Source organism: Aquarana catesbeiana, linkage group LG03, assembly GCF_042186555.1.
Source record: "Aquarana catesbeiana isolate 2022-GZ linkage group LG03, ASM4218655v1, whole genome shotgun sequence".
NCBI classification, from domain to species: Eukaryota; Metazoa; Chordata; class Amphibia; order Anura; family Ranidae; genus Aquarana; species Aquarana catesbeiana.
In genome coordinates, this window is record NC_133326.1 from 609,786,832 (window position 1) to 609,858,920 (window position 72,089).

Sequence of the window (72,089 nt, forward strand, 5' to 3'; positions counted from 1 at the left end):
CTTACCAAATTTAAAGACCTCTTATTCTTTGGCAGTCAGATGCCACCATATGGCGCTCATGTGTGATGACATGAGATTGAGTGCCCCGCCCTATGTGTTTCATTAGAGTGAGCAGTATATAGCTTCAGTCACCTCAAGAATAGGAAAATATGTTGATTTCTTCTGCAGCCACTTGTGGAAATACTCCCTTCCCGTTTGAGAGATATGCAGGTTATTAATGTTTTTAGGGGTTATTCTATGAGGATAACCTTTTATTAGTCACGGCTGATGTTTCTTCTTTATATTCAATTATTATTCCCCATTAGCAGTGAAGCTATAAGACATTTTCTTTAACAACATGGTTCCTTCCCTGACAGACAGAAAGCTTTCATTCTAGAGCTTCTTGAATTTGCAATGAAGCATAACTACTTTTGGCACAATGGGAAATTCTTCTTATAAAGACCTGGGGTGGGAAACTGCCCCCTTTGTTTCTAAGCATGCTGGTTGTGATTTGTGACTTATTACATATTCCACACGGAACATAGTTTATTGCAGTGCCCTTGTGGGCTACAGTGAAACCTTGAAACCAGGATTGGTGAACATATTACCAATATATGTAAAGGTATCAAAGGGTATAGCTTATCTAAGCATTTTGCCTCAGTGCAGTCCAGCAGGCTCAGGATTATAGGTATAGATACATTTTCCTCTCACTGGGGAGGGAGTAACTGTAGGAGAGAAATATCAAAGATGGAGACCATATGGATCTATAACATAAAGATATATAGGCCATTTGGTTTAAATATTTAGTGGGATACAAACTGCTTTATCAGCAACAGCTAATGGTTTCTCTGTAAAGCAGGAATTTTAACCCCCTCTATTTGCTGTTACTATTTTAATTTGTATCATTTTTATTTACATAATATTTTGAATATTTTCCATATTTATCTTTTCACACATTTTTTCACACATATATTTTATCAGATAGTAAGTGATAATGTGTAATGGGTTAATTTTGGAAATTTATATTATCAGATTCTACATGGTTAGTAGATGCCATTATACCAATAAACATATAACTAAAATAATACACATGAAAACAATTTAAAATAAACTGAAATTCATCAATGCACAGATGTCTAATAAAAGAGGACTTATAGGTTAAAAGAACTATTAAAGAACAACTATGTCATAAATGGTACAACAAAACCCTAATATAACAATCATCAATTAAAAAATTGCAAATATTGCATTTCTAAAATTGAAAAATATATACAGTATATATTATATAATATAATACTTATTTAAAATTTTACACTGATATAATAGTAATAATGCTGCTATACCAAAAAATGCATATGAAGGCAATGCCAAAGACATGCCCATAGAAACTATACATGGACCATGCTACAAACTCAGGGAGAAGAAACCTGCTACCATTTTTGTGGACCCTCAATGGAAAAATATATGGACATGTATGTGAGCACTGTAGTGACCAGCAGATAAGTACAACCAAGTCTTGGAGAGGCGAATGTCTACCCATGCAGGAAAACTAATTGCTGGATTAGAAGAATTACTGGCCAGCAGTATCTGCATGAGCAATCAAGATAAGAAGCCAGTCACGTTTGAGACCCAAATTTAAACAGAAAAGGGGAGGAGATTCCAAAGCTGGAAGGTGTAATGACCTGAGGGTTGGGGAGCAATTAAACAGATGATGTGTATAGCTGAATGTAGTTAGGAAGTGTATAGAGAGATATTGCAAATGTGCAGCACAAAACCAGATGAGGTCACAAACAGATGAGGTCACAAACAGATAGATAATTCAAAAATGCTTCAGAATGTGTGATTGCAGAATGTGTAAAAGTGACTGTGATAGTGTGATCTGTATATACACTGATGGGAAGAGGAAAAAAGAAAAGAATTCCTAAATGTGAAATGGTGACTGGCTTCTTATCTTGATTGTTTATGCAGATACTGCTGGCCAGTAATTCTACTGCTCTTGTCTGGCACCTTCAATATTCCTGGCTGGCTTCCTTTTGCCCCCACACAGAAGCAAATGGTGTTACCACACAACTGCTCTGTACAACCAAAAAGTGAATAGAGCGGCTCTACTTGCTGACCAGGGAAGACCATTGTTGACCAGTGGTGGCCTGTCCATAGGGGGTGCACGGGTGCCCCCCCCCCAAGCTAGTCCCCCCCAAAAAATGTCCTTTAACCACTTAAGGACTGGAAGAATTTACCCCCTTAATGATCAGGCTATTTTTTGCAATACGGCACTGCCTCGCTTTAACTGACTATTGCGCGGTAGTGAAATGCTGTACCCAGAATTTACGTCCTTTTTATCCCACAAATAGAGGTTTCTTTTGGTGGTATTTGATCACCTCTGCGTTTTTTATTTTTTTGTGCTTTAAACAAAAAAGAGCGTCAATTTTAAAAAACATTTTTTTTTTAACTTTTTGCTATAATACATATCCAAAAAATAAAAAAACTAATTTATTTATCAGTTTAGGCCGATATATATACTTTTACATATTTTTGGTAAAAAAAAATCGGCGTATATTGATTGGTTATCACGTCTACAAACTATGGAATAGATTTAGGGACTTTTTATAATAGTTTTTCTTGGTAACGGCGGCAATCTGCGATTTTTACCGGGACTGCGACATTGCAGCAGACAAATCTGACCCCAAATGACACTTTTTGGGGACCAGTGACATTATTACAATGATCAGTGCTATAAAAATGCACTGATCAATGTAAAAATGACACTGGCAGGGAAGGGGTTAACACTAGCGGGCAATCAAGGGGTTAACTGTGTTCCCGTGGTGTGTTCTAACTGTAGGGGGATGGGCTGCCTGGGACAGGAGAGATCACTGTTCCCGATCACGGGGAACAGTAGATCTCTGTCATGTCATCTGTCAAAATGGGGATCTGCCTTGTTTACAAAGGCTGATCCCCTTTCTGCCTCTGTACTAGGCGATCGCGGGTCACCAGCGGACGTAGAGTCCGCCTGACCATGCTCCTGCAGTGTGCAGCGGGTATGAGAGAGTGCCACAGGGGGGCACGCACCCACAACTGCGCCTGCGCGAGCTGCCATACAAGGTACGGCGATTCGCACAGGAGACCCAATACTTTAAGTGCACTGTGTACGAACATCGGACACAGCTGTCTATAGGCAGCGTGACGTCTATGCACTCATATGATTGCAGTTGAGATGCTTCATTTGCCTGGTTTACTGAGTCCTTGTGCGCCTGAACACTCCCACTGTAAGATCATTCTCCTTTTTGTGGGGTTCATGATTGGCACCGCCGTAGGACATGGGCGGTGTTTTCCTCGTAGCCGTGGCGTCACTTCCGGTTTCTGTGCCAGTGGGAAACCGAAAGTGACGCACTGAGCGCACAGCCCGTGCGGCGCCTTATCTCGGCCAGATTGGTAGGTTCAGACTGTCTGAAATACATTGTGATAGCAGCACGTTGTGTTCATCAGACACTTTATTGATCTGTATGTTGCTGCAGCTGTCTTGTGCAGGTCCTGGGAAAATCCACCGCAGATTTCACAGAAGCCACTGCATGTCTCCAACCTCTGTGGTAACGTTTAGCTGTTGTAGTTCGTTACTCTGGTGTTGTATAATATAAGCATCCATCAGCCCTGTAGCATCACAATATGCTGTTCCTGGGATTCTTTCATCTTACTACAGTACAGGTGGAAGGTACATATGGTCCACTGCCCTGCGGATGAATGCATAATTGTATAACGATAGGAAGTACTTACTGGTTTAGCTTCAAGTACAGGAAAAGCTCTTTCCTTGTGGCGCAAAGAAATGCGCCCAAACTCTCCCAATGTAAAATGATTCTCCTTGTTGTGGGATTTGTGATTGGCACCACAGTAATAAATGGGCGGTGCTGTATGCGGAGCCCTGGCGTCACCTCCGGTTTCTGTGCCAGTGGGAAACCAAAAGTGACGCCGCGGATCCGTGAATGGAATGCATGGCCCGACAGGCGCCTTCTCTCTGAATCTCGGTGGGATTGGTAGGCTGGGATCTGTAATGCTGAGCTATATACCATGATCTGTAATGCTGAGCTATATACCCTGATCTGTAATGATGAGCTATATACCCTGATCTGTAATGCTGAGCTATATACCCTGATCTGTGAGGCTGAGCTATATACCCTGATCTGTGAGGCTGAGCTATATACCCCGATCTGTAATGCTGAGCTATATACCCTGATCTGTAATGCTAAGTTATATACCTTTATCTGTGAGGCTGAGCTATATACCCTGATCTGTGAGGCTGAGCCATATACCCTGATCTGTGACGCTGAGCCGTTTACTCTGTCCTGTGATGCTGGGGCTGTATACTCCTGTCCTGTGATTCTGGTGCTGTATACTCTGTCCTGTGATGCTGAGCTGTATATTCCAGACACTATGGGTGGAAGCAAGTGGAATACAGGGGACGGAGTGGGTGGATTCTATAAGGAGTGGGGCTTATGAGAAGTGGGAGTGGTTAAAAAGTAAGGGCGGGGTTTGGCGCCCCCATCCTAAAACATCACCAGCCACCACTGTTGTTGACCTGAGGTTCTGTAATTCTTGGTTCATGCATTATATGAATTGTCTATTTTCAGAGAGTCATATGTTTCTGGTAAGCCTTCTAGTGTGGGTGGAACATAGTGGTGGAGGTCCATTGGGAGTGGAATTTAAATTCATTTTTGGACTATTTTTTTTAATTTCAAGGAATTTTTACTTTGCGTTTACATGTGGTTGTTTATGATACACGATTTATGTTTGCACCAAATATGTATTTGCATATTTAATTATACGTGTATATCAGTGATAATAAGCGCACTGTTTTAGAAAATTTTAATCAGATCATTTAGATCACGTGTCAAACTAAAGCCCACGGGCTGAATCCAGACAGGATTTTATGTGGCCCTCGCACCCACGCCTTTTGTTTAGCTGGAACATGGTGGAACGGAGTTCTGCCACCTCCGGCTCTCGCTGTCTACTCCCAGCTCTGCTCACCACTGTCATTTGTAAACTCTGCACTCACGGTTAGTGCATTTTGGCCACAGCCACTGTTCGCTGTGGTTTGGCAGGGAGGGGGTGCATTTGAGTCCCTGCACCTATTCTCTGAGAAAAAAAGCCTTGGAAAAGTTTATATAGTCTTACAGATACAACCAGTCCTTTGAAAGCAACCACAATACTGATGCAACCAGCAATAAAATTGGGTTTGACACCCTTGATTTAGATAATTTTATCAGGTGTATGTATTGCATAAAACTTGCTTTCTGCATTGAATATTTCTTTATACTTTAGCTTTCCTCATCAGGTTATGACTAACACAATCCAAAACATACTTGTAGGACCCCTTTTGGTGCCCATGTTGGGTTAGGGGTGCATTCTAGTTTTCTCATTCTAGGGGTCTGAATAGGACTAGCTATACACAATGGAGACACGTTGTAATGAACTAATGCCAACTATGCTTAACTGAACAGTTTATGACCATATTTAATTGGACTGTTATGATGCAGAAGTAGAAACAAGTTCGAGCAGTGGAGCATCTTGCTATTCCTGTGGTGTGAATGTTGGCCTAGACTTGAAGAACAAGACGTTTGTGTAGAGACTAGCTCAGTCAGGCAACTCATGGTGGTTGGGTAAAGGTAAGTTGGTCCGCCCTACTGTGGTGACAGGTCACTTTGTGAACCATATACTGGGAAACCAATGTCCCCTGAATATTTGGGCCTGATAGGTGGTGCGGCCTCCAACAAACCCAATCTTGAATTATAGGACTGGGGCCCCCAACAATTCATTTGTGAATTAATTATGCTAGTAATTTGACAAAGGCCTTCTGGCTGTGCAGTAAGAGCCAGAGCTCAGGAAAAAGGTTCCAATCCCAATGGCTGCAATAAATCACCCTTGGCCCCTGGCACAGGAACTGGCTTATCAATCACCATTAGGGGGCACCACATACTGATGGCTTAAGTAACTTTCTATTTCACTAGTCTAGCGAGTGTTTCTTTGATGTAAAAGAACTGTCAATGACAGATGAATGAAGTCTGTCATTGCTAATCTCTCCTCTCCATATTTTCATCCTAAAAATGCCTATTGCTTGGAGGGTGTTCTAATCCATTGGCTTAAACACGTTAAATCATTGGTCTGAAACAAGTATTTAGATTAGGAATTCTATCTTTTCTTTGACTTTCTTGATCTGTAATGTAGTTTTTTTTTTTGGGTCAGCAACTAAAAAATTGAAAGCAGTAGACTAGCATAACAGCCAAGCAACTAACATTTTCAGAAAAATCCAGTAATGGTAGTGTACATACTTCTTGTTCATACATCACGGGACACAGAGACTTGATAATTACTTAGTGGGTTAGATAGTCACCATCAGGTGACTGGACACTGTCAAGCCTAATTACAAGGCGAGTTCCTCCCCTATACAAACCCCTCCCATATGGAGAGTACCTCAGTTTTTTCGCCAGTGTCTAAGGTGGTCACGCTAGAAGATGTGTTAAGAAGAAAGCTCTGCTTGATGGTCTCTGTGGGGGCCTAGGAGCTATACAACCGGATCCATACCTCGGGTCAATATATACGCCTAACATGGATGGTACCTAGGCCTCGTGCGTGAAGAAACAAGGTTTTGCCTGTAATGTGTCTTTGAGGACTGGGCTCTGGGATCCAGTGCTTTGGTGCACAAATTAAAGTTGCGTGAAAAGTTTTTCTGGAAGAGTCTTCTACAGGTCCAGGGAAAAGGATCCTGTGAGTAGGAACCCAGAACCCTGAAGGTTGGCACAACGCTACCCGCTGTGATGGGTGAGATTATATCTGTCTGTTATTAGCAGTCCTGCGGCGGGGATAAGGAAAGTGAAGACAATCCTAAAGTATACACATTATGGATTATCTTCTTTTTGAGTAGTTGCATGTCTTACCTGGTTTCCGCCACTAGAGGGAGTAAGAATATACCTGGTGTATACTTACATGCCATCCAGGATACACAATCAGTGAAGCTGGTCTGAGAAGCCGTTCCCCTCCTCCGCTGCAGGCTCTGCCACATAATATAGAAGGGGGGATCCCACACTGTCCAGGGGCCCGCGCAGTTCTCAGGAAATCCCCTTTCTCCCCCCTCAACCCCGGCCGCCGCCATGTCAGGGGGCGCGCTTTTATGGTAATGTTTGGCGGAGAAGGAGGGGGGGGGTTGTTGCTGCGCCGTGCGTGTGCGGCATTCACAGCGTACCAGTGCGCAGGCGCAAAGCGGCTATGTTTAAAGCCCAGTACGCCAGAGCTCCTGTAAGCAGTGGGACACAGAGCTGTGGGCAGTAAGCATCTCAGTGGATTCTGGTCTAGGCATACCTAAGACATCTACTCGGCATCAGGTTGTGCAGACTGAGCTAATGTTTATATTGTAAGACCAGGGCACAGCAGTGATTGCATTTGTACTAGTACCTCTGCTTTGCAGCTTAGGACTATGTCTCCTCGTAAGAGGGGAGTTATGTTACAGTTACAGTCCCTGTATATGTCACTGAAGACAATATGAAGGCTGCATTGGATGGTTTGGAGGGAAGGATTACTACTTTTGTCACAGCTTCCTTAAAGAATTGCAGAAAGAGGGGTAGATCCCCTCCCTCTGCTTTAGGTTCCCTATCCGATGAGCATTCTGATGGTGAAATATCCCTATCTGGGGAAGGGGGTTCGTGAGCAGTCGGATGATTCAGGGGAAGAGGAGAAGCTCTCTTCTGCCTCCCAGGCCCTCAAAGTACAGGTGCAATACTTTACTGAGTTGGTGCGTACCACATATAGATTGCCCTCCCTGGGATCACGGAAATCCCCACAGGCTGCATATACCTTCCCAATTCATCCCTTAATGGAGAAGTTGTTGTATGATGACTGGGGTCACCCAGATAAACTATTTTCTCCTCCTAAGAGGTTTTCTATGCTTTATCCAGTGGAGGAAAAATTCACCAAGAAATGGGAAGTGCCAGCAATAGATGCGGCTATTTCTTGTTTGAATAAAAGCCTGACCTGTCCTGTGGACAATGCTCAGGGGTTCAAGGATCCAACTGATAAGAAGCTGGAAACTTTATTTAAAGCCTCCTTTTCTATGGCTGGCGCTGTGGTCCAGCCTGCGGTTGCAGCAGTCGACATGTCCAAGTTCCTCAAGGAACAAATGAAGCAGGTACTTAACCTCCTCCCCACTGAGGAGAGTGAGGTTTATGAAGACGTTCCTAAGCCCTTATGTTTTGCGATTGATGCCATTATGGATTCGGTTCAGCAAGCATCCCGCCTTTCCCTCCTGCTTGTACACATGCGTAGGGCCCTTTGGCTTAAGTATTGGGCAGCTGAAGCTTCACGCAAAAAATATCTGACTGCATTCCCCTTTAATGGGGAACACCTGTTTGGGGATGACCTGGACAAATACATCCAGAAGATTACCAGTCAAAAGAAAGAGTAAACGTCCGACATTTAGACATTCTCTGTCCCCAGCCCCTGGAGCCTCGTCCTCCAGGCAGTGGCGACGGCCTCCCCAATCCAATACTAGGGGAAAGGTCCAAAGCCAAGCCCAAGGGTAAAAGAAGTCTTGGGGTTCAAGATCTGTTAAGCAGAATCCCAAAACCTACCTATGAAGGGGCACCCCCGCTCGGCCGAGTGGGAGGAAGGCTGCTGCAGTTTGCAGGCGCCTGGGGGGAAGAGATTCAGGACAGATGGGTAACCTCCACTGTTTCTCTGGGCTACAAGCTGGAGTTCCGGGAGTTCCCGCCTTCTCATTTCCTAAGGTCAAGAGTCTCCAAGGATCCAGAAAAAAGAAGACCCTTGTTTCTGGCCTTAGAACGTCTTCTATCCCAAGGGGTGATTATAGAGGTGACCCCAGAGGAGCAAGGCTCAGGGTTCTACTCAAACCTCTTTACGGTTTCAAAACCAAACGGGGATGTCAGACCTATTCTAGATTTAAAAGACCTGAATCAGTTTTTAGACATTCGTTCTTTCCGCATGGAATCTATCCGCTCGGTAGTTTCCACCCTTCAGGGGGGAGAATTCTTGGCATCAATAGACATCAAAGATGCATATTTACATGTGCCAATATTTTCCGCCCACCAAAGATTCCTGAAGTTTCCGGTGGATCAGCGCCACTTCCAATTTGTGGCCCTACCTTTCGGTCTTGCTACAGCACCTCGAGTGTTCACAAATATTCTAGCCCCGCCTTTGGCAAAACTAAGGGCTCGGGGCATAACAGTGACAGCTTATCTTGATGATTTGCTTCTTGTAGAACAGTCCGTAGCACGCTTAGACCACAGTGTGCTCAGCACAGTAGAGTACTTACAGTACCTAGGCTGGATCCTCAATCTAGAAAAATCTTCCTTAAAGCCCCTAAAAAGGCTGGAGTATCTGGGCATGGTCATAGACACAGTCCAAAGCAGAGTATTTTTACCCGGGTCAAAGGCCAAATCCATAAAAGATTTGGTCCAGGTAGTCATGGCAAGGAATAATCCCTCCATTCGGCTATGTATGAGACTATTAGGGAAGATGGTAGCCTCTTTCGAGGCTGTCCCTTGCGCTCAGTTTCACTCAAGGCCTTTGCAGAGTAGCATCCTCTCTGCCTGGAATAAAAAGGGTACAGGCCTTGGTTCTTCCAATGTGCCTGTCTCCTTGGGTACGCCAGAGCCTCAATTGGTGGCTGCTGACCAAGAATCTGCTAAAAGGAAAATCTTTTGTTCCAGTTACTTGGAAAGTGGTTAACCACAGATGCCAGCCTAATAGGCTGGGGAGCGGTTCTGGAAGAAGCTTCCACCCAAGGAAGATGGTCCAGAGCCGAAAGGTTCTAGCCCATCAACATTCTGGAGATTGGAGCAATTCAACTAGCCCTCAAGGTCTGGACTTGCAGGTTACAGGGTTACCCTGTCTGGATACAGTCCGACAATGCTACAGCTATGGCATACGTCAATCACCAAGGGGGCACCAAGAGTCCGGATGCCCCAAAAGAGGTGAACCACATTTTTTCATGGGCAGAGAGACATGTTCCTTGCCTGTCTGTGGTCTTCATCCCAGGGGTAGAAAATTGGCAGGCGGATTTCCTAAGTCGCCAGCAGCTGTGCCCAGGAGAATGGTGTCTACACCCCAACATATTTCAGGCCATCCAGAGGGTGGCATCCTAGAAAGTATGCCATTAGCAGAATTCTTGCCTTGCTCCAATTAGGCGTAGAAATTAAGCTGGCTTTGAGTACTATCAAGGGCTTGTCAGTATTCTTTCAAAGACCACTTGCCTCTCATTCCCTCGTATGGGCCTTTGTTCAGGGAGCACTACACTTGAATCAGCCGGTTAAGCCTCCTGTGTGCCCATGGGATCTGAATTTGGTTTTGTCTGTTTTACAGGAACAACCTTTTGAACCATTGCACCAAGCTTCTTTAAATCGTTTACAAAGATGTTTGTGTTTTTGGTAGCCATATCCTCGGCTAGAAGGGTATCAGAATAAGCAGCTCTTTCTTGTAAAGAGCCATATTTGATTATTCACAAAGACAGGGTGGTGTTGCGCCCTCATCCGAATTTTTTGCCTAAAGTGGTTTCAGGATTCCATCTGAATCAAGGTGTGTTCCTACCGTCCTTTTTTCCAGATCCGCAGTCCGCAGAAGAAGAGTTGTTACACTCTTTGGATGTTGTGAGAGCAGTCAGTACCTATCTGCAGGCAACCGCTCAGATACGAAAGACTGATTGTCTCTTTATTCTGCCAGAGGGCCCCAAAAAGGACCAGGCAGCATCGAAATCCACTATTTCCAGTTGGATTTGACAGGTTATTGTTCAGGCTTATGGTGTAAAGAAGAAAGTTCCTCCTTTTCAGGTTAAAGCGCACTCTACTAGAGCAGTTAGTGCTTCATGGGCAGTGCATCACTAGGCCTCCATGGCTCAGATCTGCAAGGTTGCAACTTGGTCTTCAGTCCATACATTCACTAGATTCTATCAGGTGGATATAAGAGGGCATGAGGATGCCGCCTTCGGGCGCAATGTGCTGCAGGCAGCAGTATAGTTCCTCTAGTCCGTTGTCGGTCTATGTTGTTTTCTGATCTGTGTCTCCCTCCCCTCAATTTGGGCATTGCTACAGGTCATCCCACTAAGTAATTATCAAGTCTCTGTGTCCTGTGATGTATGAACAAGAAAATAGGATTTTTAAATACAGCTTACCTGTAAAATCCTTTTCTTGGGAATACATCACGGGACACAGAGCTCCCACCCCTCTTAGGGATTATACGTTGGGACACTTATTGCTTTGCTACAAAACTGAGGTACTCTACATATGGGAGGGGTTATATAGGGGAGGAACTTGCCTTGTAATTAGGCTTGCCAGTGTCCAATCACCTGATGGTGACTATTCAACCCACTAAGTAATTATCAAGTCTCTGTGTCCCGTGATGTATTCCCAAGAAAAGGATTTTACAGGTAAGCTGTATTTAAAAATCCTATTTTTTTCATGATAGGTATATTTTAAGTAAGCATGTAGGTTGCTCCACTAAAACAGGAAGCAAAGCAATGAAATGTATAATGCACTACTAGCCAGTAACAAGCAAATCTGGGAATCCAGTAAGAAAGTGTATGACTCAACCACCGAAACCATTATAACAGACAACCAGCATTGTGCCTCCTGAGCCGTGACACGGCACAACTGCCGGGAAGTTTTATAAAGCATGCATATTAACAATGATGAATGAGGAGAAACCACAAATGGGCTGTAATTACATAAACACCTGACACTCTTCTGCTGTGTGACATTGCTAAGAACACCATCACTATTCACTGCTACATGACATAATTAATAAAATATTGTTTTTAAGTTGTGCTAAGCGCTACCCGCTGTGTGATGTCATCTATTGTGTAGATGAGAGTCTATCGTAGCTAATATTGGTCATACTTGTATTATACAGAAAAGAAGGGCAGTGTGTACTAAGAGACGTGGGTGCTGGAACAAAAGAATTTGGTGCAATAATGTTAAAACCAATGTTTATATTTTTTTATAATCTCTAAAGTGATTAAAGCAGAGTTCCACCCAAAAGTGGAACTTCCGCTTTAAGCACTCCTTGCCCCTGACATGCCACATATGACATGTAATTTTTTTTTTTGGGGTGGGGGGGTGGTGAGTACCTAGTTTTGAGTGGGACTTCCTGTCCCACTTCCTCCTTCCTGCTCTTGGCCTCCTAGACGACTCCTCCTCTCCCCCTACGCGGCCCCTCCCTCTCTGCAATCTTCTGGGACACGTCACAGGTCCCAGAAGATTGCCTGGCCACTAGCAGAATGATTCGCACATGCGCAGTGCACGCCTAGCCATGAAGCCAAAAGCTGTAACAGCTGGGTGCCCGCAGTTGCTATGATGGCGCCGACGGAGAGGAGGGGGAGAGGAGCGAGGCTCTGGGCAGCCACATCGCTGGACCGTGGGACAGGTGAGTGTCTGTTTATTAAAAGTCAGCAGCTACACATTTTGTAGTTGCTGACTTTTAGTAAACTAAAAAACTTGTGGAACTCCGCTTTGGGTTAATTATTTTTTTAAATAATAAACATGTCACGCTTACCTGCTCTGTGCAAAGGCTTTGCACAGTGTAGCCCCAATCCTCCTCTTTTGGGGTCCCCTGCCGGCGCTCATGGCTCCCCCTCTTTTCTGTATGCCACCATGAGAAGCCACTTTCTATGGTGGCAGAGCCGCACAATGTGTGTCCATTGACACAAACAGTGCAGTTCGGCCCCGCCCCCACTTCCTCGCCACAGGATTTGATTGACAGCAGCAGGAGCCAATGGCTCCTACTGCTCTCAGGCACAGTGCTGGATTGAATTGGGGGGGGGTTGACAATAGAATGTTTTTTACCTTAATGCAGAGAAAGGTAAAAAAAAACTTCAGCCTATACAACCACTTTAATGAGATATTGGCACCATTATTAGTGTGATAGTAAAAACTTCCATGTGATAATGATCAGATTAAACTTTAGGGATGGGTTCAAGTTAATTGTTGAGTGGAGCACTGCTTATGTTGCATCTCTAGCGCGCAGTCCGGATCTCTAGTGCGCAGTCCGGATCTCTAGCATTCTGCCATTTTTATAAAGTCTAGCTGCAGCACACTAATACAGTAATTAAAAAAGGACCACAATTGTTACTGTTTATGCTGACTGAATTAGGGCTTGTTCACACATGCGTTGGGGGGGGTTAATCTGTGTGTTTACAGCCCCCAACTGCTACCCCTTTTTTTGTAGAGGCAGCGGTCTGTGGTGTATCCATGCTGCAAATGTGGCAGAAATTATACCCCCTATTGCTTTCGGCGGGCACTGCCATCTGCCATTCACAATTCATTAAAATGAATGGGGCCGCTCTGCAAGTGTGTGCAATGCATACGATGTGGGGTGCAAGGGGTTAAAGCAGACAGTGAGGGGGTAATACAGCGTCTTCTCACTGCCTGTCCAATGCTGTCTAAAGAGTGATCCGAACCTGGATGCTCTTCAAGGAACAAAGCACATGTGAACGAGCCCTACAGTAATAAAAGAAGTAACTTCAACTGAGCATAAACCTTTAAATATACTTAATCCCCTAATCCTTACCCTCAATCTAAGAATAACCCTAAACCTAATCCTTAAAATGTATCCAAACTCAGTCCTTTTTCACTTTTTTCCTTTTAGTTGTCAGTTTAGTTGATAATGATGCAAATAACACACTTCCTGTTCCTTTGTGGCTATACTCATGTCTCCACTTTATCTATGGAGGCAGTCACGTCATTATCACTCAGGCTGAATTGCTATACATGTCTGTCTTTATTCATCTCCTTTACATTATCTGTATTAATGATATTGTGATTTACAAAAAAAGGAACATTGCTTTGCTGTCATTGCTTGGTTGGCATTTGTGCAGTGTTTTTTAGGTGCACTGCGTTTTAGGTGCGGTGCCTGAATAATGCATAATGTGTGTTTTCATGAAACTCATTAAAGATTTTTTTCGTGCAATGCACCTATGGCACACCTAAAATGCACAAATATGAACAAGGCAGAAGTGAAAATGCATTTCTGTCAGGATCAACACATATTTTCTGTACTTCGGAAATTGTTCTTCCTCTGGAAAAACAAACACACAATGCAGTCACTACATCTATTTATTAGAGAGGATTCTTACATGTCAAAGGAGTGCTATAGGAAGATAAAAATTCCAATAAAATTAATCGATAATTAATTTGTTCGTTGTGATTCAAAACACTGGAAAATCCAATTGGGTGGGTGGGAAAATGTGTGATGTTCTTCTTTGCCCATAATGCAGAGATCGGTAGATAAAATCCAACATGTCCCATTACTGCCACATAGTTACCATGACATGCTAATAGTGGATTCGCGTGTCATGAGTTCATCATGCAACCATCTGACTGTTCGTTGGCAATGTTAACATTTTCCTCTGTACATCATTGAATCATTTTTCAATTTGTCCCATGTCCTGCAAGCCCCTTGAAATATTCCACGAGGCAGCCTCAATTTTTCTGTGATTGTTGTCACCCAAGTAGTGTATGGCCATCCTTGTGCTTCATACTCACCAGATGTTTCTCTGCCATACACTCTCGTTTCCACTTATGTTTCATTGCAAAAGGCTTCAGTGTGTAAAGAGGTGTTTACAGAATGTTCCCTGGGATAAATGTTTTTTTTTTATATAGGTCTTATTCTTCTGAGTTTGGGTACCTGGTCTACATGTCTGTGCAGAAACTGTGTATTCTAATGTGAATTCATTAAAAACTGTTATTGTGGTTTTCCTACTAGGCTGGTAAATCCTGAGAGGGAAGGGTAGTACTCAGGAGAGTACTGTCCCCTGCAGGTCGAAACATATAAAAAGGGAGTAATCAGGCTCTGGGTGGTGTTTCTGTTAAGGATATAGCTGCCACGCTGCTACTTTACTGCACCTTGTGGGAGCCCAGTCGGGGTTCCAAGGGATATGGACTTATGCTGCTAAAATATGGATTTATGCTACCAAAGTATAGACTCTTGTCTTCCTAAAGGACTCTAAAGGACTTTCACATCTAATTTAAAGCGGAGTTCAACCCAAAAATGGAACTGACATGCCAAATTTTTCATGTCTTTTTCTTGGGGGGGGGGGGCCCTCTTTTTAGAGGGGTCCAGCTCCCACTTCCTCCCACAGCACCGCAGCGCCGTAAGGAAGATCACCTCTCGCCCCTCCCTCTCGGCACGTCACAGGTCCCATATGATTGCCCGGCCAGTCACAGCGGCTCGCGCATGCGCAGTGCGTGCCCGGCTGTGAAGCCACAGCCAGGCGCCCACAGTGACAATGCTGATGCCGCAGAGAGGAGGGGGAGACGAGTGGGCTTCGTTCCCCCGCATCACTGGACCCTGAGACAGGTAAGTGTCCGATTATTAAAAGTCTGCAGCTGCAGTATTTGTAGCTGCTGACTTTTATTTATTTTTTTTAATTGGAACTTCGCTTTAAGGTATGACATCATGAGGCAATATTGAGCACCAGGAGCACAACAGAGGGCACTTTAGAGAACTTGTACAGGAGGATATGTGGAAGACAACTTGTTGAATTGTTCATCTGTATCACATAACTACTTTAGTAAAGAACTTTGTTAAGTCAATCTGCCTGGTCTGAAGTCACAAAAGGGATGCATGCATGCTCTAAAGAACAGGGTGCATAAGAGAAGTTAGAAGATACAGTACTAAAGTCAAACAAGCAGAGAAGTTAAAGGAGGCTGTATTACCTCTGCTGATGACTACCGTACTTGTGTTGTGTGCTTAAGCAGTCAACCAGTCAGGAAGCAGGTGATATGGCACTGGTGACGGAAACTCTGGTAGTGAAGGGGTTTGATGAATGGCCCCTACTCTAGCAACTGGTTCCCCACATACTGGGACTGACCTTGCGGTATGGGGTACCTTGGGACTCAGCCTGGAAGCCAGGAGTGTTGAAATAAAGCCTTGGGAGGAGAACAAGCATGGGTTTATGGAGAAGTGAGCTTCCTGTATCACATAGCAACATGCCGATCAATGTCACTGGGAGTCAGGTGATGGGACTACTGAGTTGGTAGAGTCTGGTACAAGCTCCAGAGAGGGTCACTTTAAAGCTGAACTCTAGGCAGATAAAAAAGAGACACAAATGCAGCTCTATAATCATTAAGACATCATTAAATGTATTTTTTAAATGCATGCAATGTAAATTCCTGAATGTGACCTGATATTAGCCTCTGGCAGTTTTTGTTTGGCAGGCTGAAGCAGGAGAGGAAGAAACAGTACACAGAGACATTGGGATTAATTTACTAAAGGCAAATAGGTAGTGCACTTTTGCAAGTGCAGTTGCTCCTGAGCTTAGTAAATTAGGTAAAGCTTCACTTTACAAAAAACACCCATTCACACACAAGGCAAAAAAACAGCATTTTTACTTAAACGTGATTGGATGATGGAAGTCAGCAGAGCTTTCCCTCAGTCTATTTGCGTTTAGTAAATCAACCCCAAACAGCTCATGCACTGATGTACTGACAAGAAGCATGCTGATAGGTGGAAAAAGCAGAGTGAAACAGAGAAATTAGCTCATCACTGTGCTGCTTCACGGTATACTGCCATGTAACAGGCTCAGGATGGGCCCATGTTAACTTGGGCTCAGAAAAAGTGGGTAAATGGTGCTGGTCAGAACCATTACTCTAAGTAGAAAAGTGAGGACATCTAGAGCTGGTAATCTCTGGATTGATGTTAAAGTGTTAAACGCACAACAGTAAAATCAGTATGTATTTGCAGTAAAGCATGCTTGTTATGCTCACTATAGAACCTAAGAGGTTAATCCTCTGCACTGTGTAAAAAGGCTGTTTGATCCTATATTGCCTGATCCTTCCCTACTTTTACTGTGCCCAATCCATCTGCTGATAGTATAGGCCCTTCCCTTGGAGGAACTCTGCACATGCTCAGCTTGGTATGTATTGCTAGAGAGTTGTTTTTTTTTTTTTGGGGGGGGGGGGGGTACATGTGATCAGCATAGGGCCAGTCAGCACTGTCCAGACAGAGGGCCGGGGTCATGCATTAACTCATAAGGTCATGCATGAAAACTCCTCCTACAAGCTTTAACCAGTGCTTGGCCAGACACTGACAGATGTCACAAGATTGCTATATACTGCTGTTGAGAGAAGGTATTTAGCAGTTTATATTTACTAAAATAATTGTATTTGCATGTTCTGTGTACTGTGGGAGACTAGAGATAGTGAATGAAGGGTCCTGGGTTTAGTAACGTTTTAACCACTTCCGGACTGGCTCATGCCAATATACGTTGGCACTTTGAAGAAGGATATCTTTGTTATGGCAGCAGCTAGCTGCCATATCCCCAGTATCCTCTTCTTCCTACCATTGCAGGGCGGAAGCGGCGTCAAAACGTCACTTCCGCCCATAGCTCTGAAAGCAACATTTTTTTAATGACATTTAATTATTATTTTTTTATTGCATTTTTGTGTAAATATGAGATCTGAGGTCTTTTTGACCCTAGATCTCATATTTAAGAGGTCCTGTCCTGCTTTTTTTCTATTACAAAAGATGTTTACATTCCTTATAATAGGAATAAAAGTGACACAATTTTTTTTATTTTTTAAAGAACACCATAAAAATAAAAAGGTAAAATAAAAAAAAAAACAAACATTTTTTTAAACGCAGAAGCAAGCGCATACGTGAGCGGCGTCCACACATGAAAACGGTCTTCAAACCACACATGTGAGGTATCGCCGCGATCAGTAGAGCAAGAGCAATAATTCTAGCCCTAGATATCCCCTGTAACTCAAAACATGCAAAGTGTAGAATTTTTTTTAAACGTTGCCTATGGAGATTTTTAAGGGTAAAAGTTTGTCACCATTCCACGAGTGGGCGCAATTTTGAAGTGTGACATGTTGGGTATCAATTTACTCGGCGTAACATTATCTTTCACAATATAAAAAAAAAAAAATTGGGCTAACTTTACTTTTGTCTTCTTTTTTAATTCGAAAAGGTGTATTATTTGCAAAAAAAGGTGCGCTTGTAAGACTGCTACGCAAATACGGTGTGACAGAAAGTATTGCAATGACCGTCATTTTATTCTCTAGGGTATTAGAAAAACAAAATGTATAATGTTTGGTGGTTCTAAGTAATTTTCTAGCAAAAAAAATGTTTTTAACTTGTTAAAAACAAATTTCAGAAAGAGGCTCTTAAGGACCTTAAGTGGTTAAATATTGTTACCAAAACTGGTTTTGTCATTTTATTTTTTAATGGGCTTTTAATTTGTATTGTGTTGTTTTTGGCTGGAGTTCTGCTTTAAGTGACAACCTGAATGTAATGCAGGCACCTTTCAATTATTATCTTCCAGAGCAGTTGTTTGTGGCTAACTGATTTAATTTCAACACTTACTTAGTGAGGGTTAAGTATACTGCCTAATGTACAAATAGTCAAGGAGATAAGATGTACAGATCTGTATATGAAAATGCAATCATCAAAATACACGACACTGTTTAATTAGGAAACATATTTTAAAAAATACTATGAATTTGACTGAGTAAATAAAGAAAAACAGCAATAATATGCAGCCATAGAGCAGAGGTGAGCTTATAGCAGAATTATAGTCAAAACTTTTTTTTTCTCATTTTGAATAGAGTAAGGGAGGGTTATAACCCCTGTCAATTTTTTTCGCCATCTGTGTCCAATTGCTGAGATTTTCTTTCACTTCCTGCCCAACAGCCGATCAGGAAGTGAGAGGAGATCCCTGCAAATTAAAGTAATTCCATGGAACTAATGTCCCAATTGGAAGATTTCCCCTCTATTACTTTTCTGGGGACAACCCAAATTTGGGGATTTTCTTTACTTTCACTTGATAAGGGTGAACAGGAAAAGCAGAGAGGGTGAATCTCCCTAATGGGGGCACAGACAGCAATAAACATTGACAAGTGTTTTAATTCCTCTCCTCTCTATCAAAAAAAGAGAAAGTTTTGCTTTCAAATATACTTTAAAAATGATGCAATACTTCCACCTAGTGGTCATTATTTGCATAACAGCTTGGTTGGGGCTGATACATCTTTGTTGATTGGCATGTAAAACTGTGAAGATAGACATATCAGAGTTCCCACTGTTGATTTGTATTTTTAATATAAAGGCTTTGGGGGTCTCACTGTCTACTGAATCACTAACCCAAAACAAGTATGCAGCTAGTCTGAAAAATCTTAACTCCTGTCCTTAAAGTTTGTTACAGGTCACTGACTCTCTTAGTTGTGAATCCAGGCCGCCCAAATTGATGGCCTCAGGTTCAGAGCCAGCAGGGGCCCGTCCATAAAGGGCACAGCGGCATCACCCCCCTAATCTCTATGCGCCCGGCACCTAATCTCCATGCAAAGTTCTACAGGGGTTTTTTTTTTGTGATGCACATGATTAGAGCAGGTGGCTTCAAAAAGGGTGGGCTAGGGGAGAAGAGCACTGCGAACTCAGCCCACCCACTTCTGACATTTGCGAATCATCATTCTCTATTGTCTTCCTGCTTCTCCTCCCGGACAATCAGAACAGGAAGCGGGTCCTGAAACCGGATTGGCCGGGAAGAGAAGCTGGGGAAGCTGCCTGGGACCTGGATGGGGTAAGTGCGGGGCTGGGGGGCTTGCGGGCAGGGCTGGTGAGGGGGCATGTTGGGCTGGTGAGCGGGGTTGTGAGCGGGGGCCGTTTGCCACCTCCCACAAAAAATGGAGCACCAGCGCGCCACTGCTCAGAGCCTGAACAGCAACTATGGCTCTCCTATTTCTATTATCACAACTCAACTTTAAAATGATAGCTGATGAAGCATGCATTGCTTGTACAGCCAGCCTGCAAATAATTCCATAAATAGCTATACTACTTCAAGACACAATGCTGGTGGGGAAAGCCTTGTTGCTTATCTTGAAAATCATACAGCACAGCAATTTCACATAGAGGCCAATGATGTCCCCTCCCTGTACTACCTACACACCAGCAAACCTAAACCATCCCATCACTCTGCAATCACTTGAACATATAAAAAATATTAGCTGCACTCCAAACTTAGCTCCTCTTGTTGCATTTATTGATTGTTTACAAAGTGACTTCTTACAAAATGTTCCCACTCGAAAACCCTACTTCACGCATTTCACCACTCCTGGCCTGTATACAAGGATAGGGGAAGTCAAGGATGGAAGGAGGGAGAGAAATTCCCCTATCCTTGTGAGCAAGCCTGAAGTGATGAAACATGTCAGGGAAGGTTGTGTTTTGGGGTGGAGACATGTTGTATGTGGCCACTTTGCAGACAATCAATAAATACAGCAAGAAGAGCCAGGTTTGCAGTGCGGCTGATATTTTTTTATATCTTTTGATGAAGACTGGAGATATAGTAGCGAGCACCCGGATTATCCATGTATGATAAGAGCAGCGAGTCTTGAGCAGAGTTAGGCTCTCCGTTCTGTTCCGGATCGCGGGCGGAATCGCCATGACTCTGCCCGCGATTCCCAAATTGCCGCAAAACGCAGGACACGCTTGCAATCCCGATTAGGGTACCATTGAAAGTAATGGGATTGCAAGTGCGTCTCACATTTTGCAGAGATTCGGGAATCACAGTGATTCTGCCCGTAATCCGGAACGCCTAGGTGTGAATGGAGCCTTACGGATTTGGGGATGTTTCTGCAAATACCCGACCATGCCCAGCACATTTCTGAATGGTTGGGGTCTACCCCTGTACTTCTCTATGAGCCCTTTTTTTACAACTATTATTCTTTTATATTGGCTTTCGACATTTGCAAATGCAGCAATTTAGAAATTTCATGAAAGATTTAGCACTGGGAAACACTTTTTGAAGTTTTTTATAGTTTTTATAGTTACATTTCTTATAGTTTTGGTCTGAACTATATATATCAGACCAAAATGAGGGACAAATGAGAAGGAAAGAGGGACGGATGGACTTTGTTCCAAATCAGGGTCAGTCCCTCAAAATCAAGGACAGTTGAGAGCTATGTATTTGTATAATACAAGTGTTATGTCGCGTACACACGAGCGGACTTTTCGACCAGATTGGTCCGACGGACTTCTGACGGACTTTCCTAACAAACGGACTTGCCTACACATGATCACACCAAAGTCCGACTGATTCGAACGTGATGACGTACACCGGACTAAAATAAGGAAGTTGATAGCCAGTAGCCAATAACTGCCCTAGCATCGATTTTAGTCCTTCGGACTAGCATACAGACAAGCGGATTTTTCGACCGGACTCGAGTCCATCGGAAAGATTTGAAACATGTTTTACTTCTAGGTCCGTCGGAATTTTTGCAGAAACAAAAGTCAGCTGGAGCCCACACACGATCGAATTGTGCGACGGAGTCCAGTCCACCGGACCAAGTCTGCCGGAAAGTCCACTCGTGTGTACGCGGCATTAGAAACCCCATGATTGTTTCCCTGGAAGTCTGTCTCATAGACAATTACCTGAAAGTATTAATACAGATCACATTGAAAACAAGTTTTTTTTAATTTACCTGGCTCCCTCTAGTGGTGAACATTCATAGTGATCAAGTCTTTCCATTGCAGATCAGCTGAAAATGTTACATGCTTGGCTGTTATGCGGTTTCTCTGCCTTCCACACTTTCAGAGCTTCTTACCTGGAAAAATTATGCAGATTTGCCATGTACAGTACTTGCTCAATGGCTGCATCTTCAAAAAGTGATGACAATAAAGATAGAGTAACTGGCATGTGGAGAAATAAAGGTACAAGAACTAATGCGCAAAACCACAACCTCATATGTAAAAAAACAACCTAAGTACTAAAATACGGTACCAGATAAAAAAGCTGCCAACATAAATGGGTGCACTCAACACCCCAGTGCGTAAATAATAAAATAGGATAATATGTGGCGCTATTCTACCCTCCTGTACCACACTGCAGAGAGCAAATACACTACTGTTGTATCAATCAGTATGTCTATAGTCCTTCTACTACAGATAGCAGGTGTGTGGCAATACACCTTCCAACCATTCAAAAAGGGATCTGGAAAAATCTCCAGTTTCTATCTGAATGATAGTAACAAATACTTCCCTAATAATAAATACACTGTGTAATAATCTTAAATGAGTCTTACGTACCAAATATATAAATAAAGTGGCTATGTGCACAATGTAATCCCTGATGCAAAAACCAAATCAAATAAATGACATATGTATCAAAAAATAAATAAAATAAAAAGTGCCATCAATAAGTGGCTGCAAATACAGCCCAAACTGCTTACTAAAGTGCAAGAATACTATATATGTGTACAAAATATTCAGATACTCCGTGTTATATCATAAGAAAAGTGAACTCATCTCCTCAAAATATAGCAATTAAAATAACCCAAATGTGCAAAAGAATGTCATAAGTAGTAAAATGGCAACTCAAGATGCGGAAAAACTTCCCACAGCAACACATAAATAATTTTAAGCAAAAAGTGACATAAGTGCAACAATGTTGTAATAATTATAATAATATAGTCCAAAAAGTGACAATAGTGCAATATAGTCCACACCGATGCTATTGTCATGCAAAGCGTGTCTTCTGGTGTTCACACAAAAAAGTCTATATAAGAAGTGCAGATAGCAGTGACTTGTGTTGTTCTTCTAATTTACTTCTGGTGCACACACCAATTGTTCCCCCCAGCCTCTCACCTCCAGTAGCGGCCCCCAAGTGGGCCGAGTAAGGCAGATGGATAATGCTAAGGTAGAGGGGTTTCCTGCAGCAATACACCTTTCCTGAGGGATGCCCGTGGATCTGGCTCTCCGTCTCACCACTCGCCTCTCACAGCAGTCCCACAGCAGTAGTTAAAAAGAAAGGAAAAGCTCCCATAGTGTAGTAGTTAAAATTCCAATTTATTGAAGCAAACGTAGTAACTTACAATGAAGTAAAAAACGAGCAGTAAAAACAGTGTTACGGCCTCCGGGTTCGGCCGTCCCTGGGAAGCATCGGCACCTGGCTCCTCCTACCCTGACGCGTTGCGTCACACCACGTGACTTTCTCAAAGGGATGAGGAGTCCGGTGCCTGCTAGCCAGTTAAAATAGACGCCGCTGTCATGGCAACGGCATACACAGACATTCAGAACGATTCTCCGTACATATTAGATGCACTTGGTGGAAGGTATAGGCGATTCATTAGTACAAGTTTCTTATTACATGATCGGTAATCCTTATTTCCTCTCCATAAGCAAAACTAAACAAAGGAACAAAATAAATAACTAAGAATAAATAATCTAATGTCCCATTGACATCTGTGTTTCCCGCAGCTAATACACCACCTGCGCCATTTTAGCCACCACCAGATGGCGCAGGTGGTGTATTAGCTGCGGGAAACACAGATGTCAATGGGACATTAGATTATTTATTCTTAGTTATTTATTTTGTTAAGGAGGAGCAAGGTGCCGATGCTTCCCGGGGACGGCCGAACCCGGAAGCCATAACACTGTTTTTACTGCTCGTTTTTTACTTCATTGTAAGTTACTACGTTTGCTTCAATAAATTGGAATTTTAACTACTACACTATGGGAGCTTTTCCTTTCTTTTTAACTACTGCTGTGGGACTGCTGTGAGAGGCGAGTGGTGAGACGGAGAGCCAGATCCACGGGCATCCCTCAGGAAAGGTATATTGCTGCAGGAAACCCCTCTACCTTAGCATTATCCATGTGGAGAAAGCTGTGAAAAGTGGGTGTAGAATGTGTAGACAGGGAGAGAGGAGACTGCAGTGACCCTTTCATTGTACTGTCATATGAGACATTAAGTAAATACCAACATAAGTGAATGGGTAAACATTGTCCAATTTTTATTCAAACAGTGCCTACAATTTATGTGAAAAAAATATATTTTAATCACTCAGCAAAAATGTCACTATAGGTGACATTGTAATGTAGAAAAAGTCCACTGTTGGAAACAGAAACTGGTATTGCCCCTTTTGGAGAAATTACTTTTTTGTGTAACTGGCCAGTCTTTAATATCGCCTGAAATTTTTTGACCAGCTTTCATGTAAAATTTATTCAGATGAGAGATGGTTGTGCTCTTCCTTGAATAAACTGCCCTTTCAATGCCTAGAAAATGTCTGTGGGAATCAAATCAAGGGTTTGACTAGTGTAGTCCATAACCCTCTTTCTTCTTTTGAGCCATGCCTTGGTGGATTTGCTAGTGTACTTTGGATCTTCATCATCTTGAAAGACCTATTTCTGGTTCAGCCTCTACTTTTGGACAGATGGACTCACGTTCTCATCATGCACACTTTGATTTGATGCAGAAAGAGTCAGCCTGCTGCCTATGCTCTGAATTAGCAAAGCAACCCCAAACTCTATCTTTGATTGATCAGTCTTCAGCACATTGTTCCAGAAGGCCTGACGTTTGACCAACAGTCCCGATTTTCCTGGGACAATCGCGAAAATTGTATCCTCATACCGATTTGAGCGTGTCCCGATCAAAATCCCGTCTTTTGCTTTTGTCCCGGGAATCGGGACTGTTTTTGGCACCGGCCGCCGCTTCTGGCTATGAAAACATGGCCGCTGCCACTCCTTCCGGCTAGCTGGTCTCTTTCCCCGTGTGTTCAGTGGAGAGGGGAGGGGCCTCAGATCCATGCAGCCAATCAGTTCTCTCTTCAGTGTACAAGTAGATAATTCGCCTGTACACTGAAGCCGGTTAGCTGGCTGCACGGAATCGGAGGCCCCTCCCCTCTCCACTGAACACACAGAAAAGAGACCTGCCAAGCTCGGCCTCCACAACGATGAGCGGGTCTTCTTATAGGTGACAGAGATCAAATCATGCAGGAGGGGCTAGGGCACCTGTGATGTAAGGAGGGACTGGAGCACCTGGAGGGACTGGAGCACTTGTGATGTAAGGAGGGACTGGAGCACCTGTGATGTAAGGAGGGACTGGAGCACCTGTGATGTAAGGATGGACTGAGGGCACCTGTGATTTAAGGAGGCACTGGGGCTCCTGTGATGTAAGGAGGGACTGATGGGGGCACCTGTGATGTAGGGAGGGACTGGTGGGGGCACCTGTGATGTACGGAGGGACTGGTGGGGGCACCTGTGATGTAAGGAGGATCTACTGGGGGCACCTGTGATGTAAGGAGGGACTGCTGGGGGCACCTGTGATGTAAGGAGGATCTACTGGGGGCACATGTGATGCAAGGAGGGACTGCTTGGGGCACCTGTGATGTAAGGAAGGACTTCTGGAGGCACCTGTGATGTAAGGAAGGACTGCTGGAGGCACCTGTGATGTAAGGAAGGACTGCTGGAGGCACCTGTGATGTAAGGAAGGACTGCTGGGGACACCTGTGATGTAAGGAGGGACTGCTGGGGGCAAATGGGATGTAAGGAGGGATTGCTGGGGACACTTGTGATGTAAGGAAGGACTGCTGGGGACACCTGTGATGTAAGGAGGATCTACTGGGGGCTCCTGTGATGTTAGGAAGGACTGCTGGGGGCACCTGTGATGTAAGGAGGGACTGCTGGGGGCACCTGCGATGTAAGGAGGGCCTGCTGGGGGGCACCTGTGATGTAAGGAGGGCCTGCTGGGGGGCACCTGTGATGTAAGGAGGTACTGCTGGGGGCACCTGTGATGTAAGGAGGATCTACTGGGGACACCTGTGATGTAAGGAAGGACTGCTGGGGGCACCTGTGATGTAAGATGGGACTGCTGGGGGCACCTGTGATGTAAGGAGGGACTGCTGGGGGCACCTGTGATGTAAGGAGGATCTACTGCGGACACCTGTGATGTAAGGAGGGACTGGTGGGGCACCTGTGGTGTAAGGAGGGACTGCTGGGGGCACCTGTGATGTAAGGAGGATCTACTGCGGACACCTGTGATGTAAGGAAGGACTGCTGGGGGCACCTGTGATGTAAGGAGGGACTGATGGGGGCACCTGTGATGTAGGGAGGGACTGGTGGGGGCACCTGTGATGTAAGGAGGGACTGCTGGGGGCACCTGTGATGTAAGGAGGATCTACTGGGGGCACCTGTGATGTAAGGAGGGACTGCTGGGGGCACCTGTGATGTAAAGAGGATCTACTGGGGGCACATGTGATGCAAGGAGGGACTGCTGGTAGCACCTGTGATGTAAGGAAGGACTTCTGGGGGCACCTGTGATGTAAGGAAGGACTGCTGGAGGCACCTGTGATGTAAGGAAGGACTGCTGGAGGCACCTGTGATGTAAGGAAGGACTGCTGGGGACACCTGTGATGTAAGGAGGGACTGCTGGGGGCAAATGGGATGTAAGGAGGGATTGCTGGGGACACTTGTGATGTAAGGAAGGACTGCTGGGGACACCTGTGATGTAAGGAGGATCTACTGGGGGCTCCTGTGATGTAAGGAAGGACTGCTGGGGGCACCTGTGATGTAAGGAGGGACTGCTGGGGGCACCTGTGATGTAAGGAGGGCCTGCTGGGGGGCACCTGTGATGTAAGGAGGGCCTGCTGGGGGGCACCTGTGATGTAAGGAGGTACTGCTGGGGGCACCTGTGATGTAAGGAGGATCTACTGGGGACACCTGTGATGTAAGGAAGGACTGCTGGGGGTACCTGTGATGTAAGGAAGGACTGCTGGGGGCACCTGTGATGTAAGGAAGGACTGCTGGGGGCACCTGTGATGTAAGGTGGGACTGCTGGGGGCACCTGTGATGTAAGGAGGGACTGCTGGGGGCACCTGTGATGTAAGGAGGATCTACTGCGGACACCTGTGATGTAAGGAGGGACTGGTGGGGCACCTGTGATGTAAGGAGGGACTGCTGGGGGCACCTGTGATGTAAGGAGGATCTACTGCGGACACCTGTGATGTAAGGAAGGACTGCTGGGAGCACCTGTGATGCAAGGAGGGACTGCTGGGAGCACCTGTGATGTAAGGAGGGACTGGGGCTTCTGTGATGTAAGGAAGGACTGCTGGGGGCACCTGTGATGTAAGGATGGATTGCTGGGGGCACTTGTGATGTAAGGATGGACAGCTGGGGGCACCTGTGATGTAAGAAAGGACTGGTGGGAACACCTGTGATGTAAGAAAGGACCGGTGGGGGCACCTGTGATGTAAGGAATGACTGCTGGGGGCACCTGTGATTTAAGGATGGACTTCTGGGGGCACCTGTGATGTAAGGATGGACTACTGGGGGCACCTGTGATGTAAGGAAGGACTGCTGGGGGCACTTGTGATGTAAGGAAGGACTGCTGGGGGCACTTGTGATGTAAGAAAGGACTGCTGGGGGCACCTGTGATGTAAGGAAGGACTACTGGGGGCACCTGTGATGTAAGGAGGGACTGCTGGGGCACCTGTGATGTAAAGAGGATCTACTGGGGGCACCTGTGATGTAAGGAAGGACTGGTGGGGGCACCTGTGATGTAAGGAAGGACTGGTGGGGGCACCTGTGATGTAAGGAGGGACTGGTGGGGGCACCTGTGATGTAAGGAGGGACTCTGCTGGGGGCACTTGTGATGTAAGGAGGGACTCTGCTGGGGGCACCTGTGATGTAAGGAGGGACACTGCTGGGGGCACCTGATGTAAGGACAGACTCTGTTCGGGGCACTTGATGTAAGGACGGACTCTGCTGGGGGCACCTGATGTAAGGACGGACTCTGCTGGGGGCACCTGATGCAAGGACGGACTTTGCTGGGGGCACCTGATGGCATCTGGTGGCAGGCGACGTGGCAGGTGACACGGTCAGGGATCCCACTGATTCTGGATTATGGTGAGTTGAATGGTGCTGGGATGATTGAAGCGCTAACACCAGGTGTTTGGAGTATCTTTATCTGCTGATTTGTTAAACTCTGGAATACACATTTCTATTGTGGTGTAGGATCTGGGCTTGCTGTCCCTCCATCCCTCTTTCCTTCCTTCTCTCTCCTTCCCTCCTTCTTTCCTTCTTTATCTCTCCATCTCTCATTCATCTCAGATTCTAACCACACCCCCATTTGAACCACGCCCATATACGCCATGCCCATATATGCACGCCCATTAACGCGTAAACTACGGCCACTTTTCGGTGCACTTTTCTTTTCTGCGATGTCACACCTACAAACGCATGCCCCGCCCCCTAATTATAATAAGACCCCGCCTACAGCCAAAAAAGTGTCCCTATAATTTTTTTTACAGTGTTGGCAACTATGCAATGGCAAACGTGTATGAATGTTCTTTTTGAAGTAGTAAGCAGAAAGCAAAAGCTTTTTCTGAACACACCATTTATACAGGTTGAATTGGTGCAATCTCTTTCCTATTACAGCTGTTGCAACAGTTACCTGAACCACCCACAGTGAAATTTTGGGGTTCTTTCTTTGAGACTTCTTTTAGCATCAAACAGTTAGCTTCTGGACAAATTAGCATTCATTTCAAATCTATGCAATTTGTAGATTTTTTTCTCTGCAGTAGAATGATTGATTTCAAATAATTTGGCAACCTTTTTAACTCCCTTGCCAGACTCATAGGCATCCACAACATGCTTTCTAAGGGCATTAGAGAACATTGGTATGATGACACTACCCATGTCAATACACCAGACCCTATATATCTGAGGTTCAAATAAGACATGTTTTACCTACATACTCTTTAAGGAGGTTCTAATCATTGGCACGTGTAGTAATACCCCCAAAGGGGCCACAGGTAACAACTGTTTTTTCCCTAAAAGTACAGAGGCTGACAAACCCTTCAAACACCAGTCCATTCACACCAGCTCCAATAATACAACATAGGTGTTGTCTTGCTAAGATTTATTGCTGGTAAAAAAAATTACTAGGAAAGTGAGGCCCGGAACGAAAGGACTGCAAGGAGGGATAGTGTAGGGCCGGGCATGACAGTGTGTCTAAGGGAGACACATATGGGGTTAATGTGGAAAGGAGTAATGGGAGTGGCAAGAAAGGGGAAGGTAAGAAAGAAGTTTTTGCCAAAGGGGAGTGGTTATATTTATAGAGGGGGCGGTGCAAAGGGTCAGTGTGAAGATGAACTTACAGGAGGAGGCAGTTTTTCTCACTGCTCCTCCATGATGGCAGAGATTGAAGCAATACCAGAGTGGCTGCAGAGACAGGCGCGGAGCTCATGGAGGACGAGGCAGACGGATCCCCGTCAGGTGAGGTGTCCCATCGCGGAGGTCGCGGCCTCCAGCGTGCTTTTCACCAGGGCCTGCATCTAGACCCATTCACCTCCCCAGAAGCCCGACAGAGGAGCGATCGCTTCCCCCGGCAAAACAGCATCAGCCACAGCTTTCAGCAGGCCCTGGGTGGTCCACACGCCGCCTGCCTAATCCGGTGGGTGGGGCCACGGGCCAACATGGCGCCGGTTCCCCGCACGGACATCGTGGGTCAGGAAGCAGGGCGGCATCCCCATCCACACACAGCGATCAGAGGGGGGAGATGATGAGGGACGGAGAGCCGAGCAGAGACACGGAGGTGGTGGAGCGGGAGATCGGGAAGTCGGTGAGGGGGCGGAGCCTACCGGGACAGCGCTCGGTGGGACAAGATGGCGGAGGAAGAACAACACATGACAGCCAGGACATCGCCAGGTCAGGTCAGTGACGCCGGTCTGGAGAAGGAGGAATTTCGGGGGTGAAGCGGGCCCCACAACTGCCAAGCACCACGGCCTTAGGGATTTCATCTCCTGGGGGGCTTGCTATGCCACCCATCCTGGAACAGGACAAGAGGTCAGAAGGGAAAGCATCAGGGGAGGAGGAACCACTAGTACCAGCGATGGAGAGCAACGCGGCGGCTGTTGGGGGAGCTCCTGGTCAGCCCGGTAAGTCAATGGTTAATTTGTCTTTGTCTGATGCATTGTAGGATGTGTTAGGGGTGGTAGCTGCGGGTACGGTTAGGCCAGCAGTTCCTTTGATACAGTAAGGGGGGGGATACGCTGGGCCAGCAGGGGGCAGGGCACAGGCCTGCCAGTGCGGGGTCCGGTACGCAGCTGACGGATTTATTGGAGGGCCTGCGGGCGTTGTTAGGTAGATTTGAGGCAGTGGTTGGAGGAACTGGGGGATCTGGGGTGGAGATGCCCCCGGCAGCTCCGATACCCGTGCAGTCAGGGGTAGGAGTGGTCACCGAGAAGGCAGGGGAAAAAGGGGATACGGAGAAGGCGGAGAGGACCAATATGGTCAGGACTGCGAACGCGGCAAAGTGCGAGGTATACCTCTACTTTGAGGGCCTGCTGGGAGCTCATCTAAAACAGGAAGTCCGGGATAAGATTTACAAGGGCGAGTATGTGGAGATTTTTCGCTACTGCCATTGGAAAAAATTAACTTGGACAGGGTGAAACCTGATGATTCCAAGAAGGAGAACGAGGAAAGAAGGAGTTACAGGCTTATACCGTGTACATTTGTTAACTGGCTGCAAGCGTTTGCCATTATGGTGAGTGTTATTGGTGAGAAGAACCCCGAGCATTGCTCGGCTTTGTTCTGTTACATGGACGCTATAGGAGGGGCACATAGGGTGTACGGTGGTACTGCTTGGCTTAGATACAACGAGCAGTTCAGACAGCGCAGAGCAGTCCGCCCGTCTCTGCATTGGGATCATAAAGATATTAGCCTCTGGATGAGGCTTATGTCTTCAGCGAGGGCCCCGCCTCAGTTTTTTCAGGGGGAGGCCGGGGGTACACATTCCTCAGGACTGCCGGCCGGAAAGAAGTGGGGAGTATGCTGGCAGTGCAATGAGGGCTCCTGTAAATTTGGAGCAGCATACAAGTTCAAGCACGAGTGCTCTGGGTGAGGGGGAGCCCATATATTGTCCAGGTGTTTTAAGAGAGGGAAGCATGCCGGCGACTCTGCTCAAAAGAGGGACGACGCCGGTGAGGGTGGAAAGGATGCTTCCTTTTCTAAGTAAGTATCCAGACAGGGAAGCGGCAAAGTTATTGGCTTCGGGGTTTCAGGACGGTTTTAAGAACCCGTGTTCGTTGGCGATGGTTCTGCCAAAGGCAAGGAATCTGACATCTGCTTTACAGCATCCGGGGGTGGTGGAGGACAAATTGGGAAGAGAAGTGGCCATGGGGCGCATGGGGGGCCCTTTGCCAACAAACCCTGGCAGGATTTGGTGGTGTCACCATTGGGGGTGGTGCCCAAGAAGGAACCGAACAAGTTCCGCGTGATACACCACTTATCTTTTCCAAAAGCCATGTTCGCGGCTTTCAGCTCGTTTTTGGAGTGGGTGATTAGGGAGGTTTCCGGCTTAGGTTCAGTCATACATTATTTGGATGACTTTTTGTGTATAGGCCCCCCTGCTTCCTCTGTGTGTGCGATTCTACTTTCCACGTTGCAGCACATCGCAGGCAGGTTTGGTATACCATTGGCCGCAGAAAGAACGGAAGGCCCAACGGCTGAACTTAGCTTTTGGGGATAGTAATAGACTCAATGGCGATGGAGTGCCGATTGCCCAGAGGTAAGTTGGAGGACTTGCAGAAGGAAATTCGGGAAATCCACGGACTGCGGAAAGTTCAGTTGAGGACTCTGCAGTCGTTGCTGGGTAAGTTGAATTTTGCCTGCAGGATCACCCCATGGGGCAGGTATTGCCGACGGCTGTCGGCAGCCACCGTGGGGGTAAAGGCCCCGACTCATTTTATTCACCTGACCGGGGAACACAGGGAGGATTTAAAGGTGTGGTATGAGTTTTTAGCCTAATACAATGGCAGGGCGGTGTGGATGTCTGGCCCGGTGAGTAATTTCGATGTAGAGCTGGTTACAGATGCTGCAGGCTCCACGGGCTATGGTGCATTTTTCCAAGGGCAGTGGAGCGTGGAACCCTGGCCGCAGTCTTGGGAGAGGGCGGAGTTCCTTAAGAATTTAGTGCGACTGGAACTTTTCCAGTGGTGCTGGCTTTGGAACTGTGGGGGGAGGCATGCCAGATTCTAAAGTTGAGAATAAATTGTGACAACATGGGAGTAGTGCAGGTGGTCAATCGCATGTCTGCGTCACCACAACCAGTTATACGGCTTTTGCGGAAACTGGTGTTGAGGTGTTTGAGATTAAATATTTTATTTATGCGGTGCACATCCCGGGTGTCGACAATTCGCTAGCTGACTCCTTGTCTCTATTTCAATGGAACAAGTTCAGGGAGCTGGCTCCGGGTGCACAAAAAGAAGGAGTTCCTTGCCCGGACTGGATTTGGGAGCTGCCCTTGGAGTCACCGCGGGATGGATTCGGCAGTCTAAGTGAGTCCACTTGGTCAGCCTACGCGAAGGTATGGAAAGAATGGTCAGGGTTGGTACAGGAGGCAGGGGCTGGGAAAATGGGGTCTAACGGGCGGTTACTGGTATTGTATTTTGTAGCTAGGAACATTGAAAAATGTTTTTTCGGTCTCTTCCATCGATAAAAAAATGGCGGGCTTATCGTTTCTTTTCAAATTAATGGGAGGGGAGGACTGGAAAAAAGATTTTGGGTGAAGCAGGCCATAAAGGGTTATCGAAAACAGCATATGTGGAAGGATGTGAGACGGCCTGTCACTTATGCGAACCTGGGGTCCGTATGTGCGATGTTGGGTTCAATATGTAAATCGCGGTATGAAGCGTTGCTGTTTACAGCAGTGTTCTCGCTAGCATTTTTGGGGTTTTTCGGACAGGGGAGTTGGTTAGCCCATCGAAGTGTTTGGCAGTGGGCCTGTTGGGAGCAAGATGTGCAGGTGGAGGTGGATAGAGTGTGTTTGCGGCTGCGCAGGTCAAAAACTGATCACCAGGGTAAGGGTGTGGATGTGTCACTGTTCGCATTATCTGGGTCTAGGGTGTGCCCTGTTGAGGCAGTGCGTGAATTTCCAAAGATTAGAACAGATGGGGCAGAGCCATTCCTGAGGCATGAGGATGGGTACTACTTGTCAAAGTTTCAGTTCATATCAATTTTTAGGAAATGTCGTAAAGCAGCTGGGTTGGACGGGGCAGGGTACGCTTCACACTCCTTCCGCATAGGGGCGGCTACAGAAGCTGCCAGATGTGGGTTGGATGAGGCGGCTGTGCGCAGAATTGGAAGATGGGATTTGTGAGATTTCGGTCTTATATTAGGCCTCATTTGGCCGTGGAATAGATATAAAAAAAAAAAAAAAATCTTGGATGTTTACAGGAAAAGGAGGGTGCATGTGGGATTCGCATGTTGTGATATGGTTGTGTTAAGTTGACAGGTGTGTTGCTGCCTTTATGTTATTTGTTTGTCGTTTCAGATGGAGGTTCAGTACGCCTTGTCTGGATCATAGGGCACTCCTAGGTGTGTTGGGGGGCCAGGAGAGGAGACGTAAGACCGGATGGCAGGCAATTGGGTATTTTCCAGGAGGGAGGCTTATCGGAGATGGTTGGGGTTACCCGGGATGAGGTGGGGTAGAGTGATGGTGGAGGTGGAGAGGTACGTAAGGCTGGATAGACCACCTGACGTGTTAGTGATACATGAGGAATGATTTGGGGATCCGGACAGTCAGGGACCTGATCGTGGATATTAAATCCGATTTCACGCACTTGCGCACTAAATTCCCGGGTACCCCTTTTTGCTGTGGTCTGACATTGTGGCTAGAACGACATGGCGTTGGGCTAGATCTGTGGTGAGCATCAGTAAGACTCGTATCAACAAAGTAGTGGGTAGGTTCGTGGCACAGAATGGGGGTATTGTGATTAGGCACAGAGAGCTTGGAAAAAATGTGGGGCTCTACTTGAGGAGTGATGGAGTTCATCTCTCTGAAGTGGGGATTGACTTATGGCTATGGGTTTACAGGAAGGGATAGAACGGGCCCTGAGGGTGTGGAGGTGCCCTCAAGGGTAAGGTTGTCACCCTTTCGGGCTGTGGCGGTGTTCTTCTGGTGGTCTTTGACGGTGGCAGTAAACGGAGGGATCAAAAAGGGGTGGGGGGCTCATCGTTTGTATGTGCCCCTCCGGTGTATTCCTGAACGGTGGATGGAATACTGGAATGGTTGCACTGTGGGAAGGGGTTGTCTCCGAGCGGTCACAGCTGGAGGCCTATCAGTTTGGAAAAGGTCCCACAGTGCATTGGTATGGTATGTGGTTATACGTGGTTAAAAGGTGGGTCACCGTCAGAGACCATCAGACTGGGGTTAACAGGTTATGTTATTGTTTATTATATTTATATATACAGTATATATAATATATATATATATAGTGGTTTGGAGTTATTTAGTTGGTTTGTTTTAATAAAATAGGCTGTTATGGCCATTTTACTCCATAAAATATAAGTGTGGTCTCATTATTTGAGGTGGGTAAGGTATGGGTTGGAGATAAGTGGGTAACAGCGATAAGAATGAAGGGGACATTTAGACTACACTGGTCAAGTGAGGCCCGGAACGAAAGGACTGCAAGGAGGGATAGTGTAGGGCCGGGCATGACAGTGTGTCTAAGGGAGACACATATGGGGTTAATGTGGAAAGGAGTAATGGGAGTGGCAAGAAAGGGGAAGGTAAGAAAGAAGTTTTTGCCAAAGGGGAGTGGTTATATTTATAGAGGGGGCGGTGCAAAGGGTCAGTGTGAAGATGAACTTACAGGAGGAGGCAGTTTTTCCCACCCTCCCGCCCTAGATATATGTGTGCAATGTGTCCGTGTGTACTTGCTGCTCTGTTTTTAATTTATTGCAGGAAAAGGAAGAAGGTCGTCATGACAGCGGATAGGTGCCCTTCAGGGCTATGGCTGTGTTCTTCTGGTGGTCTTTGACGGTGGCAGTAAACGGAGGGATCAAAAAGGGGTGGGGGGCTCATCGTTTGTATGTGCCCCTCCGGTGTATTCCTGAACGGTGGATGGAATACTGGAATGGTTGCACTGTGGGAAGGGGTTGTCTCCGAGCGGTCACAGCTGGAGGCCTATCAGTTTGGAAAAGGTCCCACAGTGCATTGGTATGGTATGTGGTTATACGTGGTTAAAAGGTGGGTCACCGTCAGAGACCATCAGACTGGGGTTAACAGGTTATGTTATTGTTTATTATATTTATATATACAGTATATATAATATATATATATATATAGTGGTTTGGAGTTATTTAGTTGGTTTGTTTTAATAAAATAGGCTGTTATGGCCATTTTACTCCATAAAATATAAGTGTGGTCTCATTATTTGAGGTGGGTAAGGTATGGGTTGGAGATAAGTGGGTAACAGCGATAAGAATGAAGGGGACATTTAGACTACACTGGTCAAGGGATTAGGGCATGGGATACTCCAAAATGATTAGTATTCAGAAATAAGAGGACAATCTTCTCCTTGGGTATTTATGGGTGCTGAAATGGATCACAGTTGAAGACATGAGAAAAGTCTTCTTGTCATCTGGTTACTGTGTGGCAATACTCATGTGGCATACCCCCTAAAGAGCTGCAAGTAGAGTGGGATCCCCCAACCTGCACAGCCAGGCACGCCAAATTTCCACAGTCACTTTAAAGTCAGAAAACAGTCCAGTGCTTTGGAGTTTCTTTTTGTTTTATTGAGGGTAATAAACTTGGATAGGGACAGGGGCATTATGGAATGTGCACTTGACTTCAAACAACTTCAGGGGCAACTTCTCCTATATTTACAGTCTATGTCCACTCCTCACTTCCTCCAGCACACTTAGTTGCTGAACTCAAACTGGCACACTTTGTGAATCTGACAAAGCACTCAGATTATAGCAATAGCCTGTTATATGCAGGAACCTGAGGCCCCTTTAAGTGTGTAGCAAAGAAAAGTCAGTGTCCAGCTTTCATCCTTGTTGCTACTGATCCCAGCACAACCTCTGCAGGCACTGCCAGCCTGCCTGGCTGCAGATTCCCCTTTCACTAACCCTCCTGGCTAGCTTCTCCACAGTCCTTCCAGACTGACACTTTCTCCACAGTCCTCCCAGACTGATCACTCACCAGCCCACCCAGGTGACTTCTCAGAAGACCTCCTGGATGTGCTGACCTGCTACCACTGTCCTCTCCTTGCTCCTGAGACTCCAGGAAGGGGTTGCCTCCATGTGTTGTAGGGGATACTTCCAGCACTCGAGCCCCAGGACTGATGTCACCCCCCCCCAAGACTAGGGGGCACCCTCGAGGGCCAAAGACAGTCTCCTCAGCACTCCTTCTCCATCTTCCACCGACTGCCCCTGCTGGCATGACTCTATTTATAAAGTGGCCTTCCCCCTGCCAGCCCATTTGCTGCTTCTAGCCTCTGCCCACTACATCTGGAAGCTTCTCCAAGGTTCCAGAAGGCAGGGGGAGGCACCAGAGATGCTCCTTGTTGAGTCATCCAGCCTCCCTGAGTCACTCAACACTTTCGCCTGATTCAACCCAGGCCTGGCTCTCAGCAAAGCCAAATTTTCCTACACTACAAACCTATTTGCATCTAGCCAACTAGAGGGTGCTACACACAAATGATGGTACCCAGTGCAATTTCCAGAGCACTGCACAGTCACAGGGATCAGTTTAGGTCTTTACTCACAAGTCCCCAGGACAGCTACCACTTTCCAGCTTCCTCTGGACACAGTCTAGTGAGTGAGATGGTCCCTCTCCAGACCAGATCCCATGTGGTGAGGTTCTGCGATTAGCTTCTAGAAAAGTCCATGCAGGCCATTAGCCCTCACACCACTGGGGCCTTAAGATCAGCTGTAAAGTCCATGGTCTGCCCAAGAGCAACAGCCCCTCAGGCTCTGGAACCTTCCTGAGGAGAAGGAACCCGGCCCTCAAGTGCTACAGACTATTTATTACCATTCCAGCCCCCTTCTGGACACTCCTCTACATGGATTGGTTGGAAACATAACTAATCAGACTGGTTATTTTAAATTTTCCTTCCCAAGCTTCTTCCAGAGGCAGGGGGAAGCAATCAAACTCCCAGCCTGTTAAACCCTGAAGAGACCAGGCCAAACAATTACTCCTCCATAAATTACAGAAGAAGCCCAAACGAAATGTACCTAGCTAGCATCCTATACTACACACCTAATGTGGAACACCAGATTCTTCTTTTGTGTATTTGACATGGTGGTACATGTAGAGGTGTACTTACTTTATCAATATGACAAATTTGCATTGTTTGTGAAATTAAATCACTAAAATGGATACAATTCAATTTAATTTATTTGATGAGTGCTATCCTCTGCATTCATGCTGACACAATCCTCCTCCTCTTTTTCCTGTGTGTTTGACGGCTCTGCATAAAGGGCGCTTTGAGAGGAAAGGAATTCCTCCTCTTCCTCTCGCTGTTCTGCCTCAAGTGCCCTGTCAATGAATCCACAAAGCGCGTGCAGGAAGACTAGACGGACAGTGTCACTGATGCATGCATTGTCGCTGCTCATCATACTTGTGGCCTCCTCAAATAGCAACAGGACAGTGCATGCATCCTTGATCAGTAGCCACTGGCGTGGCGAAAAGAAGCCAAGCTCCCCTGAACCTGTCCTGGTGTCATACTCACACAGGTACTCATTGATGGCCCTCTGCTGTGTGTGCAGCTGCTGCAGCATTGCCAATGTTGAGTTCCACCTGGTGGGCATGTCACAAATGAGGCGGTTGTGGGCAGGTTAAATTCCCTTTGAATGTCAGCCAGCCGAGCACTGGCATTGTATGACCGCAGGAAATGACAACAGACTTTTCTGGCCTGCCTCAGGAGATCTTGTAAGCCTGGGTATCTGGTCAAGAAATGCTGCACCACCAAATTCAGGACGTGTGCCAAGCATGGAACATGGGTCAAGTGTCAGAGGACAGAGAGAAGGTTGGTGCCATTGTCACATACAAACATTCCTGGCTCAAGCTGCCGTGGCGTCAACCACCTCTGAGCCTGCCCCTGCAGAGCTGACAGAATCTCTGCCCCAGTGTGGCTCCTGTCCCCTAGGCAGAACAACTGAAGCACCGAATGGCATCTTTTAGCCTGACTGCTTGGGTAGCCCCTTGAGCGCTTACAGAGCACTGCTGGTTCAGAGGACAATTCTGCAGAAGAGGCCATAAAAGAAGAAGAAGAGGAGGAAGAGGAGCATACAGATATTGTGGCAGAATCACCACCAGCTTTTTGGAGGCATGGTGGCGGAACAAGCTCCAACACTGAACCCTGTCCTGCATCCTTCCCAGCTGCCAGCAGAGTTACCCAGTGCGCCGTGAAGGAAAGGTATCATCACTGCCCATGCCTGTTGGACTATGAGTCAGCACTAATATGAACCTTGCTGCTGACCGCCCTGTCCAACGAGGCCAAAACATTGCCTTCCACATGAATGTAGACAGCTGGAATGGCCTTACGTGAAAAAAATGGCGTTTTGGAACCTGCCACTGTGGTACAGCACATTCCACAAATTCACGAAAGGGGGCAGAGTCTACCAGCTGAAAAGGCAGCAGTTGCAGTTCTATCAATTTGGCCAAGCTAGCATTTAGACGCTGAGCATGTGGATGGCTGGGACAGAATTTTTTTTTTTAAGATTCAGCAACTGGGGTAGGGAAAATTGCCTGCTGAAATCATCTGGTGGCTTACTGGTAGCAGATTGGCTGCAAGTACTTGTGGCACCTATTGCTATACCTTTATTCCTTTTAGTGCAGGTTTTTGAGAGGACTGGGGGTATAGCCAGGTTTGAGACCCCAGATGATGAGCAAGGAGAAGTCCGCCTTTTTCTATGATGTGGGTCTTGGCAGGTCGTCTTGTCAAGCATGTCAAGCATGTGGTGCCCAAGCGGCTGCTGTTCTGACCACGCTTGATCCACTTCAGACATAGATTGCAAACAGCAACGGTGCAATCTACTGCACATGTGTCAAAAAAAGCCCACACCAAGGAACTTTTGCAAGTCAGCGGGAAACAGCAGCGCCCTGCACCTGCGGAGCTCTGTGGTGTGATGTAATAGGGTGGCTGCCCTTAAGCTGACCCCTGGAGGACATCCTGCCTCATTGGAGTTGTGCCTCCTCCTCCTCACTTTCCTCCTGTCTTCTCTCAGGCACCCAAGTACAGTCAGTGACCTCATCATCCCATCCCTCCTCGTCACTGAAGCAAACTCGGCAGTTTGCTGCAGCTGGAGGAACATGACTGCCAGTTTCTTATCCTTCTGTGGCACCCCCTCTCTCTAGGCTCACGTTACTCCCTTCTTCAACCTGGGAACCAACATCAGAGCCTTCAAATTGCTGCGCATCCTCCAGCACCATGTAACCAACACTATGGTCGAATAATTCTGGGGACTCCTCCGTGCATGATGGTGGGGCTACGGAAGGAGTAACTGTGGACAAGGAGCTGGTGAAATAGGCCGCTTTGGCAGCTGCATTGGAAGACAAACAACTATGAGCCTGGGTGACAGAGGATGAGGGGGATGAGGACAGCTTTGTTATCCACTCCACCAACTCTTCTGCATGTTGTGGGTCAATAAAATGGCCAGCAGCAGAAAAAAAGGACAAGCAGAGGACGCACCATGTCCACAACCACCACTGTTTACTGTAGACACAGAGGCTGCTTGCCCTCCTTTAATGGCCTGTAAGCATCTGCCTCTCTTTGGTGACCTTCCGGACATGATGGGGATTTTTTTTTTAACACCGCACTACACTGTATTATATACTGTACACTGACTGCACTGTATTATATACTGTGTACACTCCCTGAAGTGTATTATAAACTGTAACACTGTATTATATACTGTGTACACCGCTTGCACTGTATTAGAAACTGTACACCGGCTGCACTGTATTATATACTGTGTACACCACCTGAAGTGTATTAGAAACTGTACACACTGTATTATATACTGTGTACACCACTTGAATTGTATTATATACTGTGCACCGACATAAACAAGAAGTTAACCCTTGTAGCGTGGGCACAGCCCCACTGCAAGGGATCATTTTAAATATGAGTGGGGCCTAAATGTAAAAGACAGACAGTAAAAGACAGTATATTTCAACTAATGTCTACTAATTTCCTGTTACCTACCATCCATCCTAAACTACATTTTTTCTTCTGTCTACTAGATCTGGTGGTGAAGAGAACAATACATTTTTTTTAAAGCCAAACTTTTGTTTATTTCCTCCAGATCCAGCAGGAAACTTTCCCTTTGTGCAGAAGCTTCATGTAATAAAGACTGGCCACTGCTGCTCCCTCTCCTTGTGCAGGGTGACTGGTCTTGTCTCCACCCCTTCCTGTAGTATTCTGCAGGCAGCCTGTAGTGGGTGGAGCCTGCTTTGTCCCTCCTACAGCTTTGTTTATGTGCTGCCCAGTGATGATCCTACCTCTATGTTTACAAGGCAATAACTTGGTTTGTAAAGGTATTTGATGCACACAAAGTGGGTTTATATTTTTTCATTGAGGAATATACTAAAATGAAATGTTTTGTACCTCAAGAATAGCTTTTAAGTGATTGTAAATGATCACCTTGTAAAACAACCCATTCAGTTTAAAATAGAAATGAAAGGCAAAACATTTATATATATATATATATATATATATATATATATATATATATATATATATATATATATATATATACTGTATATATATATATATACTGTATAATTGATTTATGATTATTTCAGGTACTTATGTAGCGCTGTCAATTTACGCAGCGCTTTACATATATATTATACATTCACATCAGTCCCTACCCTCAAGGAGCTTACACTCTAAGGTCCCTAATAGGGATGAGCCAAACACCCTCCGGTTCGATTCGCACCAGAACCTGCGAACGGACGGAAAATTTGCACGAACGGTAGAACCCTATTGACGTCTATAGGACTCGAACGTTCGAAATCAGTGCTCATTTTAAAGGCTAATTTGCATGGTATTGTCCTAAAAAGGGTTTGGGGACCCGGGTCCTGCCCCAGGGGACATGTCTCAATGCAAAAAAAACTTTTAAAAACGTTCGTTTTTTTGGGAGCAGTGATTTTAATGATGCTTAAAGTTAAAAAAAAAAAAGTGAAATATTCCTTTAAATATGGTACCTGGTGGGTGTCTATAGTATGCCTGTAAAGTAGCGCGTGTTTCCCGTGCTTAGAACAGTCCCTGCACAAAATGTCATTTTTAAAGGAAAAAAAGTCATTTAAAACTGCTTTCGGGTCGGGTCTTGGCAATATGGATGAAAATCAGTGAGACAAACAGCATGGGTACCCCCCAATCCATTACCAGGCCCTTTGGGTCTTGTATGGATATTAAGGGGAACCCCACACCTAAATTAAAAAAAGGAAAGGCGTGGGGCCACCAGGCCCTATATACTCTGAACAGCAGTATACAGGCGGTGCAAACAAGACAGGGACTGTAGGTTTGTTGTTAAGTAGAATCTGTTTGTAATTTTTAACGGGTACATTTTTAACGTGTTTAGCTCCAGCCAAAAAATCTATTTTAAGCTTTTTGGAAAACATAGGGAAGGGTTATCACCCCTGTGACATTTGTTTTGCCGTCTGTGCTCCTCTTCAGAAGATTTCACCTCATTTTTTGTCCCAATGACAAATGTTTTTTGAAAATTTGGGGTTTTTTGTGAAACAAGGATTGGTGATAAAGCATCAGTGGAAAGGAGAAACATTTTCCCCATATTAACTCTTACAGGAGAGAATTTTCCTTCCTAGGGGTAGATTTCATCTCACTTCCTGTTGTTTCCTTCCATTTGCAAGTAGGAGTCGTTTGTAAGTTGGATGTTTGAAAGTAGGGGCCTGCCCTATATACTCAGCAGAAATTTGGGCCTTAGGTGTTGTTGTGGCCACAACACTGTAAGCCCTCACAGGGTCCTGCTGTGAAATATTAGATCAAGAATTGTAATTACATGCCCCTGTTGAACAGGGGCTGAAAAATTGGGCCTTAGGCACTGGTGCTGGTGCCACAACACTGCTACCTCTATCAGATACTCTAGTTCAGTGGTTCTCAACCTTTCGAATGCCGTGACCCCTTGATAAAATTTCTCAAGTTGTAGGGACCCCTAACAGTAAAATTATTTTCGTAGCCTGGGTTGTCAGCACCTTCCACTCGTACAGTATTAAAACCCCTTATGGTACATTTTAGGATGTACCACTCTTTCTCTTTGTTCTCCTTTCTTTCCCTTTTATCCCTCTCTATCCTAATTTCTTGTTTTTTCTTCCCATCCCTCTCTCTAGCCGTCTTTCTTGTTCTTTCTCTTATTCTTTCTCTCCCTTTTTCTTTGTTCCTCCCCCTCTTTTCCTCTCCCTTCCATGTATTCTCTATTTTTATTCCGCGGTGGGGGAATGAGATGAGTGGCAGTGCTGGGGGGAGTTCTGATCAGACAACTTAGGTGCTCTTGATAAAGGTCATCTGCTGATCTGAGAACTGTAGTGGGGACTTTTAATGGCAACTCTAATCACAGGTAGTGTTACTCACGTTGTCTCCTGCTTCACTGTATCTCCAGCTCTGTGGTGTCTCGCAGCAGTGACACCTATGCCAAAATCAGGAGATAGGGTCTCCTCCAGCCCCTCCCACTTCACATTCCTCACCAGTCAGCTGACCTTTAGTCTCTGCCCCCCACCCATACCGTGAACTGAATGGGTAGCTGCGAAGAGGCTGAGTGGGCGGCCGCGGGCTCCAGGAACAGCCCAGCTGGGCAGCCACAGGCTCCAGAGACAGCCCTGCTGGGCGGCCGCAAAAAGGCTGGGAGAGCGGTGCGGGCTTCAGGAACAGCCCAGGATTCGGTGACCCCTGGCAAATCGTCATTTGACCCCCGAGGGGGTCCCGACCCCCAAGTTGAGAACCACTGCTCTAGTTGGAACGCAGAAACGAGCCCTGCTGCAAAGTATTGCATCAAAAATTGTAATTACATGCCCCTGTTAAACACTGTGCAGCGGTCGCACTTCACTAACTTGTAGTTTTAGCTGAACACTGTGAGCAGGACGCACTACACTAACTTGTAGCTTTAGCTGAACACTGTGCTGAGGTCTCACTACACTAACTTGTAGTTTTAGCTGAACACTGTGCAGAGGTCACACTACACTAACTTGTAGTTTTAGCTGAACACTGTGCAGAGGTCGCACTACACTAACTTGTAGTTTTAGCTGAACACTTTGAGCAGGACGCACTACACTAACTTGTAGCTTTAGCTGAACACAATGCTGAGGTCTCACTACACTAACTTGTAGCTTTAGCTGAACACTGTGCAGAGGTCTCACTACACTAAATTGTAGTTTTAGCTGAACACTTTGCAGAGGTCACACTACACTAACTTGTAGTTTTAGCTGAACACTGTGAGCAGGACGCACTACACTAACTTGTAGCTTTAGCTGAACACTGTGCAGAGGTCTCACTACACTAACTTGTAGTTTTAGCTGAACACTGTGAGCAGGACGCACTACACTAACTTGTAGCTTTAGCTGAACACTGTGCTGAGGTCTCACTACACTAACTTGTAGTTTTAGCTGAACACTGTGCAGAGGTCGCACTACATTAACTTGTAGTTTTAGCTGAACACTGTGAGCAGGACGCACTACACTAACTTGTAGCTTTAGCTGAACACTGTGCAGAGGTCTCACTACACTAACTTGTAGTTTTAGCTGAACAATGTGAGCAGGACGCACTACACTAACTTGTAGCTTTAGCTGAACACTGTGCAGAGGTCTCACTACACTAACTTGTAGTTGCAGCTGAACACTGTGAGCAGGACGCACTACACTAACTTGTAGCTTTAGCTGAACACTGTGCTGAGGTCTCACTACACTAACTTGTAGTTTTAGCTGAACACTGTGCAGAGGTCACACTACACTAACTTGTAGTTTTAGCTGAACACTGTGCAGAGGTTGCACTACACTAACTTGTAGTTTTAGCTGAACACTGTGAGCAGGACGCACTACACTAACTTGTAGCTTTAGCTGAACACTGTGCTGAGGTCTCACTACACTAACTTGTAGCTTTAGCTGAACACTGTGCAGAGGTCTCACTACACTAACTTGTAGTTTTAGCTGAACACTTTGCTGAGGTCACACTACACTAACTTGTAGTTTTAGCTGAACACTGTGAGCAGGACGCACTACACTAACTTGTAGCTTTAGCTGAACACTGTGCAGAGGTCTCACTACACTAACTTGTAGTTTTAGCTGAACACTGTGAGCAGGACGCACTACACTAACTTGTAGTTTTAGCTGAACACTGTGCAGAGGTCTCACTACACTAACTTGTAGTTTTAGCTGAACACTGTGAGCAGGACGCACTACACTAACTTGTAGCTTTAGCTGAACACTGTGCAGAGGTCTCACTACACTAACTTGTAGTTGTAGCTAAACACTGTGAGCAGGACGCACTACACTAACTTGTAGCTTTAGCTGAACACTGTGCTGAGGTCTCACTACACTAACTTGTAGTTTTAACTGAACACTGTGCAGAGGTCACACTACACTAACTTGTAGCTTTAGCTGAACACTGTCCAGAGGTCTCACTACACTAACTTGTAGCTTTAGTTGAACACTGTCCAGAGGTCTCACTACACTAACTTGTAGTTTTAGCTGAACACTGTGCAGAGGTCGCACTACACTAACTTGTAGTTTTAGCTGAACAGTGTGAGCAGGACGCACTACACTAACTTGTAGCTTTAGCTGAACACTGTGCTGAGGTCTCACTACACTAACTTGTAGTTTTAGCTGAACACTGTGCTGAGGTCTCACTACACTAACTTGTAGTTTTAGCTGAACACTGTGCTGAGGTCTCACTACACTAACTTGTAGTTTTAACTGAACACTGTGCAGAGGTCACACTACACTAACTTGTAGCTTTAGCTGAACACTGTGCAGAGGTCGCACTACACTAACTTGTCGTTTTAGCTGAACACTGTGAGCAGGACGTACTACACTAACTTGTAGCTTTAGCTGAACACTGTGCAGAGGTCTCACTACACTAACTTGTAACTTTAGGTGAACACTGTGCAGAGGTCTAACTACACTAACTTGTAGTTTTAGCTGAACACTGTGCAGAGGTCGCACTACACTAACTTGTAGTTTTAGCTGAACACTGTGAGCAGGACGCACTACACTAACTTGTAGCTTTAGCTGAACACTGTGCAGAGGTCTCACTACACTAACTTGTAGTTTTAGCTGAACACTGTGCGGAGGTCGCACTACACTAACTTGTAGTTTTAGCTGAACACTGTGCAGAGGTCGCACTACATTAACTTGTAGTTTTAGCTGAACACTGTGAGCAGGACACACTACACTAACTTGTAACTTTAGCTGAACACTGTGCTGAGGTCTCACTACACTAACTTGTAGCTTTAGTTGAACACTGTCCAGAGGTCTCACTACACTAACTTGTAGTTTTAGCTGAACACTGTGCAGAGGTCGCACTACACTAACCAATAGTTTTAGCTGAACACTGTGAGCAGGACGCACTACACTAACTTGTGGCTTTAGCTGAACACTGTGCAGAGGTCTCACTACACTAACTTGTAGTTTTAGCTGAACACTGTGAGCAGGACGCACTACACTAACTTGTAGCTTTAGCTGAACACTGTGCTGAGGTCTCACTACACTAACTTGTAGTTTTAGCTGAACACTGTGCAGAGGTCTCACTACACTAACTTGTAGTTTTAGCGGAACACCGTGAGCAGGACGCACTACACTAACTTGTAGCTTTAGCTGAACACTGTGCAGAGGTCTCACTACACTAACTTGTAATTTTAGCTGAACACTGTGAGCAGGACGCACTACACTAACTTGTAGCTTTAGCTGAACACTGTGCACTATACTAACTTGTAGTTTTAGCTGAACATTGTGCAGAGGTCACACTAAACTAACTTGTAGCTTTAACTGAACACTGTGAGGAGGACGCACTACACTAACTGTAAATAGTCTAGCTGCCTGACTGTGGTACTAATAGGATCAAAAGAACACCAGCAATTTTCTTCAGGTAGCTGTAAATACTGTAACAAGACATGCCTGCTTGTGAGTAGGAAGATAATAGGAACGGATCTAGCTAAACTGAATACAGTGTATATATATATGCAACACCTGGGATGCATATATATACATAATACACTATAAGTGCAGCTAACTGACTGACTGTCCTGCCTAATCTAGCTAACTCAAATGAAATGACACTGTCTCTCTCTCTGTAAGCACACCGGAACACACTACACAAGGCCGCCGTGCAGGCAGCCTTATATAGTGTGGGGCGTGTTCTAAACCCCCTGTGCCATAATTGGCCAAAGCCACCCTGGCTTTGGCCAATTACAGCTCTCTCTACCGACGGCGCTGTGATTGGCCAAGCATGCGGGTCATAGTGCATGCTTGGCCAATCATCAGCCAGCAATGCACTGCGATGCCGCAGTGAAATATGGGCCGTGACGCGCCACACGAATTTGGCGCGAACGGCCCATATCGTTCGCAATTTGGCGAACGATCGAACAGCCGATGTTTGAGTCGAACATGGGTTCGACTTGAACACGAAGCTCATCCCTAGTCCCTAACTCACATTCATACATACACATACTAGGGACAATTTATACCGGATCCAATTAACCCAAAAGCATGTCTTTGGAGTGTGGGAAACCGGAGTACCCGGAGGAAACCCACGCAGGCACAGGGAGAACATGCAAACTCATATATATATATATATATATATATATATATATAAAAACATTATAAATACATTTTTCCCAGCTTTTCTATAAGTGATCACACTCCCTCTGTTCTCAGCTGCATAAGAGCTGGGGGATGAGAAGCAGCAGCACACTGAGCTTCCCAGTGAATGGCTGTGCAGAGGGGGCATGTCAGGAGAAGTCTGATCATTGGAGCAGAGCACGCTGAGTTCCCAACAAAGCTAGAGAACTGACCACGGTGTGCTCTCCTGCTTAGTGTGGTCAGTTTTTAACAGGAAAGCAGAGGGACTGGTAGGAACACCAGGGATTTCACATAAAGGAAGCAATACAAAGAGAACGGGAGACTTTTTAATACAAGTACATGGTGCAGCAGGTACATATCAGGCATATGAAGTGTTGGGATAACAAACAATTTAATGATAAAAAAAAGGAGAAATAAAGATCCCCCTCCTCTTCAACTAGTTACCAGTTAATTGATTCAGACCACAAACATTGCCAATTTTCTACCACTTGTGGATTGCTTCAATCAATCTGGAACTTTCTAAATGTATTTGCTCTTCTTCAATATCAGACGATTGGGATTGCAATCAATTATGTGAATCAGACAGGCCCAAGCCAGTATTCCAATATGCTCATCTGTATTAACTTTTAGTTACATCTCCACTAAAGTGGCTGCATTAAAGCAGGTGACATTTTTTCCCCGGTTCACTGTAATGTACCATCCTGATATTCCAGCCCATTCCCGGGAATGTCAGTGTATCCGGCTCAGCAGGACAGCAGTTAGCTGACAGCAGCATCTCCTGACCTTTGTGTCTTTGTCTGTAGATATCTTCTATGCTGATGTCATCCAAACCTTTTACCTGTCATAAAGAATTAAAGAATTGATAGTTCAGCATGCAGTGTAGACAGAACCATCTGTTGTAGATGGAGGATAGTTAAATCGTTGCCTGCTAACCACCAGAGACTCTCGTCTGTAAGAATTCCACCCACAAAAGCCCTGCCGGTGCCAGCCACAGAGGAGTTAAACCCAGGGCGTTTCCATCCTGCTGATGCCTGCAGGACTGCAATGCAGAAGAAAAGGCAAATCAGAGCCGCTTACAGCATCCTGGCATCAAATACCAGCCAGGCAGAGGCACTCTGACCACTAGAGAGGGACTAATGGGTGGAGGAGGCGTAGGCGGTTCAAGTTACAGCAAAACTAATACAAACACAAAAGTTTTCTCATTACACTTTTCCTCTGAAAATACACTGGAGTGAGATCTATCATCCAGAAAATGAAGCAACCACGACTTTCTGTATAATAGGATCTTCTGTCATTTTGAGCATTATTTCTTTAATATGCTAAAGCTGAACTCCAGGCCAACCGCTAGATGCACAGCTGAAGGATGCTGTTATATCTGTCCAACCAGTCCTGAGATTTAAACAGCTCTTCCACACAGCACAGCATCCTCTGTCAGGGCAGAAAAACAGTCAGGGGGAAAGGGGGTTGGCGTAAAAGTAGGTGGTTGAGCCCAGTGGTGGTGCGTCCATTAAGAGAGCACGGGCGCCGCCACCTCTCTCCAGCCACCCCTTCTATGTAAAATGGATAGATTCATGCATTGCATGAATCTATCCATGGCCGCTGAAACCACCTCCTATTCAGGCGTCCCTTTTCGGACAACGAATGCCAGAATTACAGCGGTGGAGGTGTTTTATTGAAGCACCTGATTAGAGCCATAGGATCTAATAGGCTTAAAAAAAAGGTGAACTGCGAGCGCAGAGCATTGCGCTCGCAGTCCACAAAGGTGTGTTAAAAATGCAAATGAATATTCGCTTTTCTAACACTGAACCGCCTCTCTGCCAATCAGGAGGCGCGGATCTAATACCGGTCACCTGATTGGCTGAAGACAGAGGCAATCCCATTGTCCGCCTAACAGAACAGGAAGAATAGACGCAGGGAGGACACAGGAGCCATCGCCTGACCCGTGCTACCCGTCCAACAGCTCACCCCCGCCACCCGCTGCCTGACCTACCACCACGATGGAGTAAGTGCCGGGCAGACAGCGGCGGGCGAGCCAGAGGGGGGGAGGGCACAGTGGCTGCATATAATGGGCACAGCTGGCTGCATTTTCTGGACACAGTTGGCTGCATTTGCTGGGCACAGAGGCTGCATATGATGGGCACAGTTAGCTGCATATGATGGGCACAGTGGCTGCATATGATGGGCACAGTTAGCTTCATATGATGAGCACAGAGGCTGCATATGATGGGCACAGTTAGCTGCATATGATGGGCACAGTTAGCTTCATATGATGAGCACAGAGGCTGCATATGATGGGCACAGTTAGCTGCATATGATGGGCACAGTGGCTGCATATGATGGGCACAGTTAGCTTCATATGATGAGCACAGAGGCTTCATATGATGGGCACAGTTAGCTGCATATGATGGGCACAGTGGCTGCATTTGCTGGGCACAGTGGCTGCATATTATGGGCACAGTTGGCTGCATATGATGGGCACAGTGGCTGCATATGATGGGCACAGTTGGCTGCGTATGATGGGCACAGTTAGCTGCATATGATGGCCATAGTTGCTGGGCATAGTTCTCCATTTCAGGGACAAATCAGGCCTGAATTCGGACCTGAACCTGAGCCAAAGATGCAGAGGTCCCCTCCAGTTAGAGCCAGGTGCACTCTCCTGTCATGCGAATTGGATGCTGAGAAAATCTGCATCCAATTCGCATCAGTGTGACCTCAGCCTTAAGCCCTTGAATTCCCATAACAGCCCAGCAACACACATTTTCAGAAGGAAGCTAACATGGACTAAGGTTTTTTTTTTACTCAGCACAGGTTTTCAGACATATATTAATGTTATTGATTGTCAAAACAGACACATCTAATGGGGGGGCGCGCAACAACAAAGGACCTTTCATGCACAGTGTATTGATGCAGAGAGCAGTATGAACGTCATCATGTCATCGGCCCACCAACTGCTGAAAGAAGACCAAAGAGGAAGAAGACCCCTGATTCATTTAGCGGGCACTATCGCCCACTGACCAGGAGGACCCATTCAACTGTCAGACAACTGCTGTTGCGATGCGGTGGTGTGGCATTTACAAAGTTAAAATAAGCAGCGACGAGGAAAAGATTTGCCTCCTTACCACTTGTCAAGTGCCCCTGGAAAGCGATCTGCCCGTAGAATCAGAGGCACAGTAGTTTTTGCCTCATGTGTCAATATACCCTTACAGGTTAGCGTTTTGTTCTTCATTAAACAGGTTTGACATTCTGGGATGCAATGGACATTGCTAGAATTAACCACTTGCTGACCAGCTGCCACAGTGATACTGCGGCAGGTCGGCTCTATTGCACAAATCGCCGTAGGTGTACGTCTCATCGTGCAATAGATACATTGGGCGCGTGCATGGCGCCGGCCACCCGCGATCACTCAACAAAGGGCCAGAACGGGGTTCTGTCAATGTAAACAAACAGATCCCCGTTCTGTCAGGGTAGTACAGAGTGATTGTCTGTTCCTAGTGATTAGGAACAGTGATCTCTTTACTCCCAGTCAGTCCCACCCCCCCCCACAGTTAGAAACACTCCCAGGGAGCACAGTTAACCCCTTGATCGCCCCCCTAGTGTTAACCCCTTCCCTGCCAGTGTCATTTATAAAGTAATCAGTGCATTTTTATAGCACTGATCGCTGTATAAATGTCACTGGTCCCAAAAAAGTGTCAAAAGTGTCTGATCTGTCCGCCGCAATGTCGCAATCCCGCTAAAAATCGCTGGTCACCGCCATTACTAGTAAAAAAAAAAAATAATAATAAAAATGCCATAAATCTATCCCCTATTTTGTAGACGTTATAACTTTTGCGCAAACCAATCAATATATGCTTATTGTGATTTATTTTACCAAAAACTGTAAAATGTAGAAGAATACATATTGGCCTAAACTGATGAATAAATTTGGGTTTTTTTTACATTTTTAGGGGGGGATATTTATTATAGCAAAAAAGTAAAAAATATTGTTTTTTTTCAAAATTGTTGCTCTTTTTTTGTTCATAGCACAAAAAATAAAAAACACAGAGGTGATCAAATATCACCAAAAGAAAGCTCTATTTGTGGAAAAAAAAGGACATAAAGTTTGTTTGGGTACAATGTTGCACAACCACGCAATTGTCAGTTAAAGCTACCCAGTGCCGTATCGCAAAAAATGGCTTGGTCATTAAGGGGGTAAATCCTTCTGTTACTTAAGTGGTTAAATCAGTCCACAGCTGTTATTTATTACCTGCACTTACTAAATTCAAATGTGTGTTTGAGGCCGGGTTCACACTGGTGTGACACGACAGCCGTCCTACTTTGGATCGGACTTTGCCCTGCGACTTGAAGCCGACATATGTCCGACTTTCAATGAACAGGGATCCAACTTGGATCCCCGCCAATACTAGGCACTGTGTTTGGTATGAATCTTGAGGGGGAACTCCACGCCAAATTTTAAATAAAAAAACGGCATTGGTTCCCCCTCCAGGGGCATACCAGGCCCTTAGGTCTGGTATGGATTTTACGGGGAACCCCCTATGCCAAAAAAACGGCGTGGGGGTCCCCCCAAAATCCATACCAGACCCTTATCCGAGCACGCAGCCCAGCCGGTCAGGAAAAGGGGTGGGGACGAGTGAGGGCCCCCCCCTGAACCGCACTAGGCTGCATGCCCTCAACATGGGGGGTGGGTGCTTTGGGGCAGGGGGGCGCCCTGCGGCCCCCCCACCCCAAAGCACCTTGTCCCCATGTTGATGAGGACAAGGGCCTCTTCCCGACAACCATGGCCGTTGGTTGTCGGGGTCTGCGCGCGGGGGGCTTATCGGAATTCGGGAGCCCCCTTTAGCAAGGGGGCCCCCAGATCCCAGCCCCCACCCTATGTGAATGAGTATGGGGTACATTGTACCCCTACCCATTCACCTGGGGAAAAAAGTGTCAATAAAAAAAAAACACACTAGACAGGTTTTTAAAGTAATTTATTAGGCAGCAGTCCGTCTTCTTCCGACTTCTCCGCGCTCTCCGGACTCTTCTGCCGGGCTTCTCCGCTATCTTCTGCTCTTTTGCCCGCTCTGTTGCTAGCGGTGGCCCGGTCTTCTCCGTCATCTTCTTCCCTCTTCTCTTCTTCCGATGTTGACACGACGCTCTCTCCCACTGTAATGCCGCGTGCATGCTGCGCAACAACTTATATAGACATGGGGCTTGGTCACCGGGTGACCCTGCCCCTTATGACGTCACCGCCCCATCATGCCCCGGGCGGTGACGTCATAAGGGCTGGAGTCACCAGATGACATCACCTGGTGACCACGCTCCATGCCTATATAAGTCGTTGCGCACCGCGCACACTGCATTACAGTGAGAGAGAGCGTCGTGTCAACATCAGAAGAAGACCGGAGGGAAGAAGACAACAGTGAAGACCGGGCCAACACTAGCAAAAGAGCAGAAGATAGCGGAGGAGCCTGGCAGAAGGCATCGGAGCGGGAGAAGAACCGGAGAGTGCGGAGAAGAACCGGAGACCGGGAGACGAGGCCGGAGAGAGCGGAGAAGTCAGAAGAGACCCCTGGAGCTGCCTAATAAATTACTTTAAAAACCGGTCTAGTGTGTTTTTTTTATTGACACTTTTTTTTCCCCAGGTGAATGGGTAGGAGTACGATGTACCCCATACTCATTCACATAGGGTGGGGGGCCGGGATCTGGGGGCCCCCTTATTAAAAGGGGCTCCCGGATTCCGATAAGCCCCCCACCTGCAGACCTCGACAACCAACGGCCAGGGTTGTCGGGAAGAGGCCCTTGTCCGAGCACGCAGCCCAGCCGGTCAGGAAAAAGGGTGGGGACGAGTGAGGGCCCCCCCCTGAACCGCACTAGGCTGCATGCCCTCAACATGGGGGGTGGGTGCTTTGGGGCAGGGGGGCGCCCTGCGGCCCCCCCACCCCAAAGCACCTTGTCCCCATGTTGATGAGGACAAGGGCCTCTTCCCGACAACCATGGCCGTTGGTTGTCGGGGTCTGCGCGCGGGGGGCTTATCGGAATTCGGGAGCCCCCTTTAGCAAGGGGGCCCCCAGATCCCAGCCCCCACCCTATGTGAATGAGTATGGGGTACATTGTACCCCTACCCATTCACCTGGGGAAAAAAGTGTCAATAAAAAAAAAACACACTAGACAGGTTTTTAAAGTAATTTATTAGGCAGCAGTCCGTCTTCTTCCGACTTCTCCGCGCTCTCCGGACTCTTCTGCCGGGCTTCTCCGCTATCTTCTGCTCTTTTGCCCGCTCTGTTGCTAGCGGTGGCCCGGTCTTCTCCGTCGTCTTCTTCCCTCTTCTCTTCTTCCGATGTTGACACGACGCTCTCTCCCACTGTAATGCCGCGTGCATGCTGCGCAACAACTTATATAGACATGGGGCTTGGTCACCGGGTGACCCTGCCCCTTATGACGTCACCGCCCCATCATGCCCCGGGCGGTGACGTCATAAGGGCTGGAGTCACCAGATGACATCACCTGGTGACCACGCTCCATGCCTATATAAGTCGTTGCGCACCGCGCACACTGCATTACAGTGAGAGAGAGCGTCGTGTCAACATCAGAAGAAGACCGGAGGGAAGAAGACAACAGTGAAGACCGGGCCAACACTAGCAAAAGAGCAGAAGATAGCGGAGGAGCCTGGCAGAAGGCATCGGAGCGGGAGAAGAACCGGAGAGTGCGGAGAAGAACCGGAGACCGGGAGACGAGGCCGGAGAGAGCGGAGAAGTCAGAAGAGACCCCTGGAGCTGCCTAATAAATTACTTTAAAAACCGGTCTAGTGTGTTTTTTTTATTGACACTTTTTTTTCCCCAGGTGAATGGGTAGGAGTACGATGTACCCCATACTCATTCACATAGGGTGGGGGGCCGGGATCTGGGGGCCCCCTTATTAAAAGGGGCTCCCGGATTCCGATAAGCCCCCCACCTGCAGACCTCGACAACCAACGGCCAGGGTTGTCGGGAAGAGGCCCTTGTCCTCACCAAAGCACCCACCATGTTGAGGGCATGCGGCCTGGTACGGTTCAGGGGGGCTCTTGCACGTCCCCACCCCTTTTCCTGACCTGCTCGGATAAGGGTCTGGTATGGATTTTGGGGGGACCCCCACGCCGATTTTTCGGCGTAGGGGGTTCACCTTAAAATCCATATCAGACCGAAGGGCCTGGTATGCCCTTGGAGAGGGAACCCATGCCGGTTTTTTATTTAAAATTTAGCGTGGAGTCCCCCCTCAAGAGTCATACCAAACACAGTGCCTGGTATTGGCGGGGATCCAAGTCGGATCCCCGTTCATTAAAAGTCGGATGCATGTCAGCTTCAAGTCGCAGGGCAAAGTCGGATCCAAAGTAGAACGAGTGTTGTGTCGCACCAGTGTGAACCCGGCCTGAAAGTGTGTCAGGCTGACATATGATACACAAAAGCCCAAATTTATTATCATCCAAAGACTCTGCCAGGCCCAACCGAACAACTGATTTTATATACCAGTGAGAATGATAATGGAGTTTGTAGCGTGTGAAGGGTCCAGGCAATACTTGAGATGTAATAAAATATGGCTGACGAAGCTGGGCAGCTCACTGGAGCCTACAAAATTCACTCACATTCCCTGACACAGCATCACTTTCCAGGCACAGGTCGGAGAAACCTGGGAAAGGAGAACGGCTATACTGCAGGGAGCCTGTACTGGCTGCAGAAGTGTTAATGCACAGAGAACCTGAACCTGTTTTGCTTTCCTAGTGATTTTCACTCCTCTCTAGGAATCTTAATCAGCAGGAAACCATTTACATAATGAGCTGATTCCTCCAGAGCAGATCTCCAGAGAGCATGCAAGATTAATAAAACCTACACAAATATTTATGACACTTCCACAAAGCTTTGTTATGAAAAACACAGGGGCTGCCATTGAAGAACTCCTAAAATGTTAGTTTCCTGGCCTATATGCCATTGCTGATCCACTGGCTTTTTAAGTTAATGACTTGGCGTATGGATAGCAGGTAAGTCAAAGCTAAAGTGCACCTGTTCACATTATGGATAGTAACCACTTCAGCCCCGGAAGGATTTACCCCCTTCCTGACCAAGCTCTTTTTTGCGATACGGCACTGCGTCGATTTAACTGACAATTGCGCAGTCGTGCAACGTTGTACCCAAACACAAAGAACGTCAATTTTGAAAAAAAAAAAGCAATATTTTTTACTTTTTGCTATAATAAATATCCCAAAAAATATATAAAAAAAAAAAATTTCTTCCCCAGTTTAGGCCAATATGTATTCTTCTACATATTTTTGGTAAAAAAAAAAAAATCGCATATTGTATATCGTATATTGATTGGTTTGCGCAAAAGTTATCGCGTCTACAAAATAGGGGATAGATTTATGGCATTTTTATTATTTTTTTATTAGTAATGGCAGTGATCTGCGATTTTTATCGTGGCTGCGACATTGCGGCAGACAGATCGGACACTTTTGATGCTATTTTGGGACCATTGACATTTATACAGCGATCAGTGCTATAAAAATGCACTGATTACTGTGTAAACGTCACTGGCAGGGAAGGGGTTAAACACTAGGGGGGGCGATCAAGGGGTTAAGTGTGTTTCCTCAGTGCCCTCTAACTGTAGGGGGATGGGCTCACTAGAACACGATCACTGGGAGCAGTAGATCCCTGTTATGTTGCTAGGCAGAACAGGGAAATGCCCTGTTTACATAGGCATCTCCCCGTTCTGCCTCTCTATCCCACAATCGCGGGCCACTGGCAGACATCGAGTCTGCAGGACCCATGGGCACACTCGCGCAACGTGCGCCCGCTAGCCGCTGATGATGGATGAGGTACGGGTACATGGATTTGCGCACCCATGCCATGCTGCCGACGTATATCGGCGTGAGCCAGTCGGCAAGCGGTAGAAGTGATATTAAAGTCTTGTTTTTTTGTTCAAAAATAACAAACATGTTATACTTACCTGCTCTGTGCAGTGGTTTGCACAGAGCAGCCCCAATCCTCCTCTTCTCGTGTCCCTCGCCAGCACTCCTGGCCCGTCACTCCTGCTGAGTGCCCCCACAGCAAGCAGCTTGCTATAAGAGCACCCGAGCCAAGCTGTGGCTCTGTGTGTCCATTCAGACATGGAGCCACAGCTCAGCCCCGCCCCCTTCTCTCCTCATTGGCTCACTGACTTTGATTGACAGTCCAGGCAGAGGTTGCCACTCCATCCACCTCTATAGGATTCTCTAGATGTGCGACATTCTTCCTTTGATTGGCAGCAGTGGGAGCCAATGGTGCCCCGCTGCTGTCTCAGCCAATGAGGAGATAGAGTCTTGGCCAGTCATGACTCTGGTGCAAGATCGCTGGATAAAGATGGGGCTTAGGTAAGTATTAGGGGGCTGAGTGGGGCTGCTACACACAGGTGTTTTATCTTAATGCATAGAATACATTAAGATAAAAAACCTTCTAACTTTAGAACCACTTTAAAGTATTTGCATAGTAGTGAAAAGCAGGAAAAGAGCTTTAAAACAAGCCCTCACTAAGCTCTCTAGCTGCTTGTATTGTGAAATAACTCATTCTCCCCTCTAATGGGGCGTACACACGGTCAGACTTTTCGTCTACAAAAGTCCAACGGACGCCGACGGACTAAAGCTGGCTGGTAATCCGATCGTGTGTGGGCTTCTCCGGACTTTCAGCAGACTTTTTCAGCCTCAAATCCGACGGACTTTAGATTTGAAACATGCTTCAAATCTTTACGTCGTAACTACGACGGACCCCGAAATCCGCTCGTCTGTGTGCTAGTCCGACGGACAAAAACCCACGCTAGGGCAGCTATTGGCTACTGGCTATGAACTTCCTTATTTTAGTCCGGTGTACGTCATCACGTACGAATCCGTCGGACTTTTGTGTGGTCGTGTGTAGGCAAGTCAGTTCGTTAGAAAGTCTGCTGCAAGTCCGCCGAAAGTCCGCCGGAAGTCTGTCGGACAGGCTGTCGGACTTTTGTAGACGAAAAGTCCGACCGTGTGTACGCCCCATAAGGCTTGGTTCACACTTCTACGGCTGAGTTCTGGGTGTAGGGCAGCCCATTAATTTCAATGGACTGTGTCAAGAAAGGCTCTGCCACAGTGCAGATGCAGTTTCTAGGCAAACATATTTGCGCATGCGCCACCAGAGAAAGGACCAAACAGATGTTCGCGAGTGCGCACCTGTCACTAATACTGGCACCAACCAGCCTATTCTGCACTATTCGTATATATACACAAATTTGCAGTCTTGAAGCGGTTAAGTGTAAAGGCTAGCCCGAGGCTAGCCTGTATTTGTGGGAGGAGTCTGAGAGGGCTATTTAAGCCTCCTGTCAGGCCAGGGCTCGTCGGCGTTTCTGGGTTCAGTAGGGGGTGGGGCCTACATGTCACTTCCGGGTCAGCTGCAAGATGGTGGCGGTGCCTCTCTCGGTGCTTCACCGGGGAGTTCGCCTGTCCACCCACCTGGTCCCCCCTCGGCACCCACATTTACGGGTCCTCACTTCTCCTGGTGTTTCAGCAGGGGGGGGTGATCGGTAATTCAGCTCCACGAGGGAGCCGCTTGCTAGCCAACTTCTCTATCCCCTTACCAGCTTGCTCCAGGGGGGAGCTGCCCGCCTGCTTCTCCGGGTGTTGAGGGGGGGGATGTCCAGCCAGCTGCCTGCTCCTCTGCATACGGCGCCATGGAGGGGCCGCCCGCCCGCTTCTCCCGGCGATTATGCCGGGGGAAGGGAGGGGGGCCGTTCATCCTTCTATCCTCCACCCACCCTCCTTCCCCTCGGCTGCAGCTAGTCAGGTGCGGCCCGCCCGCTTTTCCCAGCGATTATCCTGGGGGAAGGGAGGGGGCCGTCCATCCATCCGCCCTCCACCCACCCTCCTTCCTTCCCCTCGGCTGCAGCTGGTCAGGTGCTGCCCGCCCGCTTCTCTCGGCGCTCGTCGTGCAGGGGGGAAGTGGGGGGGGGGCGTCTGTACATTACCTCAGATGCCGCCCGCCTCTCCCTTCATCTCTCATCCAGGTGCCGCCCGCCCGCTTCTCCGGGCGCTCGTGCGGGGGGGAGGGGGGCGCGTCTGTCCATTAACGTAGCTGCTGCCCGCTTCTACCTTTCATTCAGGTGCCTGCCAGAGCTATGGGGGTCGACCGCTTCTCCCGGCGCTCATGGCGGGGGGGGCGTCCATCCATCATCCAAGGCTCCATCTGGTCAGCGTGCTGCCTGCCCGCCGGCTTCTCCCGGCTCCCATGGGGGGGGCGTCTATCCATCCATCTATCCATCCATCTCCGTAGCTGGGCACAATCCCGCATAGTCGGGGGGGGGGGGGCACCACTCGCTTCTTCCTTTCATCCCTCTGTTCCTGACAGCACCGGGGGGGCGCTCGCTTCTCCCGGCACTCACGCCGTGGGGGAGGGGGGGGGCGTCTGTCCGGTCATCCATCCTCCAACCACCCACTTTCTCCACAGCCCCATCTGTCTGGGGTGCTGCCCGCCCACTTCTCCTGGCTCTCATGCCGGGGGGAGGGGGGGCGTCCGTCCATACGTCCATCCTCCACCCACCCACTTGCCACTCGCCTGCCAGTTCACCTCCCTGGTACCACGCCGTGCATCGTGGAGGGGACGCCCACACGTCTCCCAGTTCTCATGGCAGGGGGGTGCTCACCCGACCGCTCACCTCCCGGTATTCACGTGGGGCATCATGTGGGGGGATCCCCACACGCCTCCCGGGCATCCACCGCTTCAGTCACAAGTGTTCATATCGTGGCATTTCAGCCCCAGGATTTCTGTTATAGCTTTTCGGCACAGGTTTTCTGTCATAGCGTTTCTGTTTAGGCGTTTAGTCTCAGCGCTTGTTTTTCTGTCATGGCATTTTTTCTGTCATATTGTTTCCTGCCTCAGCATTTCTGTTGTTGCATTCTGCCCCAGCATTTCTGTCATGGTGTTTCTGCCCCAGCAGTTCTGTCGTAACGTTCAGCACTTCTGTCGTAGCGTTCAGCACTTCTGTCGTAGCGTTCAGCATTTCTGTCGTAGCGTTCAGCATTTCTGTCTTAAACGTTCTGTCATAGTATTTCTGTCATAGCGTTTAGCATTTCTGTCGTAGCAGTCTGCCCAGCAATGCGGTCATAAGCGTTCTGCATTTCTGTGATAGCGTTCTGCCCAGCATTTCTGTCATAGCGTTCAGGATTTCTCTCATAGCGTTCAGCATTTCTGTGATAGCGTTCAGCATTTCTGTGATAGCGTTCAGCATTTCTGTCATAGCGTTCAGCATTTTTGTCATAGCGTTCAGCATTTCTGGCTTAATGTTCTGCCCAGCATTTCTGTCATAGCGTTCAGCATTTCTCTCTCAGAGTTCTGCCCTAGCATTGCTGTCATAAGCGTTCAGCATTTCCGTCTCAGCGTTCTGCCCTAGCATTTCTGTCTCAGCATTCTGCCCTAGCATTTCAGTCTCAGCGTTCTGCCCTAGCTCTTCAGTCATAGCCTTCTGCCCCGGCATTTCTGTCTCGGTGTACAGTCTCGGCATTTCTGTCATAGCGGGTCTGCCCCAGGGTTCGGCAATAGCGTTTTTCCCCAGGATTTCTGTCATAGCGTTTCTGGCTCAGAATTTCTGTCATGGCTTCTCTGCCCCAGGATTTCTGTCATGGCGTTTTTCTTTATTTGGTCATGGCGTTTTCTGTCATAGTGTGCTGGCTCAGTGTTTAGTCTCAATTTTTTCTGTCTCGGCATTTCCGTCATAGCGTTCTGCCCCAGGATTCTTGACTAAAGGATTCGTCATCCTTGGGTCCTTACCATTAGATTAAAGACACAGACCGCGTGACATGGGTTTTAAACGGCCACAGCAGCCCAATTTATGAACAAAATAATAAATAACATAACGTGAAAAAACACGTAACACATACCCGTAAGAACAAAAATAATATCCAACAGCAAGAGGTCTTTGGGTGTAATAAAAAGGCACACTTTATGACTTTAATGGTCTATATCCTCAGCTGTACCCCAACTGGCTCAAGGACGCTCGGACATCACACCAACTTCCATATTCCCCTCCCCCAGGGGACTTATCTCCTGGGAGAACCACCGCTAACCAAAGGTAAGCGCCATCCTTAGATGGGCCCCACTAATCCTGTGACCATGCAAAATTTTCACTGACCCCCCAAAGACCCCTTGAACCGCCGACTGCTGCGACAAAATTAAACAGTACACCTTAACATGAAATTATACCATAAACCATAAATATAGTTGTTTTTTGTTTTTTTTTGTTTTTTTTATGTTTCCTTTTTTTTTTTTTTTTTTTTTAAACTTATGTGTGTTCCTTCTTTTTTTTTTTTTTTGAAAAGCAAAATGTGGAACAACAAAAAACATTTACCCCATCCCTAAATACCAACACTCCCCCAACCTGTCCAGCATGCTAACCCCTAACACCAGGGCGGGAGGGCGGGAAGATGTCTCCTCTCCAACTTCTCTGAGTGATGAAGAATCCACCCCCTACACCGGACCCCAAGCCTCTGGACCCTGCCCCATCTGCCTTCTACCTCCAATCAGGTAAGAGATGACTTTTTGCCCCCACCACTGACCTGACTGACCGTTACCTGACCCCTGTTCCTCCCATAGTCATGCAGCCCCTGCGTCCATTCTCTCCTTTGGGTCTCACTGTCTTTGCATTTCTGCCATCAGTATTCCAGTCTCAGCGTTTCTGTCATTGCGTTTCGGTCATGGCATTTCTGTCCCAGCGTTTCTGCCCCAGGATTTCTGTCTTCGCGTTTCTGCCTCTGCGTTCTGTCAGAGCATTTTCTACCCCAGTATTTTCTGTCATGGCATTTATGCCCCAGAGTTTCTGTCATTGGATTTCTGCCCCAGGTTTTTCTCTCATCACGTTTCTGTCTCAGCATTTGGTTCAGCATTTCTGTCATAGCAGTTTCTGTCATAGCGTTGTTGTCCTTGTGTTTCTGCCCCAAGATTTCTGTCACAACATTTCTGCTTTAGTGTTCAGCCTCAGCATTTCTCAGAGGGGCATTGTTGTTCAGTCACGGCATATACTCCGGTAGCTGTTTCATCTTCGTTGTTTGTCACATGTCTCATCATTTTGTTCAAGTTTGTACCTGGGTCAGTTAGCTAGGGCTCATATGTCAGGATCTGTCACATCTACAGATCCATACGGGCTGAGGTTTCGTTTGTTAATGATTGTTGACCACAATCTTCTCGCCCGTATAACATACATCATGCAATGCACGTTCATTCACCACACCTGTACGATTACCCACCACGGTCTGTGGGTACACCAGCCCTGAGTTTTCAGTTAATTACCTGTCCCTGGGCTCACTCACTACTTACACGAGGGGGGGGGGGGTCCGTCATCAGGTTCATTCACGCACAGTGGTCTTGACATTTCTGCTCATGTTCTCATACTTAGGTAGGCACAGAGGGGCGTTGTTGTTCTCATGTCTTGTTGTCTGTCATTTCTCTTGTTCATGTTCTCAGGTTGGGCTGCATTGGCATTCATCATCCCCTTGTTGGTCCTTAAGTGGTAGGTTTGGGCAAACATCGTCATGATTATGGATTGCACTCTCGGCCCTGATCTCTTGTCTAGGATGTGGCCTGGAAGACTGCTCAGGGACGTCAGTCCAGTCATCTTGTCCGTTCCCCAGCCGGTTCCAGGTAGGGGGGTTTCAGTCACTTTGGGTATGACTGTTTCATGCCATGGGACTTATTTCCCCGGGGTGGAGTCTGGCCCTCCTTCCTCGGTTCAGGATTCAGACTCGGTTTCCAGGTCACAGGCTGAAGCACGACCCGATCGACCAGTACTCTGTGTCTGGCATGGTTTTCCATGTTGTCAATGCTTATTGCCATAGTGCATGGGCCTCATCCACCTACTCCATCACATCCTTCAGGTATTTAGCATTTTGAACTCCTGCCAGTTGTCCTTTGGCACTCACCCTCGCACTTTCCCATACCAGTTTGGGTAGGCCAGGGCTTGGGGGGGTTTCACTGAGCACTTCACTGGTGTCCGGTTGAAGTTTCGATCTTCTCGGCTATCATTTTGCAGGGGCTCCTCGGGACAGTCATTGCTCCCCTTCTTCCACGCATCCTCTCTTTCACAAGCAGTTCATTCTCATGTCTGGGTCGTTTTGGGCTTCAGGCTCTGTCCAATCGTTCACGGGACGTTTAGTTGTGTTCTGGGTAGCTTTGCAGGTTCTATAGGGCGTTCTGTCTCATCACCAAGTCAGGAGTCGGGGGGGTTTCTTCTGTCATAGCGGACACTTATCGGATATATACTGTTGCCATCCGGGCGCGTGCTATTTAACTTGATGGATTGTTACCTTCCCTTCACCTAAATTTGTGTCTTTTTGCCCTCTTTTCAGGCATACTGACCAGTCAGGCCAAGGCACACCTCAGGCCTTGGTGCTTAGGAGTATCACTTTCTCACTCGAAGACTCTGACTACAAGTGTAAAGGCTAGCCGGAGCCAGCTAGCCTGTATTTGTGGGAGGAGTCTGAGAGGGCTATTTAAGCCTCCTGTCAGGCCAGGGCTCGTCGGCATTTCTGGGTTCCCACCCACCCATTTCCCCCAATCTTCATACATACTCATATTACTTTTTCTTACATTCAGGGTATGCCCTCTTTTCAGGCATACTGACCAGTCAGGCCAAGGCACACCTCAGGCCTTGGTGCTTAGGAGTATCACTTTCTCACTCGAAGACTCTGACTACAAGCTTAATTTTTACATTTACTCAGTTACTACCTGGTTTCTGGCCTAGGCCAAAACAATGGCATACATCCCAGGGCATTTTTTTACTTTCATCAGGAGGAGGGACTTTCCCAGATAAGCACACCCTCCTGCCTACATGTCTGAGCTAAGGGCAGATGAATTTCAGAAAGTAAATACTACATGAATCATCTGCCTTTACTCAAACTAAACTAACCATGGCTAGAAACACTAGGGGGGTTCAAAGTGATTTCTCGTTAAAATAAAGCATGGAGACATGAATGGATGGGGGAATTTTGCTTTGATTATTAAAAATCAATGGCTTTTTCAGTTTTTGGTGCTTAAAGTGGTTCTAAAGCCTCAAGGTTTTTTTTTACCTTAATGCAGGATCCCCTCCCTTATTCTTACCTGAGCCCAATTCGATCCAGTGGCATGCATGGGAAGCAGCTCTCCGTGGGGGCATTGAACAGATAGGAGGAGCCGGGAGTGCCATCAGGGGACCCCTGAAAAGGAGGTTCGGGGCTCGCTCTGTGCAATTTTATTGCACAGAGCAGGTAAGTATAGAGATGCTAAAAGTAAAAGTGAGGGAAAAAAATGCACCAAAAATTAAACAATTTAAATAAAATGTATAAATGCAGAAGCTGTTTCAATCGTGTGATATATGTTAAAAGTGATGCCACAGGAACTAATCAGACAAACAGTGCTAGCAATGGAACTGCTAATTCCCACAGTAAATAAAAACTGTCAGTGACCATATGATTAATTACATGAATAAAAAAAGTGCAAATAAATTCCAATAATGTTGAATTAGATTAATTTTTCATTCAAATATAAACGTGCTCTTTGTGAAAGTGCCACACAATGGTGAACCAATGTCGATAGTGCTCCCAAACGATGCATGTAAAAAGTGAAGGTCCCTACTCACCGAATGGAGTTGACCCTCATTACCTTATGATAGGAGAGGTCAAATACGCTGTATGGACTCATTGTCCAGAGGTTTGCAGGAACCGGCTCCCGTCACTGCCTGATGATCCTTGATCCCGGTGAACAGCCCAGAGGTATCAGTCCTCGCTCTCCCACACTAGGCGAGATCCAGACTGTGATGAGGTCTCAACGATCAACGGCTCCACTCACGAGCTCTGACCAACAGCTCCCTGCTGCTATCTGTACTCCAGAAGGAGACCCATGTAGTATTTCAAAAAGAAAAGAAAAATGGGCTACTCATAGCATAAACCAGTTTGACTCTTTAATAAAAATTAATTAAAATTGCAGATATTGTTCTCAAGCGAGTAGGAAAAGAAAACAATATGCTGTAGACACTTGAACATCACATAAAGTCCTCGTAAACTTTTAAAGAAAACAGCTGTGCTTGTTGCCTACCATCTATAGCTTGATCATGTTTCCTAGCTTGACATGTTTCGTCATTACAAATGATGTCATCAGAGATGTTTGTTGTTTTTTTGTTTTTTTTAACTTCCTTTACAATTGCTTTAAATACAGTTTAGTTATACTGTAACATAACTATATGCCAGAGCTGTTAGCTCCACTGTCTGGGCCACATATGAATTGCATGCCCTATTTATATTCTATTCTGGAACATCCACTGTTGATTATGCTCAGGCTGTATAGAGAACGCCTATTTCCTGGTTATTGTTGCCCTAATTTTTTCTGAAATCACCTTAGGCAGGTTCTTAGTAAATCTGTGTTCATGGCAGTATGGAATGCTGTCCTATAAAATAATGGAAAGTGTTATTTTTCTTATATTTTCTCAAAACCTCAAGTTACACTGATAGCCATAAAAAAGAAAAAAGCCAAATAAATGTAATCATTTATGCGGGTTTATGGGCAGTGTTTGTCCTGACAGAAGCAGGAGCTCAGCTCTGAAGAAAATTCCGCCTGCTGCCACCCAATTCCCATTATTTGTGACTTGCAGCATGCTTGGGTTGGTTAAAGTGCCGACATATGCTGAATGATTACCTTATCTTGTCAGGGGTCCGGCGGTGGGGACTTCTGGGAACCAATACATCTCACACTTCCAGCAATGCACTCTGCAATGATATATAATAGGAAGGGGCCGCTAATGCGATTAACCTGCTGACAGATTAGATTGTGTTGCGTTTATGTAATATATAGGTAACAATATCCACATCTCAGCATGTAGAATCATCATGCAGAGCATGCTATATACTGCTTTCTTATCTATGTAATCTATCTAAGGGGCTGACGAGATCTGTATCGTCTGTCTCTTCATTATTCCTGACACTCCTCTGTGGGAATGATTCTCAGCACAAGGTGATAAATATTTATTTGAAATGTAAGCGCTTTCTGCTGAAAATGTACAGTGGGGACGGAAAGTATTCAGACCCCCTTAAATTTTTCACTCTTTGTTATATTGCAGCCATTTGCTAAAATCATTTAAGTTCATTTTTTCTCCTCATTAATGTACACACAGCACCCCATATTGACAGAAAAACACAGAATTGCTGACATTTTTGCAGATTTATAAAAAAAGAAAAACTGAAATATCACATGGTCATAAGTATTCTGACCCTTTGCTGTGACACTCATATATTTAACTCAGGTGCTGTCCATTTCTTCTGATCATCCTTGAGATGGTTTTACACCTTCATTTGAGTCCAGCTGTGTTTGATTATACTGATTGGACCTGATTAGGAAAGCCATTCACCTGTCTATATAAGACCTTACAGCTCACAGTGCATGTCAGAGCAATTGAGAATCATGAGGTTCAAAGGACATGCCTGAAGAGCTCAGAGACAGAATTGTGGCAAGGCACAGATCTGGCCAAGGTTACAAAAAAATTTCTGCTGCACTTAAGGTTCCTAAGAGCACAGTGGCCTCCATAATCCTTAAATGGAAGACGTTTGGGAAGACCAGAACCCTTCCTAGAGCTGGCCGTCCAGCCAAACTGAACTATCGGGGGAAAAGAGCCTTGGTGAGCGAGGTAAAGAAGAACCCAAAGATCACTGTGGCTGAGCTCCAGAGATGCAGTCGGGAGATGGGAGAAAGTTGTAGAAAGTCAACCATCACTGCAGCCCTCCACCAGTCAGGGCTTTATGGCAGAGTGGCCCGACGGAAGCCTCTCCTCAGTGCAAGACACATGAAAGCCCGCATGGAGTTTGCTAAAAGAACACCTGAAGGACTCCAAGATGGTGAGAAATAAGATTCTCTGTTCTCATTAGACCAAGATAGAACTTGTTTGTCTTAATTCTAAGCGGTATTTGTGGAGAAAACCTGGCCATGCTCATCACCTGTACAATGCAGTCCCAACAGTGAAGCATGGTGGTTTAAGCATCATGCTGTGGGGGTGTTTTTCAGCTGCAGGGACAGGACGACTGTTGCAATCAAGGGAAAGATGAATGCGGCCAAGTACAGGGATATCCTGGATTAAAACCTTCTCCAGAGAGCTCAGGACCTCAGACTGGGCCAAAGGTTTACCTTCCAACAAGACAATGACCCTAAGCACACAGCTAAAATAATGAAGGAGTGGCTTCACAACAACTCCATGACTGTTCTTGAATGGCCCAGCCAGAGCCCTGACTTAAACCCAATTTAACATCTCTGGAGAGACCTAAAAATGGCTGTCCACCAACGTTTACCATCCAACCTGACAGAACTGAAGAGGATCTGCAAGAAGGAATGGCAGAGGATCCCCAAATCCAGGTGTGAAAAACTTGTTGCATCTTTCCCAAAAAGACTCATGGCTGTATTAGATCAAAAGGGTGCTTCTACTAAATACTGAGCAAAGGGTCTGAATACTTAGGACCATGTGATATTGTGATTGTGATATGTGTTTTTCTTTTTTAATAAATCTGCAAAAATGTCAACAATTCTATGTTTTTCTGTCACTATGGGGTGCTGTGTGTACATTAATGAGGAAAAAAATGAACTTAAATGATTTTAGCAAACGGCAGCAATATAACAAAGAGTGAAAAATTAAAGGGGGTCTGAATACTTTCCGTCCCCACTGTATAAATGGTAGGACAGTGTCATGTGGTGTGATAGAAGTCAAAGGCCAGACAGCAGTTCTTTTTTAGGGTGGTTATATATCAAGTGAGTATAGAGCCCAATCCTCCAGCATTGTCGCCGCGTTCATATAGAGGTCAAAATGTATTGTTTGTAATGCCTTGTCCTGACAGGCAGTACTGCTAAAGTGGTCCAAACAGTGATTAGAGTGTCATACTGCATGCCTAAAGCTGCCACACACACTGACTTCTAGTTGAACAATATTTTATGCACACCACACATATTACAAATCTGTCTTTCAATTGCCTTAAAGTAAAGCTAAACCTACCTTTCTCCATTCTACGTCCCCCACCGATGCCAGCATCTTCTGGGTGCCAGTCTTCAGCCATCTTCATTGGCCAGCATGGGGTGCACATGCGCAGGAGTCAGACATCCTGCACACAGGGACCATGGACCATGTCAGTCCTGTGTGCATGCGCAGCTCAGTTTATATGCCACAGAAGACTGTGAGCAGACAGGTAGGTGTATTTTATTGCAGAAAAGACATTGATCTTCTCTTCTGCAATAACAAAGCCTACCTGCTCTCAGTTATTGACAGCAGGACTTTAATTCAACTGTATATATCAAGAACCATGTAGTGCAAGGACTTGCCTGATTGGATACACATCGTTGAGATGTTTCAGTAGCTCCTCATTGTCAGGGCTGGGCTCAGCCCTTCCTTCTCTGAGCTGGCCGCTCAGCTATCGGCTAATTGCCAGCTCCTATCTCTCCACAGTCACTCAGCTGTTGATAATATCCTGCTCGTCAGTCCTGCCTACTTAAGCCGTTCAGTCCAGAGGATCTCTGCCTTCGCCTTGGTCAACATCACAGAAACTATCTCCTGTGATCCTGTTCAAGATTTGCTTTGCTGACATCCCTTCTGGCTCCAGATCCTGCTTGCTGTTCCACTACATTGATCCCTGACTTCTGGCTTGGCTGACTATCCGTTCCGGTTACTGAACTTTGGCTATGTTTTGACTACGTTTGTTCTTTTAACTTTTATTATTAAACAAGTGTGATTTAACTGTACTTCTGTCTCGGCCCGATTTCATGGTTTCTGACACTCATATTTCATAATTTGGTAAATTGAAAAAAGATATAAAGATTGCACAGTCAGATTTTAATGTGTTTGATGAGATAATATAGATTTATCAATATTGACATAGTGCGAAGGCCCCCATCCCAATTTAATATTCAGTGAATGGATTGTTTAGGTAGGCCCTTGGGCTATGTAGTTGGAAGGAATGAGATCAGGTATGTTTGGATCCTAGTCTGAGTCAGGGACAAGCTCAGGCATGTGTAGACATAAGTCCGAACCCGCTATCGCGCCAGGAAGCTGTCACTGCTTACAACCAGTCATAAGTGGCAGAGGGATTCCCCACCCCGCAGCCCCACTTATACACGCCTCTTATATATGTGCAGCTGTAGGGTGGGTGTGATGAACGTGGTGTGAGACCCCAGCCATCTTCACCAACCTTTGACAAACTCACACCGCGCTGTCACCAATACGTGACGATGACACTCTCAGCCTCAACCTGCACTTAGACTTTCCAGCTATCAGGATCACAATCTAGGTGCCAGAAGAGAGCAATTGTCACTGGGTTTATATAACTACCTTGTTACACTCCAAATCATCTGACACCAGACAGTTTATCAACCTATCAACCGTTTACAATAACAATTATGACATAAATTTCTGTAATACACACTGTCACCACAGACAGGAAAATCCAGAGATTTACAATATAGTAGTGCTCTTCAAAGAGACAGGAATTCTGTAAATTCTAGCTTAATGTGTTACGTGAAGAAAGATCCGGTTGGCTACACTTCCTTAAAATCACCTTTATTGATTCATAATTAACTATGTACAGAGGAGGGAATATAGACACCAATGCGTTTCACGCCAACCTAGCCGCTTATACATAGCTAAGAGCTATAATCTTTCTTCACATCATGACTTCTGCTAGGCACAGGGCCAGCACCCATTGGTGTGCAGTGGAGGTGGACCAGGTGAAGACTTACCTAGAGCAGTGTTTCATTCTTTCTAGCTTAATGCATTAGAGATAATGTTAATGATTTAAAATATTCTTTAATAAGAAAATGGTGCAATTTTTTTTTTTTGGCGAAAAAGGATATTACATAAGAATAAGAGACAATAATGTAACTGAAAAACAAAAAAAGTTTAATAGCGAAAATACAAAGTCTTGATTCTGTGAGCTCAGCAAAGTCCAGTTAATGAGAATAAGATAAATAAATGGTGGCTCCCATAAAATACATCTTGGCTAATGTTCTTAGTTCGATGGTAAAGGAGAGCTCCAGGCTGCTGAGGAATTCTCTCTTCTCTGGTCCCTAAGGAGGGTGTTGACAGAAATGATCTTACCAATCAAGAGGTCTGAGGAGTGGTCTATGTGATGCAGACATCCCAAGACTCCTGCGAGGTGCGGGAGCCTCCCGCATTTTGGAGGCGGCTCATGGACACCCGCAAGTGCTGCCCGATATCCCGGCTGCAGGGCTGATCCTGGATTGTCCCCTGATTCACAGCTGGGGATGATCAGTGCAGCAGGAGGGACAGCTGTGAACACCGATCTTCCTGTATAACTGACAGCCGGCTTCCCTTCTCTTCTCTTTCGCCGGCTGTGGGGATCTGTCAGGATGGAGAGCGGAGGAAGGGACCGGTCATTTACCTGCCCCTGCCTTTTCTGAATTGGACGCAGTGAGCGATATCGCTCCTGTGTCCTGTGAAAACTGAGCAGAGTAACCTGTGTGTTACTATGCTTAGTTTATGAATGGAGAGGAGCCTCTGTCTTCTGTCCATTCATCTTCAATGCTGAGAAAGGGACTGGGGAATCAATGTCCTCAGTCTTTCTCTGTCTCAAAGAGAAGATGTCAAGGGTCTGTTTAGACCCCTGATAGCTTACCAAAGCCCCCCATCAGGTTTGATAAAAAAAATTAAATTATAAAAAAATATATAAAATAAAAAACTACTGACACCACCCCTGCCCTACCAACACTGTCCACTGCCCCAACTCCCTCCCCCACAAAGCATTGTTAATTAAAAAAAAAAAAATTAAGATTGTAAAAAAACAATATGTAAAAATAAAAACTACTGACACCATCCACTGCCCTATTGACACCATCACCTCCACATACTCTCTACTCCTTTCCCCAGAAGCACTGTGAAAATGATTTAAAGAAAATAATAAACAACAAAATTGTAAAAAATAGAGAAAATAATAAAAACTAAAAACTACTGACACACTGCTCTACTGACACTGTCCACTAAACCCATGTTCGACTCGAACATCGTCTGTTCGCCCGTTCGCTAAATTGCGAATGATATGGGCCGTTCGCGCCAAAATCGTGTGGTGCGTCACGGCCCATAATTCACTGCGGCATCGCAGTGCATTGCTGGCTGATGATTGGCCAAGCATGCACTATGACCTGCATGCTTGGCCAATCACAGCGCCGTCTGTAGAGAGAGCTGTAATTGGCAAAGCCAGGGTGGCTTTGGCCAATAATGGCTCAGGGGGTTTAGTACACGCCCCACACTATATAAGGCCGCCTGCACGGCTGCCCTGTGTAGTGTGTTCCGGCGTTGAGAGACAGAGACAGTGTCATTTGATTTAAGTTAGATAGATTAGGCAGGACAGTCAGTCAGTTAGCTGCACTTACAGTGTACTGTGTATATATATGCATCCCAGGTGTTGTGTGTGTATATATATATCTATGTATATATACATATATATATACACTGTATTCAGTTTAGCTAGATCCGTTCCTGTTATTATCTTCCTACTGACAGGCAGGCAGGTGTTGTTACAGTACAGCTACCTGAAGAAAATAGCTGGTGTTCTTCTGATCCTATAAGTACCACAGTCAGGCAGCTACACTATTTACAGTTAGTGTAGTGCGTTCTCCTCAGTGTTCAGCTAAAGCTGCAAGTTAGTGTGTTGCACAGTGTTCAGCTAAAGCTACAAGTTAGTTTAGTGCGACCTCTGCACAGTGTTCAGCTAAAGCTACAAGTTAGTGTAGTGCATCCTCTGAACACTGTTCAGCTAAAGCTACAAGTTAGTGTAGTGCACAGTGTTCAGCTAAAGCTACAAGTTAGTGTAGTGCGACCTCTGCACTGTGTTCAGCTAAAGCTACAAGTTAGTGTAGTGCGTCCTCCTCACAGTGTTCAGCTAAAGCTACAAGTTAGTGTAGTGCACAGTGTTCAGCTAAAGCTACAAGTTAGTGTAGTGCGTCCTCCTCACAGTGTTCAGCTAAAGCTACAAGTTAGTGTAGTGCACAGTGTTCAGCTAAAACTACAAGTTAGTGTAGTGCATCCTCCTCACAGTGTTCAGCTAAAGCTACAAGTTAGTGTAGTGCGACCTCTGCACAGTGTTCAGCTAAAGCTACACGTTAGTGTAGTGCAAAGTGTTCAGCTAAAGCTACAAGCTAGTGTAGTGCAACCACTGCACAGTGTTCAGCGAAAGCTACAAGTTAGTGTAGTGCATCCTCCTCACAGTGTTCATCTAAAGATACAAGTTAGTGTAGTGCGTCCTCTGAACAGTGTTCAGCTAAAGCTACAAGTTAGTGTAGTGCGACCTCTGCACAGTGTTCAGCTAAAGCTACAAGTTAGTGTAGTGCGTCCTCTGAACAGTGTTCAGCTAAAGCTACAAGTTAGTGTAGTGCACAGTGTTCAGCTAAAGCTACAAGTTAGTGTAGTGCAACCTCTGCACAGTGTTCAGCTAAAGCTACAAGTTAGTGTAGTGCATCCTCCTCACAGTGTTCAGCTAAAGCTACAAGTTAGTGTAGTGCAACCTCTGCACAGTGTTCAGCTAAAGCTACAAGTTAGTGTAGTGTGTCCTCTGAACAGTGTTCAGCTAAAGCTACAAGTTATTGTAGTGCACAGTGTTCAGCTAAAGCTACAAGTTAATGTAGTGCATCCTCTGAACAGTGTTCAGCTAAAGCTACAAGTTAGTGTAGTGCGACCTCTGCACAGTGTTCAGCTAAAGCTAAAAGTTAGTGTAGTGTGTCCTCTAAACAGTGTTCAGCTAAAGCTACAAGTTAGTGTAGTGCACAGTGTTCAGCTAAAGCTACAAGTTAGTGTAGTGCGTCCTCCTCACAGTGTTCAGCTAAAGCTACAAGTTAATGTAGTGCACAGTGTTCAGCTAAAGCTACAAGTTAGTGTAGTTCGACCTCTGCACAGTGTTCGGCTAAAGCTACAAGTTAGTGTAGTGCGTCCTCTGAACAGTGTTCAGCTAAAGCTACAAGTTAGTGTAGTGCACAGTGTTCAGCTAAAGCTATAAGTTAGTGTAGTGCAACCTCTGCACAGTGTTCAGCTAAAGCTACAAGTTAGTGTAGTGCATCCTCCTCACAGTGTTCAGCTAAAGCTACAAGTTAGTGTAGTGCGACCTCTGCACAGTGTTCAGCTAAAGCTACAAGTTAGTGTAGTGTGTCCTCTGAACAGTGTTCAGCTAAAGCTACAAGTTAGTGTAGTGCACAGTGTTCAGCTAAAGCTACAAGTTAATGTAGTGCATCCTCTGAACAGTGTTCAGCTAAAGCTACAAGTTAGTGTAGTGCACAGTGTTCAGCTAAAGCTACAAGTTAGTGTAGTGCGACCTCTGCACAGTGTTCAGCTAAAACTACAAGTTAGTTTAGTGCGTCCTCCTCACAGTGTACATCTAAAGCTACAAGTTAGTGTAGTGTGACCTCTGCACAGTGTTCAGCTAAAGCTACAAGTTAGTGTAGTGCACAGTGTTCAACTAAAGCTACAAGTTAGTGTAGTGCAACCTCTGCACAGTGTTCAGCTAAAGCTACAAGTTAGTGTAGTGCACAGTGTTCAGCTAAAACTACAAGTTAGTGTAGTGCATCCTCTTCACAGTGTTCAGCTAAAGCTACAAGTTAGTGTAGTGCGACCTCTGCACAGTGTTCAGCTAAAGCTACAAGTTAGTGTAAAGCAAAGTGTTCAGCTAAAGCTACAAGCTAGTGTAGTGCAACCTCTGCACAGTGTTCAGCTAAAGCTACAAGTTAGTGTAGTGCATCCTCCTCACAGTGTTCATCTAAAGATA